We start from the raw sequence: 56,731 nt of genomic DNA, 5'->3' as shown, positions 1-56,731 counted from the left end.
CCAGGTACCATCCGTCCAGCAGCGCGAAGTAGGCGAGCGCCAGGGCCAGCAAAGCCACGAGCAGCCCCGACATTGCGACAGAGCCCGTGACGCCGGTGCCAGCCGGTGCACGCTGCGCTGCTGCGGGTCATCCCCGGAACCCGCGAGCGCAGCACGGCTGGAGCGAACCACCTCCCGAAGCCGGCAGAGGGGGTAATGCGTCTGCGGCCGCAGGAGCTGTAGGCGTCTCTCAGTCCCGGGTTCCCCTCTGCCCTCAATGGTCCGTCCCGCCCCGCCGCCGGCGCGGCTTTGGCTTTCCCCTGGCGGGCTGGGCAAAGGACCGCGCTCGGAGCGCCACAGCGGCATCTGGCGGTCTCGCTCCGCGTTGCAGGCGCAGGAGCGCCCGGGGTCGTCCACAGTCTCCACCCTGGCTAGGAGCGTAAGCCCCTGGCGTCTCCCCTGGCCTTTGAAGACTCGGACTGGCCCTGGAGATTCAGGCCCTGATCTGAGCGGAGTCCCGGGCGGAACTTTGTAAAAGAAATGGACACAGCGGGTCCCCTAGGGCGCTGCTTGGAGACTCGACTTGAAACCGAACCTCCTCTGCTCCTGAACCTGCAGAGCTCTCCACTTCCGCAGGGCGATAGCCCTGCAGCGTATGCGGCAGATTTAGGACGCGTCACAGGCTGACCCCAATATACCTTTTCAGTCCCAGCCTGTAGCCTCATTACTCCTCCCCACCCACACCCACCCCTACCGCGCAAAGATCCCGATCACCTCAAGCTCACCCCCAAACATTCCCACTCTTAGCCCCTTTAGAAACCGGAGCAAATAATGTGTGGGGTGGAGGAGGGTAGGTGGCGAATGTCAATGACTCAGCGGGAGATCAAAGGTGCCTTGAACTTGGGACTCGGCCCAGCGGACAGTCGCACATACTCGGATGTCCTGTCCCTCTTCTCGACGAGGCTGGGGAGGGAAAGCCCAGAGAAGGCCAGGCCAGCTCTTCCGGCTGGCCCCCAGGGCTCTCAAACCACAGCGTTTGCCAGTAACCTGGGAGGCGGCCTCCTTCAGTTTGGCTGGAGTCCGGTAGTGGGTGTGGTGGTGGTGAAGGAGCTCCTGGCTGCTTGCTGTGAGGTCCGGGCATCTCTGAGAACGCATCCAGTGGCATCTGAACTTTAGTCCAGTCCACACCGGGCCTGGGCTCAGGCAGCAGGGTTCTTGACCTCCCTCTTAAAGGGCTAGCTCAGTCTCCCAGGCAGCCCCGTTCCACAGTCCCAGGCTGGGGCTGGACAGTTGCATGGGCCTCAGTCACCATCAGGCAGACACTGAGTTCTTTGCTTTTCTGATGTTGCTTCTGGGAACAGCAGCTGGGCAGAGTGGGATTTAGGTTTTTCTGGGTCCCCGGATCTGCTTGCCCACCTCCAGGGACAGGGTGCTCAGTTCTTGGCCGGGCAGGTTCCACTGCGCTAAGAAAGGCCTTTCCCACACTGCTCACACTTGTCTGTAGTGCTCTGCGGTCACGGCCTGGCTGTGACTTGGCTGTCTGGGACGGGAACCGGAAGGACATGTCAGTCCTTCTGTCTGCCTTGGCCTCTGCTCTGAGAATGCAGCCTCTCCGTCATCCACCTTCTCCCACCTTCCTGGGGAGGGCCTGCGGCTGGAGGCCTGGTTCTGGAGAGGCCAGCGAAGGTGGGGAGTGAGAATCCAGAGGGAGCTTACCAGGCCCTGGGCCTGCCTTGCAGCCTGTGCTCCTCCCTGCTTCCTTCTGAGCTTCTGCTGTCCAGGCTGCCCCCCAACACACACACACACACACACACACACACAAAATGCTGTTCCCTCTGCCAGGGGATCCTCCTGGCTTAGAGCGTCTGAGCTCGAGGAACCAAGCTCTAGCCTCGGGCCCCAGGTCCTGTGCCAGATCCTGGCTGATAGGCCTGAAGCTCTGCCTGGGGGCCCCCAGAAAACAAAGGCCAATCCAGGTCTGTGTGCGGAAGGTGCCCTGGGCCCCAGAGGGACGAGCCTGGGAGAGGCGGGAACCCAGAGTCCCCCTATGGGAGCCAGGCAGGCTGGGCGAGCCCCAGAGTCTGCAGACGGGGGTGCGGGGGCGGGGACTGTCAACACGGAGTTAGTGGGGTGCTGGCATGAGGAGCTCTAGCTTTCTAGCTTCCTGATTTCCTGATGTTGCCACCCAGGGACCCGTGTCCAAGAGGAGGGTGGCAGACCGCCTGTGGACACACACCGGAGGGAAGATGCTGGGCTGGGTGGGGCTCCCTGGGCCTCTGGCCGGGATGTGTTGGTCAGCATCCAGACCCCACCTCAGCTCCACCCCAGAGCTCCAGGACTTGGGTTCTCACCCTGCCTTACCCACCACTCAGTACGTGACAGGGGCCAGAAGTGCACTCCTGTGCAGGTCCCCACCCTGGCACAGGCTGCCCTCCCTCAGCCCTGGTGCCCTCAGCCCCTCCTACCGGCACTTCTCTACTCCATGCAGTCTCTGGGCCAATCCTCAAGGCAGTGAGGGCTCACAGGTGAGCAGCTGAGGCTCAGAGAGGTTGAGCAACTTGGTCAAGGCCACACAATGAGAGCTGGGCGTCCCCAGGGATGCTGCCCTGACTTCCGCCACAACGTCTTCCCTTCCAGGTGTCAGACATTTACTCCTGCCCAGGCCAGAGTTCCACCCCATGTGGCTATAGCCACCAAGGTGGGCCCAGGTGACAACCTGACACAGCCCTGGAGCCCAACCCTCACTCGGACCTGAGGGCGTGCAAGGACAGAGGCTCTCTGCACCTAAACCAAGAAGATTTTATTACAGGTGTCTTGTGTGCTGGGGTGGCCGCAGCGGTGGTGGGGCGATGGCCCTGCTCTAGGCTGTATGTAACTCTTGGGGCACCTGGGACCTCACACCCCTCCTCCCAATTGTACTTGGTACATTTCATCTCAGTCTTTGCAGGGACCCTCCTATTGCTTCATGCTGGGTACAGGGGACAACACAGGAAGGACCTGGCTCAGCTTGTGGAGGGGACAGACAGGGAAGGCTTCCTGGAGGAAGAGGTGCCTGAGTGAGGGTTAAGGGGTGGGTTGGAATATAGGGCAGTGGAAACAGCAGCCAGAGGCCCAGGAGCCAGACAAGCCATATTCAGGAAGTTCCGTATCACTAGAGCCCAGGCTGCAGGGCAGTGGGAGCAGGCAGGAGTCGGAGGGAGCCTGGGAAGGCTGGAAAGGACAGAGGGCGTGGTCAGGGTTCAGGAAGGGCCTTGACTGGGCTGGTGTGTGTGAGGAGTGCCCCAGTGTGAGCCACACAGGGGTCCTCCTGGAGCCTACAGCTGGCTGGGACCCCAGAGCAGCAGGCTGAGGACAGTGGAGAGCAGCACCAGGGTGACGACAGCCGGCTGCGGGGCATGGGCCCCGTTGGCATTGCACAGGTCAGTGGAGCAGCACGTGACGTTCTTCTTGCTCACGTAGTAGTTCTGCGAGTCCTCCTTGCAGTTCGAGCTACAGCCCTTGCTGATGATGGTCAGGACGCCAATAGCACCTGGCAACGGGGGGACCACTGGGCTGGGGATGGTCCTGGGCACTCACCCACCTGGTACCGCCCCAGCCCCCATGTCCCCCTCTAACTAAAACTCTACATCACCCTGGCTCAGCCTCAAGGTGACAAGCAGTGTGAGGGCAGGGACCTGGTCTCATCCATGTCCCCATGCCCAGGACAGCCAGACCTGTGGAATGATTGAGTAAATGCGGAAATGGATGGATGAGTGTTGGATGGATGGATGGATGGATGGATGGGGGAAGAATAGATAAATGGATTAGTGAGTAAGCAATGGATACGGGGGTGTATGAATGGATGAGTAGTGGGGGGGAAGTGGGGGATGGATGGATGGGTGAGTGATGGATGTGGATAAGTGGATAAACGCATGGATGGATGCATGATAAATGCGTGAGTGGTGGGGGGAGAACGGCTGCAGGGATGAATGATGGATGAGGGGGTAGGTGGACGGGAAGCTGAGCACCTATCTCTGTGTCTACGTGTGGATAGAGGAGCAAGTGGGCAGACGAACAGGTGGACAGAAGGGTGCACGGTTCAATTCAGTGGCAGAGACCCGAGCCCAGGTTCTTTGAATTCCCGCTGGTGGACACAAGCTGCAGGGAGTCTAAGGGGATGGCACACAGGGTAGGGCAGGCCCACATCCAGCCCAGGGGACTCTGGGCAGGGTCACCAGGAAGACGAGGGGACAGCAGGGTCACTCACTGATGCGCTCAGTCCAGCACTGGGTCTCCGAGAGGGTGCAGTTCTGCACGTGCTGGCAGTCCCCATTGCTCACCTGGGACTGGCAGGAGTAGCACTGCAGGGCTGTGCCTGCAGGGGGGGAGGGGCTCAGAGGCTGCCTGGCTTGCTCTCCCCCGTGGTGGGAGGAACAGCCTCATTTTCTCACCTGCCACAGGGACAGCGACAGACAGAGCGCTGTCAGGTGCCCTCCAGGAGCTGGGAACATGGAGGAGCACAAGAGCCCATCCCACCCCTCACCTGGATGCCCTCACCTGGGTGCCCCTCACCTCGGTGCCTCTCACCTGGGTGCCCCTCACCTGGATGCCTCTCACCTGGGTGCCCGTCACCTGAATGCCCCTCACCAGGAGGGAACGGCCATGATCCAAATCCACCCAGATGGCCTCTCTGCCCACCTCCTGTCACAGCACCTGGAATCCACCTTTAGTGCCCAGCCCATCCTGTAGGATTTTAAAGCTCTGACAAAATGCCCATGCTCCTTAGAGGGAAGGGGCCTGGCTGAGCCCACCTGGCAGCGGCCTGCTGGACTCCGGGCCCTTCCAGGACGGCACATGCCTCCAGCCAGCAACGCCCTCCGGTCTTTGTCCCCAACAGCCTGTGCAAGCCCAGCCCTCCCCCCAACCTGTGCTGTGAGATCATGGCTGGGCCCCCCTGGGTCCTGTTCCGTCCCTTGAGGTAGTGTCCCCAGCTGTCGTGATGGTTGTCTCCTCTGGTCAAAACGATGGTGAAGCTGGGATGTAAGGCACCCCAGTGCAAACAGGCTCCATGCTGCTCAGTCACTTCACACAGGCCAAACCCCTGTGGCCTTGGGGCCACTGTCATGATCCCCACTTTCCAGTAGAGAAGCTAAGGCTCTGAGTGGTTCCGTTACCACTCAGGGACGCTGGGCCAGGAGAGAACGAGCCAGGCCTGGAGTCCAGCCTGCAGCGGCTTAGGCCCCCACCCTCCCCATGGGACCCAGCTGTCTGCAGCAACCCAGACGGTGCTGGGGAGCAGGATCGAGTGCTCTCAGGACAGCTCCCTCCCTTATTTCAGTCTTCCCACCTTCCCTCTGTGGTGTTTCTTCACTTGAGGCTTTGTGTCCTTGTTCCTCCCACCTACCCTGAAGTCTCTGTGTGCTTCCGTCTGTCTGTCTGCCCCTCCAGGAGCCTGGCCCTGCCCCACAGTGGTGAAGGGGAGAAACCGGGCTGCCAGGCCAGCCTGTCTCAGGAGACAGCTAGGGGCAACACCCGGATGAGTGGTTTCTGCATCTGGGCTGTACTAAGAGCTGCCCCGGAGGGCTCATGGTCCAGATGAAAGCCCCTCTTTCCGGCTGCCGCCTCCCTTCCTTCCACCTGACCTCCCTTCTCCCTATCCCCCCACCCTCCTCCTCTTCTTTCTGCCCCTCTGGCCTCCCTCCAATGCTCCCACCCCAGCCCTGCTCCCCTGGTCCTGCCCTGTGGCTGGCTGGGGTCTCACCTGGCTGCAGGGCCAAGCCAGCAGCCAGCAGGATGAAGAGGACAGCTTTCATGGTCACAGGCAGGCAATGGTGGCGGGGACCTTAGAGAGGCTTTATATCGCTTCAGCTGGAAAGGGGGAGGCCCCACTGCCCACTGTCAACATGGTCGGGTTTCCTGGGGCCAGCAGCGCCACGGGCAGGGCGGATCCCAATCTCCCGCTGCCCCACCAGGCTGTACCCTGCCACTCCCTGTGTCTTTCTTTCTGCTTCCCGAAGGCAGGGCCTGCCCGGGGCAGGGACCACTCTCCACACACTCAGCCATTTCTCAGCTGTCCTCAGGATGAGGCCCCAGACTCGACCTCCACTCGTGTCAGACCGGGCAGTGTGACCGGAGAAGGGAGACCAGTTCCTTGAGACGCATTCACTCCTTTAGTCTTCCAGTAAAGGTTGAGAGGTGCCTCCCTCGCTCAGCCCCGCTGTGCTTCGTGCAAGAGCAGCACGGGGGCTCACTGCCTCGAGGTGGTTGACAGGCCTTCATCAGATATCACAGATGTATCAGTGTGGATCGAGGTGTGAGCTGCAGAGAGGGTGCGGCAGGCTGGGATTGTTCTGGGAAGGGCCCTGAAAGCTGATGGGGCCGGGCACAGCCACGGCACACACGTGTGAAGTGTTGGGTGTGCACAGGCCAGGCCTGGGCCTTAACCCTCGTGACCTTCCAATCCCCACACGACCCACACGACGTGGAACTTCAGCTACAAAGGAGTGGGGAAGTGCAGTGCCAGTGGCCTCGGCAGCAGGAGGTGGAAGGGGGTTGGCTCTGGGCTGGACAGTCTCTGTCTGGACCCCAGACTCACTCTCCACCCTGCTTTGTGTCCTGGTGTCCACAGGGCTCCCACTGGCTGGCGAGTGCAAGGCAGGAGGTTCAGCGGTCAGGTCCTCCCTGACTCCTGGGGTGCGGTGAAGTGGCTGAGTCACACAGGCTCTGGCCAGCCTCTGGTGATAAACTGTTACTTCCTCTCCTCTTGTCCCTCTAAGCCCAGGAGGCCAGCGGCTTCCTGCTGCTGTTGACCTGGGGGCCTTAGTGGTCCTCTCAACCTGTCCCCCTTTTGTAAACAGTCTCCCCATGACTCCTTGGAGCATCCGGCCCTGTGCTAGTGGGTACAGGCCACGCCCACTGCCTGCTAGCCAAGTGCTTGTCTGGGGGGCAACAGGCCCCTCCCACCTGGAGGTCAGCTGCTCTGACCTCCATCTTCTCCTTGATTTAACCCTGGAAAAGGGCCCTGGGGCCTGTTGGAGTGATGAGGATGTTGATGGGTGAACCCTGGGGAAATGGGCTCCAGCTCGATCTGCCTGGGCAGGGGCGGGAGGCCAGGGGGCTGATGGAGCCCTCGCAGTGTGGGGCAGCTCCCGTCTTCTCACCTTGAGTCCTGGATCAAGAGGCCATGGTGGTGTGGGCCAGGGTGACCCGAGACCCAGACCCTGGGACTCGTAACACCTGCGGTCTCCCCTGCCCAGCTGCCTGCCACCTACCAGGCTGCACTATTTCCAGTGGAGATTGGCTCCCCTTTGGCAGGTGGGGAATCTGGGGCTCAGAGAAGACCAGAAACTTGCTTAAGTGTGGTTCTCCCCAAGGGCACCTTTCTCGCCCACTGTGCTCACCAGAACTTTCTCTAAACACCCCACGCTGGGCCAGTCCCATAAGCTCAGGTGACTCACACAGTAAGTAAAACGTGACTTCACTGTTTCTGTGTGTGGCTGCCTGCCTGTCTGCCCCCCGCCACACACACCTAGCTCCCACCCATGGGACTATGGGTGCTCTTGCCTGGAGCCTTTTTTATCTGTCCAGTTCCTAGCACCGGCCTGGAACAGTCTTTCCTCAAATATTGACAGGTGCAAATGTTTGTTGATCTGATTTGATATGAACTGATTACACGAAGGCAGTGGTTGTCAAATGGGGGTGCTTTTGCACCCCAGGGGTCATTTAACAAGCCAGGAGACATTTCCCCACTGAGGGGTTGTCCCCACTGAGGGTGCAACTGGCTCCCAGGAGCCCCAGGCCCAGAATGTTGCTATGGACCCCTCACAGGACCATACAGCCCCAGGGTCAGGCATAGTCACAGAGCAGGAGCCTCGCCCTAGCTGTCCCAGTGGGTGTGGAGGGAAGAATGTGAAACCCAAAAGCATGAGGAGCTAGGGAACACTATCTGCAGGGCTTGGGACTTGCTGGGACCCGCCACCCTACAGTAGGGGTCCTTGCCAATAGACCACTACTACTCCTGGGGCTGCCACACAGTCCCACTCTTGAACTGGGTCCCCTCTCTGCCAGCAGGGCATGGGCTTTACAAGCTCCCTCAGCTGGGAGCCCCCTCCTTACTGAGACTCGTCACTCCAAGATCCTCCTCCGAGGGGCTGGCTGGTGAAGTGTGCCCATCTGAGGCCTCCAAAGCCTGGGGGAGGGGCTCTTCTGGGTCCAGCACCACTTCCAGGCGAAGGTCTGCAGGCAGAGGGACAACAGTGCTAGGCCCCAGAGGACACCAGTGGATGCTCTTCTTTGTACTCTTTCTGACCCCTCCCTCTGTGCCAGAGTGGACTCAGTCCTTGAGGCAATGTTCAAGGGTCCCAGAGTACGGCAGGAGTATCTCAGCATCGATGAAAAAACATCCAGCCTAAGAGAAAGCTTGTAAGAGTTTCTTTGAGTCAAACTGATGGCAATTGCCGGGAAGCAAAATCTAAATGGACTGAGAAAATGCTCCGCAAGATGGCGGTTTGCAGCTTATTTTATATGTAGAATCAAAGGAAGAGGGTTACATGAAATCCACTGGTGGTAGATTAAGGGGGTGGGGGAAAGCAAGGCGGGGAAATCTCTGGGATTGGATGAAAGTAAATTGGAGAGACAGGTGCTTCTTTCACATAGGTGGGTACAGGATAGTTAATAGTTCACTTTTTACAGCACATAGAGATGGTAATCAGGGGACAAAAAATAATGAGGGATTCTATACTTTCCTGTTCTGGCCCAGAAAAAAAGATTACTGACATCCCAAGGGCATACTATCTTGGATGCAAAGACAATAGACAGGCCCACTTAAGATAGAGATTGACCTTTGTCAAGGAAGCTACAGACTAAAGATGTGACTTCCCACCATGGCCCACCTTAGTTAGGAATTTTTATGTTCACGCCATCCTATGTGGTTATTTTGTCTCCTGAGCTTCTCAGGTTTAACATGTGGCCTCTTTTCCATCCACACCGGGGAAGACCCACGTATCTTGGGGGTCTTGGGGGTCATCTTGAGGGTGGGTGCATGCGATCCCGTGTCCACCAGGTGGCAGCAGACTGTCATAGGGGTGGAGCTGGGCTTGCTGGGGCAACCTCGCTGTCCCAAGAGACCCCACGAAGGGAGGGTTCTGGGCTCCATGCAGCCCTCTTCATGTGAGCGTTATGCTTCTGCCCCTTTCCTCTCAGTCAAGCGTGTCTAATTCACCCATATTTTCAATACAGGGAACCATGTGCAACCAAGTGGTGCTGGTTCCAAGTCACAAAGTTTTGGGGTGCATCGTCATGCAGCAGCAGATGGCTGATACAGGGGCATAAGGGCAGAGGAGGACCAGGGAGGAGGCAACTGAGGCCAGGACTAGGGAAAGCAATTGTGGGGAGTGAGATCAGCACGGCTGTGGAGGGCTCCACTCTGAGTTTTTGGCCTGAGTGAATGGAATGTTGTCACTCACTGAGATAGGGAGTTGTGGATGGAGTGAGGCTGGGCAGGAGGATTGAGAGTTCAGATTTAGAAATGCTGTCTGAGGTGACTGTTAGAAAGCCACGTGGAGATGTGGGTAATGTGTCTGCTCGCTTGTGGGCCATGAAGGAATTCATGAGTCAGGTAGAAATACAGAAGGAAGATTTATTAAAGTAAGAGAAAGGTCGGCTGGGCAGAGTCTACTACAGGGAAACTACTGCAGGGAAACTACTACAAACTACTGCGTCGAGTCTTTGGTCTCAAATTTTATGTTTTCCTGTAGTTGGGGGTGGAGGAAGGTGCGGTAAAGCTGGTTATGGCAACCTTTGCATGTTATGTAGATCTAAGCTGGAGCCAGGAGAGTGGATCCCATACAGATGCAAAACCTCTCCAGGTCACTGCCAGGCATGCAAAGCCAAAGTAAATAGAACCACAGAAACTGGTATGCATAGTAAATGTATAGTAAACAGTCCTTAAGCTTTGGTGGAAAGGAGGGGAAAAAAGAAAGATTTCAAAAAGTCCCAAACTGAATTATGCTTGTTAAATCGAATTATACCAGAGGTCCAAATCTCAACATAGATCTAATGCCACCTTTACAATCCCGTCTCATCAATGAGGACAAGGACAGCCGGGGTGCGGGGCATTATTCAACCCACCAGTCTGCCTCTGGTCCCCAGATTCACACTGGTCCAGCATGTAAAACATTCACCCCATCCCAAGGTCCCCAAACGTCTCAACTCATTACACCATCAACTCAAGTCCAAATCTCACCCAAGTCTCACCAGCTCAAAAGTCCCAGATATCGTCATGGAAATCACCAAAATTAGGGATAGCTGAAGTTCTAGCTAAGAGGATGGGTAGGAAGAAACCAGCATTAGCTACTCCTGTCGCTAAGGGCAGGGGCCTAATTTGCTGCCTTTCCCACCCCCATTAGAAACTTCCACATCAAAGGCCATCCTGGACTGGGGGGCACAGAGCCCTATCTGCCCTCACGCCCACCCTTGCCCAGGACTGCGAGGGCCCCCAACTCGTTCTGCACAGGGTTCCAATCATCACAAAACCCGAGACTCCAGTCACCCCCGCGCCCTTGCTACACACGGACAAGTCGAGGCTCAGAGCCCGGGCGGAGGCCATCGACGCCCACCCTCGGCTGCCCTCTGTCTCCCCTGCATCTCTACCGCCTTCTGCGAAACCATCGAGGCGAGAGTCCTCCGGGCTGCCTAGAGCGTCCCGGAAGTGGCGGTGACGGTGAAGGGGCGCGGATCGGCTGCACTTCCGGCGGCGGTGGCTGCTCCGGGTCCGCAGGTGAGTGGGGGCCGGGCCTGGGAGGCGGGTGGGCTGCGTGCGGTCTGGTCTTCTCGCCCGGGCGTCGTCCCCGGGAGCCGCACCCCTCCACCCCGGCTCGGGCCCCGAGCCCCCCGCCTGTCAGGGACCGGGGACCGGGCTGCCAGCCCTGAGCCTTCGCTGCAGCCCCCGCCCTCGTCCCCAGTCCTCGCTCCGAGCCTGGCCGCGGCGCCCAGTCTCGACCCCCGGGGCTCCACCTGCGGAAGGCACTCGGCACCGAGGGACCCTCCCTTCCCCCGGAAGAAGTCACCCGACTTGACTTTTTGGTTCTCTGTTTTGGTTTGCCCTTGCCCCAAACTGAGCTTGTGCCCCCAGCCGTGGCCCCGGAATAGAAACGTTTTCCAAACCAACCTCTGCAGCCTCCCGCGGGGTCTCCCTGCCCCCGGGTTTCCTCGCCCTGTGCTCCACGGAGAGGGGGCTTTGTGTTTGTACCTACAGCCCCCCGCCCCCCCACACTCCCCAGAACGCCTCTCAGCTCCCAGGAGCTCGCCCTGCCGGTGGCGCTCCCCGGTGTTTGCGTCCCTTGCTAAAGGGTCCTTCAGTTCTTCTTGCTCTCGAGACTTCATCTTCTCCTCCGTCTCCAGAATGCTTGTTTCTTGCGTATTTCTCCCTGATACTCGTCTTACCCCTACGCACTACCACTCCTCCCCTGAAGCTCTCGGCTCTCTTTTAAGGACAGGGAGGGGTCTAGGCAGAAACCAGTGCCTCCCTCTGCCCTCTTCGGCCCCTACTCTGCCCTCCTCCGTTTCTTTTGTCCCTTGGGCACAAGAGGATAATATGTTTACATCTGTTGGAGTCCAAGAGGCCTCCGTGTCACTGCTTCCTTTGAAGTGGCAAGGCTGGAAACCCTGTGATTTCTCTTGCCGGGTCATGGTAACTTTTGGTTTAAGAACTTGTTTCCGAAGTAATATTTAACTTTCATTTTTAAAGGAGGTTTTGTCTCGCTAGCCAGATGACCGTGTTTTCAGCTGTCTTGTACCGCCCTGCACATACCTGCATGTCAAGCGTGAGGAAGCATCCGTCATGAGTGAATTCCTGGCACTGAGCCTGCACTGAGCCTGCAGGACACCTTTTCCAGCGGTCCCGGCCCTTCCTTCTTCCTGTGGTGCTTCGAGTCAGGCTCTGTCAAGTGACTGGGCTCCCATTTTCTCCTGGTTTCATATTAAACATCTCCCTAAAGGTGGATTGTGGCCTTTACTTCCCTCTGCTCCTCGTAGGGCCAAACAGTACGGCATCACACTGTCACACCCAGTAAATAGGATGTAAATAGTATCCCTGTAGGACCAGCACCTTCCTTCACTTTGCAGACCAGGACTGACTCGGAAGGGTGCAAGGATGTGCCCAGAGATGACTGGTGACAGGCCCGGATTTGTCTTTGGGGCTGTTGCTACATTTGAGGAAACTTTTCATTTCTCTTGAGTTGTAGTCTCAAAGAGCCACATTTTTATGCTCTATGGATGACTCGTCCTGTGGCCTCACCAAATGCTCAAAGTTGGAAGAAGCAGCCAAGATGAGGGTTTGGGGTGGGGTAGGGAGTCACAGCCAGAAGTGCACTTGTGAGTACCGCATGCCTTTCACTGCGGGATGTGGCGAGGGGTGACAGTAAGCTCACTGTGGCTGCTACCTGGGTGGTCTGCGGTCCTTCCCAGGTGAGGGGTGAGAGGGCTGTAGGCTGAGTCATGGAGGCAGGGGACAGCTGCTTACGAGGGAGAAGACAGGACTGTCAGAGCCATCTCAGGGCTGAGCAGACCAGTGGGGTGGTCACTGTCAGGACCACAGCTCTTCAATCCTTGGAAGCTGGAGGATGGTGGTGGCACCAGGAGAAGTATGGCGGGACCCATGATTCTCACAGACTGCCCTGGGCCAGCAAGGGTGTATCCACCACATCCTGCAAGTCCGCTCGATGGCACAGGGAGGGGTGTGGGGTGTTCTGGGAAATTGTTATAAAAGGATAGAATTGTCCGTCTGGAAGTCACCAGTGACTCAGAAGTCATTTGGTAGAAGTTGGAATTCAGAACCAGTGTGTCAGCACGCTGGCGGCTGGGCAGAGAGCTAGGCAGCCTTGGACACTGGGTCAGTCACTGGCCAGCTTGTGTTGGAAGTTTCTACACCACTTGTTTCAGCTGCAGCTTCCCAATGTGTACACTGGTGAGGACGCCTACACGCAGCCTAGGCCCACGCTCCATGACATTTTTCTTTCTTTCCCCTTCTGCTTTCCAGTTCCTAAAGTACTATGCGTGTGAGACAGCGCTGTGAGTCCTGGAGAGAGGCACCCCTGGCTCAGACAGTACAACCTCGGGTAACCGGAAGCCAGCTCCCGGGGCGCCTCTACTCTCTGGTCTGTGGTTGAAGGGAGAAGCTGCCACCATCCCCGCAGAGAAGGCCAGAGGTTTCAACAGCGTGGCGAAGTCTAGGGGACGGTGTGACTCGGGAGCGGTCCAGGAGCTCTCTCCTGGCCAGGGCGCTGGGAGCCTGGAAGACAAGGGACAGCTGAGGCAAGAGGTTGCTGGAACTGGAGGGAGGAACAGAGGAGGAACTGTGGCTTGTGGTGGTGCAGGATCAGCACAACGGGGTGGGCAGAGTGGAGAGAGAAACGGGCAAGCCAGGGGAACGGGAGGAAAGGGGAGAGGAGGCAGGAAGGCTGTGTGTCCTCCATCTGAGGGACAAGCCTCCCCCCACATGGCCTCCAAGCAGGCTGCCGGGAGGGGCCCAGGGGAGAAGCGCAAGAGGGTGGTGCTGACGCTGAAGGAGAAGATGGACATCTGCGCACGCCTGGAGAGGGGCGAGAGCCGGAAGGCGCTGATGCAGGAGTACAACGTGGGCATGTCCACGCTGTACGACATCAAAGCCCACAAGGCACAGCTGCTGCGCTTCTTCGCCAGCTCCGACTGCAACAAGGCTTTGGAACGCCGGCGCACGCTGCACACGCCCAAGCTCGAGCACCTGGACCGCGTCCTGTACGAGTGGTTCCTGGGCAAGCGTGCCGAAGGCGTGCCTGTCTCGGGCCCCATGCTCATCGAGAAAGCCAAGGACTTGTACGAACAAATGCGGCTAACCGAGCCCTGCGTGTTTTCTGGCGGCTGGCTGTGGCGTTTTAAGGCCAGACACGGCATTAAGAAGCTGGACGCATCCAGCGAGAAGCAGATGGCTGATCACCAGGCGGCTGAGCAGTTCCGTGCGTTTTTCCGGAGCTTGACCTCAGAGCACGGCCTGACGCCAGAGCAGGTTTACAACGCCGATGAGACTGGCCTCTTCTGGCGGTGCTTGCCGAGTCCCACCCCCGAGGGTGGGGCTGTGCCCTGCGGCCGGCAGAACAGGGACAGGCTGACCGTCCTCATGTGTGCCAATGCCACGGGCTCCCACAAAATCAAGCCCCTGGTGATCGGGAAATGCAGCGGGCCCCGGGCTTCCAGAGGCATCCAGCACTTGCCGGCGGCTTACCGGGCCCAAGGTAACGCGTGGGCGGACAGGGCGGTTTTCTCTGACTGGTTCCATCATATCTTTGCTCCGTCAGTGAGAGAGCACTTCCGAGCCCAGGGCTTGCCAGAAGACAGCAAAGCTATGCTCCTGCTGGACAGCTCCCGGGCCCACCCGCAGGAGTCCGAGCTGGTTTCCGCGAACATCTTCACCATCTTCCTGCCCGCCAGCGTCACCTCCTTAATCCAGCCCATGGACCAGGGCATCCGGCGAGACTTCATGAGGAATTTCATCAACCCCCCTGTCACGCCACAGGGCTTCCACGCGCGCTACAATGTGAACGACGCCATCTGCAGCGTGGCCTGTGCCTGGAACGCGGTGCCCGGTGACGTCTTCAGCCGGGCCTGGAGGAAGCTGTGGCCCGCGGCTGCGCTGGCGGAAGGCTCCTCTTCCGAGGAGGAGCCCGAGCGCCTCAGAACCAAGCCTCACGACCAGACCTTCGCGCACGTCCTGGAACTCGGGAGAGAGGCCGCGTCCCGCGCGAGCAGCAGACTCAACGGGAGCGCGGCGGCCGAGCGGGCTGGGCCTGGGCAGGAGGCTGGAGGAGGGCGCCCCGCTGCGGGCCACCCAGAGCAGGCCGAAAAGGATGGTGGGGCTGGGGAGGGCGAGGAGGTGGCCTGGGAGCAGGCGGCCGTGGCCTTTGACGCCGTGGTCCGCTTTGCCGAGGCGCAGCCTTGCTTCTCGGCACCGGAGGTGGGGCAGCTGCGCGCGCTGCGCTCGGTGTTCGTGCGGCAGCGGCAGGGGCGGCGGCGGTGCCCGGCACTCAGGGCCGGGGTCAAGCTCGAAGCCCCCCAGGAGCTCGCGGCGGGGTGCGCCGCCTCTGCCGGCTCCCCGCTGCCCTGCTCGTCCCTGGCGGGTGAGAACTGACTGCGTCTGGAGCCGCGGCTGCGTGGCCACACCCACCGGCGGGGAGCTGTTCCCGGAGGGTGGGTGCTGAGACATGCGTGCCCAGCCCCTCACTTTGTGGCTAACCAAGTACCTCACTGGTCGTGTCACACGAACATGAGGACATATTCTGGCAGGGCCCACCAAACCTAAAACATACCTGAGCGTCCTGTGGCTACACTCCAGGACTGGGCGAGCAGGTTCTGGTCGGTGGCTGGCTCAGCCTCGCTGTGTCCGAGGGTAGAGATGTCCGTCGGGAGGAGAAAAGTCGGCCCTTAGGCCGGCCAATGGCAGTACCTGCCACCATTTGACAGGCTGGCATGTCCCAAGGTCCACGTATCCTGTGCCTCAGGGCTTGGTCTGCTGGGCTGGTTCCCAAGAGCAGTTCACCAAGGGCCAGGACTCAGTTTATGACCTTGAGTCAGCTAAGCCCCCTGCTGTGGCTTTACAGGCAACCTGTCATCAGCCTGCTCGAGTGTCCCCCTTCAGGCATGACTTTGCTCAGCAGCACGAGCCTGTGAACGTTCCTCCATGTTGCCCGCAGACCCCGTGCCTTGGGCTTGACCCCAACATGTGGGCTGCATGCTGACTTCACGTGTGGAATTGCTTCCCATAAAGCAAGCAGGAGCGTTGGGCCAGGCGTGCCCTCGCCCGCTAGAGGACCATAGGGCCCTGTGGTGTTTCTGGCATCTTGGCTCAGAGTCCAGTAGACGTGCACCATCCCATATTGCTCAGATATCACATTCACGGCCTTTCCATGGATAAATCTTGACCAGACCTTCAGAAATTAGTCTTAGGTTTGCACAGACATAACTAAAACAGGAAAACAAGCTGTTTAGATTCCTAGCAATAGTTGAATATCTATCCGCAGCTGTTCACACCTTGTTGAGACTTGCTGGGGAAAGTTGGCTGTTCTGGTTGGTTTGGTAAAGGCGGGGCGTGAAGCCATGGTGATTCTTCCTGTCTCCTAGGCGGGTCACAGCTTCCCGGTGGCGCTGCCTCACTTGTGGCCAGACCTGTAGTCACAGAAAGGCCTGGGTCGGCAGTACTTACCCTCCTCTTTGTACACAACATGGGCTATTTTTCTGTGTTTCTTTCACTGCTTTGCCTTTGAATTCCATCCTCTTCTTGAAGTCAATGTCACGGCAGCTGAGTGGATGCGTAGTTTTCATCTGTTTGCTCTTTATGCCACCAGGGGGACCTTTGTTCCCTTGAGAGCCGAGGAACCTCAAGTGTTCGGTTTGCCCTGGGTTTCTCTTGTATTTTTACCGCTTTCAAACACCAGGGTGGCAGCCATTGCTGACATGGCGCTACACCGTGGAGCGTGTGTCCCGCTTTGGATGCATGTATGAAGGTTGGGAAATGAGCACAGACCGTTTTAAGCTTCCTTGCCGATTCTGTGCTGCTGTGACATCTGTTTCCTTCACATGTCTGGGTAACACCTGTGCACCCGTGTACTCCTGTGTCATTTTGTGTCACTTCCAGACTCAGGTGCATCCCCATGCCATTGAGTTGCAGCTGCTTGAGGTACAATAGGAAGTTCGATGTGGAATCAGCAAGGCTGCCCTCGCCATTGGCTGTGGCCATATGGAGATGGATGGGCATGCCCGCCCGGAGAGGTGCCCCCGCAGTCAGCCTGCGGGCCCCCGCCCAGCCGTTCTTGAGCTGCAGGACTTCGACGGGTGGGTGGAGCCAGGGAGGGGCCTGGCATGGGGGTTCCTGGCTGGCGCTCCTAGGTTGCCGTCAGACTAGACCCCAGGCCATGGGCTCTTGTCATGCCCTCACTACCTGCTCCTGTCCTGGCGTGTTGTGGCAGATCAATAAACGCACGTCAGCGGACAAACTGAGCGGTGTTTATCCTCAGGGTCTCCTTCCAGAACCAGCCACTCCTGCTGCCGATCAAGGGGTGCTTCAGGGAGCAGGACTCGCCTTGCATGCCTCCCTCTCCCCTTCCTCCCCATGGGGGCTCTTCTGGAGATCTCAGGAGGAGTGAGGATTCTCAGTGTAAGTGATGGCAGAGACCTGGAGCCCAGTGAGGCTGTCTTGTGAGCTGTGTGTCCGGCCCTGGTGAGCACCTCTGCCCCGGGCTCCTTGCAGAGACTGCTGCGTCCTCTTCACGCCCATCCCTAGGTGCTTTGCTCCACTTACTGTCCAGTTTCTGAGAGGTTCAAGTGGTCAGGGTCTTGAGTTTCAGAATTTTTTTGGCCCAAACAGTCTTAGGTGGAGCCCCCTGGACTGGATGTGAAATGGAGCTGGAGGGACCACACCACCCTTTTTCCTCACCAGTAGCTGCTGAGGCCCCTCAGGGAACCTGGGCTCCCTGTTCCTCCCACCCCCCACCTCCCCCTATACCCCCAACTCCAACCCCAGCCCACACTGGCCGTGGGGTTGGCAGGGACAGGACCTTGGTGGCTCACAGGGTGGTGACTCCCCCAGATTCTCCCCACCCCAAAGGGAGGTTGTCACCCCAGGGTGGCGTGTGACCTGTGCTGTGGTGTTGGACTAGGTGTGTGAAATGAGTGCATCAGGACCTGTGACCGTGGGAGCCAGGGGCCCGCAGAAGCCGGCAGATGGCCCCAGGGCACCCACGCTGGGCTGCAAACCTTGCTCACTGCTCCCCACCCTGGGGTTTATTGACTTACTACTCTATCAATAGGACTCTGAAGGGACAGGCTTAGTGGCCTGTTGATCACCCTGCTTGCCTTCATGTCCGTCATTTACAGACGTGTCCTGAGCCAGGCCTGAGGTCCTGGATGGGCAGCTGGACACTGAAGGGGAGGGGCTGGAGCCCATGATGGTCTGTGAGCAGGGGCCAGCCTACACGCAGAGGAGGGGAGCTCCGCCAGGCCCCCCAGGCCAGGATCAGCCAGCACAGAGGGGCACCCCGACCCTCACACAGGCTTACAGTTGCCCAGATGGTTGCTGTGTGAGCCTGGGCTTGAGGTCAGCAGAAACGGACCGCGGAGCCAGCCAGCCGTGCCGGGCAGAGGGTGGGCCTGGAGTCTAGCTTGGCCAATGTGTGCCTCCCCAGGGGGCTTCTCCCAAGGGAGCAGGCTCCTCCTGTCTGTTCCCACTGGGCCCGATCTCTTCCCTTCCCCTGCTCTGGCTCACCCTTCCGTGTCTCAGTCTGAACCCTGCGGTGGAACACGCCTCTTTCTCCACCCTGGACCTGCCCCACTCTCAACTGGGGCATCGCTGGCTGGCACTTTCCTTGCTGCCCTTCCACTTCTCCCAGAGGCCAGAGGCCCTGCTCCCATAGAGGGCAAAGCAGGGGTCCTGGGATTTGGGGATGCCAGGCCAAGGCAGGACACTGGGGGTGACAAAGCTGTCAGACACGCAGCCTTGGGGAGCTCTGGTCTCAGCAGGACTCTGCGCCTGGGGTGGGAGCCTGCTGCCCCAAGCCTGGCTGGTGAGAGGCGGCACTAGAGCGGGGCCCAGGTCATCTGTGAGGCAGGCCCTGACCCAGGGAAGTGGCAGCCGGGACAGGTGTAGGAGGAGGGGGGTCCCCGGGGCTGCCCTCAGCCCCCCCCACACTGCCCATGTCACTGCCTATTCTCTGCCAGGCCGCCACGCACACACCATCTTCCCCTTTTGAATGTCTTTCTTGATTTATGGGGCAATACATTTTAATAAAGGGCTTTTCCCCTTGTGAGCCCAGAGCATGGGGCTTCTCTTAGCTCAGGACCGTGCCTGTTGCCAGCTGCTTTAATAAGGACGCCCATAAATCAATCTGTTTTTTGTGGCTCTGAAAAATCAGGCCACTGGGTCTCATTGCACCTCATTATTATTATTATTATTATTATTATTATTATTATTATTATTTTATTTTATTGGGGAATATTGGGGACCAGTGTGTTTCTCCAGGGCCCATCAGCTCCAAGTTATTATCCTTCAATCTAGATGTGGAGGGCGCAGCTCAGTTTGCACCTCATTATTTAATGAAACACACATTATCAAAACGGAGCCAGAGCACCAATCGAGGGGAGGTGGCAACTTCTTGAAGGGAAGAGCAGGGGTTGGGAGGCCATGGCCGATCCCCTGCAATGGGGGGTACATTCCTGGGGTTCCTGAGGGCTGTCCTCTGGCCTCGCCCGGGTGGCCCAGCTCTTAACTCTGCTGGACCTGTGGCGGAGGCCTCACTCAGGCGTCAGCCTCATCTCACTTCATCCCTAAAAAGGGACCCCTACATTCCTCCCACATCCCCAGACCCCCCGCAGCAGGCTCAGAGATGTTCTGTCCCACTGTGGGGGGGCACTGCCACAAAGCCCGCTCACTCACAGAGGGTCTTGCTGGGCTGCAGGCCACTAAGGATGCTGGCCGTGCAAAGAAGTTGCATCCCCTGCTTTCAAAGTGTAAGGGTTATGGTGTACTTTTCAAGATTTAAAAAATTTGGTTTATTTTTCTTTCTTTTTTTCTTTTTCTTTTCCCTCCCACCTCATTTATTAACTGTTTTCTCGAGGCTACATGCATACCTCATTAATCTGAACAACTGGCAGAACCTGATTTGAAAGAAACTGGTTCAGCCCTCAGACATCTGGACGCCGGCAACCGGACTGCAATTCTGGACGGCAATTTTCCATCAGATGGCATGTGAATCATCCGTAGGACCAGGTTCAAGGTAACCATCGCGGAACAAACCGGACCCAGGGGACATTTCTCCTGGACGTCAGCTCTAAGGAGTCGCTTGACTAGCTCCCTCTTTCCTTTGTTCTGCCTCTTCTTGTATACCTATAAACCCCCTGACCATTCTAGGAACGGGAAAGGTGGCCTTTGTGACGGCAGTCCACCATCTTCCCGGAATGCCGACATTTTGAATAATCCTACTTTTCTTTCTGCCAACCCTTGTCTCTCGATCAGCGGCAAGCAGCTGAACCCAAGTCATTAACAAAAGGACAGAAGTTCAAGAAAAAACCCACCCACTTTACTGCAGCTAAAATAATGAAGTCAATAAAATAGGCTTTCAGTTTATCAAACTCAATGAAAATGTTCAGTGCTTGGAACTGTCTTCTCCAGCTTGCTGTCTGGGTAATAACTGCGAGGTGGACCATCTCATGAATGTCACGGTTAGTGTCCTGCTCAGTGAGCCATCGTGCAGCCTGGCTGATTCCCAGTTTGAGCTGAGGAGGTGGGGACCTCCTGCAAGTGTGGAATTGGGGGTTTTGTGCGGCAGGTTTGGGGACAGGTGTGTGACCTGGAGGCTGTGGCTCTGCCCAAGGCTGTGCTGGGGGCCTCGCTGGGGTACCAGGGCCAGCCCCTGAGGGCGGGGGTGAGGGGCTGGGGAGTTGCCACTTCATGGCACAGAGCTTCTGTTTGAAAAAAAGTTCTGGAATTTAGTGATGGTTGCATGACACGGGGAATGTAATCAGTGCCACTGAACTGTCCACGCAAAACGATGAAAGTGGTAAATTTTATGTTCTCTGTGTTTTACCACAATAAAAAATACCGTGAAATCCAAGAGCTGGATGATTGGGACCTGGTGACTCTGGGCTGAGGACGGCAGAGCCTCAGAGGAGAAGTGAGGCCCCCAAGAGACTGGCTCCAGCAGGAAGCCCAAGGGGGTGATGTCACTGGAGCCCAGGGCGAAGGTCTGGAAGGGGGCGAATATCCCGGCCTGTCCCTCTGTCCCATCTCCTCATTCCCCTTCAGGAGCCCAGCCAGAACCCGGCTGACCCTGCCTGAGAAATTCGGGAGGACGGCCAGTAGGGCGGGTAGCACTGGGCAGGGTTGGGATGGGGCTTTTGCCCAGCCGCCCCTCAGCCAGTGTTTACGAGCACCTACTGTGGGCTAGGCTTTGCCAGATTCCCTTGTCCAGTGCACAGGGAGGATCAGGCTGGAAAAGTGGGGAGGGGCCAGGCGGTCAGACCCCTGCTGGTCTTTTGAAGGACAGGGGCCCAGGGGCCTGTGTGCTCGGTGGCGGAAGACGAGTGTAGCACCAGGCTTCGGGAAGCCATCCGGGCTGTGCCTTCCTCTGGGCCCACTGTCCCTCCTGGTCATTTTCACCACACTTATTGAGGTCCCCTCCTCAGAGGCTTCACTGGCCACCCTACCATGGGGGTCCCGGGCTGTGTCCACCCCAGTCCAGCCGCTTGTTTACTCCGGTGTGCTCACAGCAACTTGCTGGTGACTTCTTGGCTCACTGTGGGGACAGAGCCTCAAAAAGCAGTTTCCAGGCGCTCGGCCTCACATAGAAAGGTGCTGGCTCAGGTAGTAAATGGTCATTGACTGTGATCAAATGGCCATCAGCTGTGGCTAGTTGGCCGTCAGCTGTAACCAGTGAGCCATTAGCCATGAATATAACTGCCGTGGCTGGGCTAGCAGAAAAAGGGGGAGCTAGCAAGAAGATGGTGGCTGAGCCTGCAAGCGGCGCAGTGAGGGGTGAGGATTGTGTGGCTCCTGCTTCCTGTGTCTCCAACCCAGCCGCCAGCGAGAGTATAGAGCTATGACTCCCCTACTTATGGCTCTGTGGGTGTTCCTTTTTGGCCTCACCATGTCCTGCGTTCTTATGTGGGGAGTGGGACCAGAGACCCCACCGGATGCCCCGCACCCTCAAGGCTCTGGGACCAAGACAGGGCCGCTGGAATCAACCCAGGCCGTGTGGGACATTGTTCATGCTTGACTTGAAAAAAACAGTTGTGAAAGGACAATTTTTAGTCACTTGAGAAAAACTGAACATGGTTGGACCTTAGGTCCCATCAGGAACTTTGTGCAAACTGTACTGGAGTCCCCAAAGCCTTTTTTTTTTTTTTTAACAGGACTTTACTGGGGAACAGTGTGTACTTCCAGGACTTTTTTGCCAAGTCAAGTTGTTGTCCTTTCAATCTTAGTTGTGGAGGGTGCCGTTCAGCTTCAAGTTGTTGTCCTTTCAGTCTTAGTTGTGGAAGGCGCAGTTCAGCTCCAGGTCCAGTTGCCGTTGCTGGTTGCAGGGGGCGCAGCCCACCATCCCTTAGGGGAGTCCATCCAGCAACCTTGTGGTTGAGAGGACGTGCTCCAACCAACTGAGCCATCTGGGAGCTCAGCGGCAGCTCAGCTCAAGGTGCTGTGTTCAATCTTAGTTGCAGGGGGCGGGCGCTTGAGGAATTGAACTGGCAACCTTGTGGTTGAGAGCCCACTGGCTCATGTGGGAATCAAACCGGCAGAGTTAGGAGCATGGAGCGCTAACCGCCTGAGCCACCGGGCTGGCCCTCCCCCCAACCCAAGCCTTTGTTTCACAGATAAACAGCAAAGTATTTACAGGTAAAAGGATGTGGGGCAGTGCTTGCTCTAAGATGCCCTAGGAGGAAAGGAGAGGTGCTGGGAACTTTGGGGGCCCTTTCCCCAGTCTCCCCACTTGTGTGTGTTCCAAGTTTCCACAGTAAAATCTTGTCAAAAGGTTTGAGGAGGGGCCGGCTGTCCATCCTGGGCCTGCAGACTGCTCCCACTGTCCACCTGTGCTGGGCACTGTCCATCCCAGCCCTGCAGCTCGTGGGGTGAGCTCTTCCGCTCCCCACTACACACCTCGGCATCCTCCTGCTGTTGGCAGGTGCGTCAGGGGCTCTGAGATACTGGATCCATGACGCGCTTTGCTCTGAGACACAAAGGCTCTTTCCGCTGAAGAGGAGGCCTGATAAATACCTGTGAGGTGAGTCAGCACTGCAGCTGCCGGTGGGGACTAGCTGAGTAATTGGTGCTGCAGTCCCTTTCGACAACAGAGGGAGGGAAGGGACCCGGGAGGAAGGGGAGAAGCTGGACCCAGTCGCCAGGCGTCAGGCTGGGAGCCCAGGCGCTCAGGACCAACGGCAGGCCCCTAGCTGCAGTGGGATGGGGGCTTCTGCAGGTGGTCAGCTGCTGGTGTGTGGGGGCACAGCCCTCACCAGCAGAGCCGATTCTCTGATTAGGGACGAGGAGAAAACTTCTGTGCCCTTAGGAAGCTCACAGGCAAAGTGTGTCAGGCATTGAGTGGCCACTGTCCACTTGCCACTGGTGTGCGTTGGCCTTCTCCCATTCTGGAACGGGGGCCCAGCCAGGAGGTGTGGGTGACCTTAGCACTGAGGCTCAGGCCAGGTATCCTGGGCTCCCCAGAGCAGCCTGGGGGCAGCTGCTGCTACACCCCGACAAAGGTGGGGGGCACATGGCCCCACACTGCCCTGGAGCGGACCTTGTCAGCTACCCACCATGTTCTCCAGGTGGCTCTGCCCTTAGAGACAATGACCTCCTGTCATGACAGGTGTCCAGGGGTGCCTAGGGGGACATCTGTTGGAGTCGGAGTGTATCCTCTACCATGGGACTTGGAACTGACCCTTGGCAGATAGAAGGAGGGGTGGCTCAGGGAGAGGCCTGGTCCATAGCAACCCCTAATTGTCCCCCAGTGCCCCCACACCTTCTGTCTAGTCTGCTGCTGTCCCGAGCCAGCCTTGGGCCGTAAGTTTTTCTCCATAGGAGCCCCAGTCCAGGGCGAGTATAACCCACCTCCCACGGCAATTGCTGTCCTAGCTGCGGGCAGTGAACATGCAGTGAGCTCTCTGCACAGGGCCTGCCGGCTCTGCCCTGCCACCTCCTCTCAGCCAGCGCCACTGTCGTTGTTGCTCTGTAGCACCGGCACGTTCTCGTTGTTCAGACTGAAGGTCGGATGTCAGAACACAAAGTGGGTATCTCAGCAAGTACTTCGAAATTCAGACCCCTCCACTCTGGTTCTCAGAGGAAGAGAAACTGTCCTCTTAGTGACAGGAATATCTTCCCAGCTTGCCTGCAGGGACAGGGCTAAAAGCCACGCTCCTACCAGGTGACGAGGTGTTTCCCCACTCCCAGCCCTGGGGTCCGGGAGCTGCTCACCGGCTGCATCTGACCATGTCAATGAAGTGGAACCTTCCCGAGACTTGAGGCCAGGCTGTCATACTCCTTGGAGGCTTTCTATAGGGCTGAACAAGGAGACAGGGCCACCGGGACAGACACTGCCCCCAGAGGATCAGATGGCCAATAAGACACATTCAAAGTTGGCATGTTATAGGAAACAAAGGCCTAGGGCTGGACTATTAACTCCTTTTCGCTGATGAAGAAAGTGGATTGAGAGCCTTCTCCCAGTCACAGTAACGACATGATGGGCTTGAGCCCAGGTCGCTGCCCTCACTCCTTATCAGCGAACTGCATTGCCTCCCAGAGAGCAGGCCAGGTCAGGTGGTCATGTGGATAACACAGGTGGTGGCGCTGGTATGGTGGTCATGACAAAGGTGTTGATGCTGGGAACCATGGCGGCGTGACGCCGGTGGGTAGGGTATGGTTATGGTGGGGGTGGGAGTAGAGATGGTAGTAGACAGTAACAGTGGTGAAGGTATGATCTTACATGGGCAGTGGAGGTGGTGGCTTTGATGATGGTGACAGAAGTAATGGGGCTGGAGGGGATGGTGAGGGTGTGAGTGATGATGACAATGGAGGAGGTCATGATTATGACGGTGGTAGTGGTGGTCATGGTGGTGATGGTGGTGGTGGTGGTGACGGTGGTGGTGGTGGTGACGGTGGTGGTGGTGGTCATGGTGGTGGTGGTGGTGGTGGTGGTGACGGTGGTGGTGGTGGTGACGGTGGTGGTGGTGGTGGTGACGGTGGTGGTGGTGGTGGTGACGGTGGTGGTGCTGGTCATGGTGGTGATGGTGGTGGTGACGGTGGTGGTGGTGGTGACGGTGGTGGTGGTGGTGATGGTGGTGGTGGTGGTGGTGACGGTGGTGGTGGTGGTGGTGACGGTGGTGGTGCTGGTCATGGTGGTGATGGTGGTGACGCTGGTGGCGGTGGCGGTGGCGGTGGTGCTGATGATGGTGGTGGTGGTGATGGTGGTGGTGGTAGTAATGGTGGTGGTGGTGGGATGGTGATAATAGTGGTGGTGGTGGTGGCAGTGGGGGTGGTAGAGAAGGTCATGGTTGTGATAGTGGTCATGGTGGAGATGACAGTAATGGTGGTAGCAGATAGAGCTGTTGGTGATGGGGTTTGCTGTGGTCTGAATGTTTGTGTCTGCCCTTCCCCCATATTCATATGCTGAAATCCTAACCTCTAAGGCGATGGTATTAGGAGGTGGGACCTTTGGGAGGTGCTTAGATCACAAGGGTGGAGCTGTCATGAATGGAATTAGCGTCTTTATAAAAGAGACCCCAGAGAGTTCCTCATCCCCTTCTGCCACTGAGGACATAGCCAGAAGTCTACAGTCTGCAACCAGGAAGAGGGCTCACTGGAACCCAGCCATGCTGGCACCCTGATTTTAGACTTCCAGCCTCCAGAACTGTGTGCTGTTTCAGCCACCCAGCCTGTGGTGTCCTGTTATGGCACCCAAGCTACCTGGGACAGTGGGGATGGTGAGGGCGGTGGTGCTGATGGGGATGATGGACGTGGTACCTATGACAATGGGCGTGGGGAAGTGGTTGTGACAATGATTATGGCAACTTGCACGTGGGACACTTGGAATTCAGGTTGGAGCCCGAATTGTGGGCAGGCGGTCTCCTGTCAGTGCCCCCTGCTAGGGATGGCAACAGGTTAGGGACGCACTGCTCCCCCCACAGGCGACATGGGAGCCGCAGGCCTGCCTGGAATGGCTCTCCAGGATGCTGCCTCCCCCAGTGGAGACACTGAGATCCTTGTGGCCTCCTCACATGGTGTTTTACTTGTATTTAGGACAGTGCAGCAGCCACTCGGTCCAGGGAATGTGGCTCATTGCGTGGTGGCTGGTCTATAAACTGAGGACCCACTTGTACTCGATCTCCAGCTGAGGCTGTCATGCAGGGGTAGACTGCTCCCGAGCTGCTCCTGCTTATGGGAAGGGGGTGGTGGGCCGCAGATGGCCCAGCTGATGAATGTGAGCTAGTGGTGGGCCCACCTCGGCCATCTGTCTCCGGCCTGGGTGGGCTCCCACAGGTCCTGGGCTGGCTGGGGCGGGGGAGGAGAGCCTGGGAGGGAGGCCTAGGGACACAGGACCCCCTCATCTGCCTGCTTCCAGGGCCGGTCTCAGTCCCTCTGCCTCAGGTGTGGGAACCTGACTTTCCAGGGCCGCAGCCAATGTCTAGGGGTGTCTGACCTCCCCTGGGCTCCCCGGATCCACAGCCCTGCCCAGTCTCTGTCATGGGTATCCCAGAGCCAATACCTGAAGCCCCGCCCGAGGGGGGTGCGCGGGGCTCTGGGCACAGCCTGAGGATTCTGGGATGGGTGGGGGCCATCAGGGCAGAGGGTAGGGAACAGCCCCCAGTGGAGGGAGAGGGGGCTCAGTGTCCTCTGCTGTCCCCCCAGGAGGAGGTGGAGGGAGCAGGATATGAAAGCCAGCTAAGGCTTTAGTCCAGGAGGTTTTGAGAATGAAGGGAGAAGGCATATTAGGACAGGGAGCCAGCCCCAACAGGAGTGGGTCTGGGGGCCTGCCGGGGGGCCTGCTTTTAGCTCAGAGGGGGCGTGTTTGTGGGAGTGGGTGTGGTGGGGTTGAGCTGGAGTGGGTAGGGGCAGCTCCCAGGGCCCTGTGCCCTCACCCTGACCTCCGGGTTTGGGGTTTGGACCACTGCCCCAGAGGCCATATCCGGGACCCCCCTCCTCTCCTCTTGGCCCCGTGGTCTGTCCCCTAGGCTCAGATCGGTTTCCTGGCGTGCAGAGAGAACAGTGGCTATAATGACCGCTGTCTGTAGGGAGGTCAGAGGGGCTAGGCCCGTGGGCATCAGGCCCAGAGACAGAGAGATTGGAGTGGCGCAGAGAGCGAGTGCGCGCACACACGGACACACACACAGACACACACACACACACAGACACACACACAGACACACACAGCAGGGAGGCAGGCACATGGCTGACAGGTGGCGCCCAGGGCTCCAAGGCTCCTGTTCAGTTGGTCACGGACTGAGGCAGGAGGGAGAGCAGAAGGCAGGAGTGGCCATGGTTCTGGGAGACGGGGCTGCAGTGCAGGGCGCCCTGGAGCCTCCACCCAGGACCTGAGGGGTCTCAGAGCACCCTTACCTCTGGGTGAGGGCAAGGACGACACCTCCAGGGAGGACACAAGCCCACAGGGCAGTCATGGGCCGGGGGCAGGAAGCAGGGGCAGACACTGAGCCCAGCGCTAAGGGGAGCAGAGGACGGGGACATTGAGGCCCAGGGAGTGTGGCACTGTGCCAAGGTCACACAGCAGGCCAGCAGCAGGGCAGGGGGACCTGGGCCTCTGGCCAAGCTGGCTACCACCATTCTAGCGGCAGGGGTCTCTCCAGGGCAGTTCCTCATAGGCGCAGAGCCTGTCTACGTGGGGAAGCTCCTAGCACGTCACACTGAGCTATTCTCAGCCTTTCTCCTTTTATGGCTCCGGAAGCCGCTGCTGCGCTGGGGAGATTTAACCGGAGGTACAGAGAATAGCAGGAAAGGGAGGGTGGACGCCACCCCTTCTCTGGCACAGGCTGTCCTGAATCCCCAGTGCCGGGGGCGGATGAATGCCACCCCCTCCCTGGCACGGGTGTCCTGAATCCCCAGTTTTGGGGGTGCCTGGCCAGGACCAGCTGGCAGCGAATGCCCCATCCTTGCTGAGGGGCTGGCCACGCTTGGGGTTCCAGCAATATGATCTGGGGTTCCTGGGCATCTAGGGAGGTGGCGGGGGCTGGCACACGGCCTGGCTGGGGTCCCAGTGGAGCAGAGAGGAGGGGGCGGCTGCCTGGCTCCAAACCCCCAGGGAGCTCCCAGCTGCTCCTGGGGGTGACTCGCCTCCCACACCTGATTGCCAGGGCCTCTGAGCCTAGCGGACGGGGACCCTGGCTGCCCCCTCATTCTTCACCCCTAAACAGCCTTCAAACTGGTCCTTCTCCCACCAGTGGTCCCCGGCTCTCCAGCTGGGACGCTGGTCTGAAGCAGCTCCCCACCTGCCTGCCCCTGTGGCCGCACTGTCCTCGCTCCAGGCCACAGACCCAGTGTTGGGTGTGCAGACCTCCTTCCAGTCCCCACCTCCTCCAGGCTCTGCCCCTGGAGACAGATGGAACCCAGCCGCCCACACTTGCCCCGCCCTCTCCTCTGCCAGACGCCCTGCCCCCAGCTTTCCCCTGCTCACCCTACAGCTGTCCTGGCCCATCAGGGTCCCCCTGGGTTGCTGGCCCCAGCACACTTGGGGTGTCGGGGCATCTCTGACCAGAAGGAGTCTCCTCAGGTCAGGATTCAGGTGGTTCCTGTCCACTCGGTGTGCCCAGAGCAAGCTCAGGGCCTGGCACAGTTGGTGAGCAAGGGCACATCTCGGCTGGACAGAGTTCAGGAAGAGACCCACATACACACACGCTCACACATACGTGCACACAAGAAGACACCTTGCTCAGGAGCTCTGAGGGGGGCACATACAAGAGAAGATGGGGCTCACAGAAGACAGTTAACACTGTCTGGGAGGCTGGGAAGCCTTCCTGGAGGTGGTGACACTGGTCTCAGATTTAGACAGCACATAAAGCCATGCTAAGGTTTTATGCTTAAGTTTTAAAACTGGGTAGGCCTTTGTCGGTTGAACACGGGGTGCTGGGTGGTGGGGTGGGTGGGGCATTTCCCGTGGAGGGAACGACAGCTGTTCCTCACCACGCACTCATGCCGGAGGCCCCTACGCCACCTGAGCCAAGAAGAACCTTAGCTACCATTGAGTCCAGTCTGCGCCTTGCATGAGGACAACGGCAGGACCAGAGGGGTTCAGTGATTTGCAGGTCGTCACACGGCACCTCGAGTGGGTGAGACGGCACGTGCCTGACTCCTGTCGGATGGTCTGTGGACACTCAGACCCGGCCAGAGGCACCACGGAGCCGAGGGCACATTTTAGAACCAGATGCTGAGAGGGCGATCACCCGACCAGCAGTGTATGGAGCTGTCCTTGGCCCCAACTCCTGTCCAGGGTTCCCGCCCCCCAGACCAGCCTCCCCCACTGCGAGGCTGCAGTGGCCTCTCTTCTCCAGTCCCAGCTTAGGTCTGGGTCAGCTGGTGGGGGGGCCCTTGAGGAGGAGAGGCCTAATTTGCTGCTGCCTGCACGTGATGGGAGGGCCACATGCAGTGTAGCGTCCTCCAGAGCCTACCTGGGGTCGTGGTGATGCCCGTTTTATGGGGCAATCTGCACCCCCCTGCACCCCACCTTGTTCAGTGCCCGCCAAGTGGGGCTCGGGAACTGTTTGTTGATTGAATGACTGACCCACCTCACGGCTGAACAGGGCAGAGACAGGTGTGCATACTTTACAGTTGAGGAAACTGAGGCCAGGAAGGGGCAGTGCCGCTCCAGGAGCCAGTAGGGCTGTCCCCACACTCTCTCCCCCTCCAGCCCTGGCTCTGGCTTCTTTGCTTTGGGCTTTGACAAGCCCCTGGCCTCTCTGGGCCTCAGTTTTCCTTCCTGTAATGGCTGAGGGTGGTGAGGTCTTTTGAGGATGGACTCTCCACTACTCAGGCCTATGGCTCCTGGGCTCAGCCTCCTAGCTGGGGGGTAAAGGGGGCATGCCTGCAGGGTACAGGAGCAGCCGGCTCAGGCATAGCCATGCCTAGATCACCGGAAAAATACAAAACTTCCCTTGGAGGCTGGCCCGGGAGGTGCTAAGGCAGGAGGCAGGAAGGAGGGAGGAGGGGGGAGGGTCTGTTCTGTTGCGGCCCAGAACGAACAGGCTGCCTGTTCCGGGGACAGGACACAGCACATACACCCTGCCAAACCGGAGAGAAAAGGAAGCAGAGAAAGAGGGAGGAGGGCACAGGATCTGAAATAAAATGTTCCCGAAGCTCAGGTGCTGCCTCTCCTGGGTCCCCAGGCCAGGGCTCAGCCCCTGCTCTTGTCACCTCCTGTCTCGGGTCTCCCACCCCACCCTCAGCGTGTGTCCTCCTGCAACGACGGGTCTCCTGAGACCCTTGCCTGTCCTGCTCACCCTCCCGGTGGTCTGTTCCAGGCTGTTCTGCTCTAACAGGCACATTAGGCGGGCGTGGAGGATCCCCGCCTGACACCCGCCTGACACCCGCCTGACACCCGCCAGCTCAGCAGCCTGGAACAGTCCCCCCACCTCTCAGAACCTCTGTGTAAACGGGGTGAGAACATCTTGAGAAATGCAATGAGGAGGCAGTCTGTACCCTTGGCTCCCTTTCTTGGCGTCTCTCTCTGCCCCTCTGCTTTCCCCGCCTCAGTCCTTCTTTCCTCCTTGGCCTTCCCCGCCCCCTTCTCAGCTCTGACCTGCTGTGTCCCATGCCCTCGCCCCATCCCTGCCTCTGCCTCTCCAGGCCTCGCCTGTGTCCCTGCGCCCCTGGCCCAGCTCCACTGTGGGGAGGGATGGTGGCTGGGGTGGGTACAGGCAGCAGCCGGGCAGGCAGTGGGAAGCCCAGGTGTCCCGTCAGCCGCCTGGGCTCAGACTGCTCAGACACGTGTCTGGGGCTTGTGCAGCCGCCTGGGCAGACATCCCAGCCCCAGAGCTGCCTCAGGAGGCAGAGGGGGCGAACAGAGCAAGGAAGCAGCAGAACGGAGCCACAGGCGGGGGTCCCCACCACATGTGCCTCCCAGGTCCCAGAAGTGACACTCTGACAGGAGGCTCGAGGCTGGATCAGTTGGGGGCACTCCTCGGGCTAGGACTGGAGGGGGGCAGGAGAACCAGCCCCCAGCCTCGGGGGTACCATGCTGTAGGCCGGGAGGGACCGGAGGCTCTCCACCAGGAAGAGCTGGTCGAGGAGCTGGGCCTGCGGTGGGCCCCCTGCGGGCAGAGGGCTGGCCTGGTCCTTCTCTCCCAGCTCCCTCAGGGGTGGTAGCAATGGGATGAGGCCATGTGACCTGGGATGGCCCTAAGGGTGCCAGGACAGGCAGTGGCATATGTGGAGGGTGGGTACCTAGACTACTGGAGGGGGCAGGCGAGAGCGAGAGAGACAGACCCCCGCCCCAGCCGCCCTGGCTTTTCCTCCACAAAGACCGGCCAAGAAGCAGGCCCAACAGGGACCCTGGGGTAGGTAGGTGCGTGTGCGTGAGGTGGCCTGTGAGCCCTGCCCTCAGAGGAGCTGGTGCCCACAGCCAGGCACTAAGAGGGGTTAACTGCTGACACCGCGGGGGGGGGGTAGGGGGGAGCACCGAGGAGGCTGGTGGGAGTCCTCAGGGCTGGGGCCACGGCCCTGCTGGGGAGGCACGTGCCCCCTCTCCGCCTCCAGTCCACACTCTGGGCCCCAGAAGGCGAGCACGCGGGAGGCTTGGGCATAGGTGGCCTGTCCTGCCTTGCTGAGCAGTACCCCCAGTACCTCTGCGGGCCCAGGCTGTGGGGGCTAGGAGCCGGCACTAAGGGGTCCCCAGAGGCAGGTGTGAGCCTTGTGCAGAAAGCAGTTGGTCATGGAGCAGCCATGGGAGGTGGGTGCTGTCTGTGGGCTGTCAGAGGTCTGAGAGGAACAAGGCTCAGTTTGGGGTGGGGTGGGGTTCGGGTGGGGCTCCCTGAGGCTGTGGGTTTGGGAGGGAGAAGATCAGCTTGAGAGAGGCATCTTAGCATCATCTGGTTAGCACCTGAGGTCTGGGAGCGTGGAGCCGGAGGGGCAGAAGGTCAGAAACCCAGAGAGGCTTGAATGGCAGGTCTGTCTGGACCCTCATGCCTGGCCTGCCCTCCTCCCCAGACAGAGCCCCCTCCCCCTAAGGCAGGCAAGGCCTTAGAGACCACAGACTGGCTGGGCTGATGGGGGGTTCCCCCAGGCCCCTCCCCTCCCACCTGCCCCCCACCTGCAGTGTCTTGCTGTGTGTGAGGCTGGGGGCTGAAGGTCAGCATTCGGACCTTCAGCCCTGCTTGTGGAAGGGGGGTTGGGCATGGACGGGCAGGGGAAGGACAGACCTCCCCCCATCCAGGCGGGGGAGCAGCCCGCCTTTTTCTGGAGGTGGAAGAATGGAGCCCCAGGAGCCAGTGCGGAGGTTTGCTGAGGGCTTCTGGGGCGATAATTGGGCAGCGATTAAGTGTTCCCTGAGCAAGCGGCGGCTGCCCGCCTGTCACCTGTCACTGCGGGTCCTGTGAGCACAGCCTCTGTGCAGGTCCTGTCTGGCTGCGCAGGACCTGCCCCCAGCATCTCCCCCTCTGCTGGATTCAGGCTGGACTGACCATGGAAGGGGACCCCAGGGGTCTGGGTCAAGCTCAGCACTGCCTGCTGGGCCACCCTGAGATTCCCGTGCCCCCTCTGCCAGCCTCCGCCACAAGGTTGACGTGTTATGCCCACCATCCAACCTCCTGCCTTTGCTACCTTGACCCCCAGCCCCTCTCGCGACCCACCTGCTGCTCTTGGCCTGCTCAACCTCTCCCCAGTCCTCCAAGCCCTGGCTGGGCTCCCCCTCCTCCAGGAAGTCCTGCCAGACCACTGATGCCGTGGGTGGGGTGGGGTTGGGGCTGGAGGCCTCTGTGGGCCAAGGCCCATAGAGCCATGCCCTGGCTGGGCTACCAGCTAGGGGACCTCGGCCCAAGTGCTACCCTCAGCGGCCACATAGACTTTGTAAACTATGGGGAGGTGGACGGGTGGCTCCTGGTCACTCTGCTGCTGGCTCTGGCACTCCTACTGCACACACACGGGTGAGTGTGGTCCCTGTCCAGCTGGCTTAGCGGGCGCCCTCCCTGACCAGGACCCTTAAACACAGGCTGGAGCTCACCTCAGACATGGACACAGGCTCTCGACTGCACGCAGGCCCACGGTGACCAGCTGCACTCGCTGGCCTGGCCACACTCACCGCCCCGCAGACATCTCACACAGGCCTGCAGCCTCCTCCAGCTCCGGACTCCTGGGCTGGGCAGCTCTGGGATTCCTGTTCTAGAAACCTCCCTGCCTGCCTCCCTCTCCCTGTTTCGTGAGGCCCCGCCACCCTCCCTTCTGTGCCCTCCCACATGCCTTTAATTAGAAATGCTAGGAGAGCGATTTTTGGGGAGTTTTTGCCAGAAAGACTTTCCCCTCTACAGCAGGGGCTCAGAGAGGAAAGGAGACAGATTGGCTCTGGGTTGGGGGAGGGCTCCAGGAAAGCAGGGGGAAGGGTCTTCTGAGGGCACCAGAGCTGTGTACCCTGTGTGCCCTTCCAGTGTGTGAACAAGACAGTGGGGCTGTGTGTGAGGGGGTGGGGGGATGAGTGTGCATGTGGGGGGATGAGTGTATATGTGGGGGGGACGAGTGTGGGGGGGATGAGTGTATATGTGGGGGGATGAGTGTGTATGGGGGGGATGAGTGTGCAGTGTGTGTGTGTGTGTGTGTGTGAGAGAGAAAGAGGAAGAGGGAAATGGACAGCAGGGCCTGAGGTGCCTTTGCTGGCATTGCCTGTGTCTGTGGGCCTCTGGCTGTGCGCAGTGGTATGTGTTACCTGGGCCCAGGTAACATCAGAGGACCTGGGACGCGTCTGTCATGGGGCAACCCAGGAAGGCTGTCCCTCCTCCGCTGCTGTTGCCAGGGAGGCAAGAGGGGAATCTCAGCTTCCGGAGCCCCACTCCTTATATGGTGCTTTGCTTTCCTCCGCTTCTGCTGACTGCAGAGGGCTGCCAGCACCCCTTCTCCTCCGCCCTCCCCCCTCGTCTCTCCTTCGCCTCCTTCCTCCCCCCTCCCTCCTCCTCTGTCCCTCTGCCATCCTCTTAGAAGTCTTGAAGCTTCTGACCAGGTTCCCGCAGTGGCCCGGGGTGTACAGGGCCCCTCCATCTCCTCCTCCTCACCCTCACCCCAGGCAACAGCTTCCAGATTTCCCAGGAGGGGCTAAACAGAGAAGAAGCTGGGGGGGGGGGTGGGCACCGGGAAGTCCTGTCCAGCCACTGCAACACAGCCGTCACACATCCACACCAATGCCAGGGGCCGGGCAGAGCCAAGGCTTCGGGTGTCTGTCCTTCACACACAGCACCGGAGGACCAGTCCAGGACTCAAGGGCCCTCAGACAAGGGTGGGCAGAAGCTCAAGGTCACACCTGGGACTCACACTTGACACTTGGGAGGAGCCTGTGCTGGGCCCGGGCACGTGAAGACTCCTTAAAACCTTCAGCTCAAGGGAAGGAGGGTCTGATACGAACGTGGCTATCAGGGTTAATCTAAGGCTGAACATCCTGCAGCTGGACCGGGAGGGTCTGGGCGGAAGACAATGGGGACCCAGGAGAGCAGAGTCCAGCACCCCTCCCCCACCGCCCCCAATAAGGAGAGAGAGATGAAAGGAGGAAGCCCCTCCCTGAGTCCCTGAGGGAGGGGCTTCCTCCTTACCCTGGGGGGCTGGGCAGCATAACAATGAGCCCCAGCCTTTCCAGGCACACACCTGTACCTCTCTGCGCTGCGCAGTCATGGGGGGTGGTGGCTGGTCCCAGCAGTCCCTCCGGTCCTGCAGGCTGAATGAGCCCTGGGAGGGGGGTGTTGGAGCGACTGGATTAGTCACCCCAGGCCAGCGTTGTGTACAGGGGGTGGGTCCTCCCTCTGCGCTCTAGCGCGAGTGGGCGCGGAGGCGGGCCCGCAGAGTGGGCGCGCAGACCAATGGGAATCGGGGCTCGGCGAGGGGTCCGCCCACGGGCGCGCTGGCAGCATAAAGAGCCGGCGCCGCGGCTGCTGGTTGCAGAGTCTGGTGCCGCTGCTCCTGCACGGTTCTCTCTGCGCTGCGCGGGACCCAGTGGGACCGAGCCTCCGCCGCTCCGCCGGACCCACCGCCACCCTCGCGCCCACACCGCCGCACGGCCAGATCCCGCAGCCCTCGCCAGTCGGTCCCAAGAGGACTTTGCAGCTCGCCGCCTCCCGCCTGAGCACCGCGGCCACCTGCGCGCAGATGGAGCTGGACCACATGACGAGCGGCGGCCTCCACGCCTACCCGGGACCACGGGGCGCGCCGGCGGCCAAGCCCAATGTGATCCTGCAGATCGGTAAGTGCCGGACCGAGATGCTGGAGCACGTGCGGAGGACCCACCGGCACCTGCTGACCGAAGTGTCCAAGCAGGTGGAGCGCGAGCTGAAGGGGCTGCACAGGTCGGTGGGCAAGCTGGAGAGCAACCTGGACGGCTACGTGCCCACGGGCGACTCGCAGCGCTGGAAGAAGTCCATCAAGGCCTGCTTGTGCCGCTGCCAGGAGACCATTGCCAACCTGGAGCGCTGGGTCAAGCGCGAGATGCATGTGTGGAGGGAGGTCTTCTACCGGCTGGAGAGGTGGGCTGACCGCCTGGAGGCCATGGGCAGCAAGTACCCGGTGGGCACCGAGTCTGCCCGCCACACTGTTTCCGTGGGTGTTGGGGGTCCCGAGGGCTACCGCAACGAGGCCGATGGCTACGACTACACGGTCAGCCCCTATGCCATCACCCCACCACCGGCCGCCGGAGAAGTGCCGGGAGAGGAGCCGGAGGAGTCCCAGGAGTACCCACCCTGGGGACCCGGCGAGGATGGGCAGCCGAGCCCTGGCGTGGACACGCAGATCTTCGAGGATCCTCGTGAGTTCCTTAGCCACCTGGAGGAGTACCTGCGGCAGGTGGGCGGTTCTGAGGAGTACTGGCTGTCACAAATCCAGAACCACATGAATGGGCCAGCCAAGAAGTGGTGGGAGTATAAGCAGGGCTCGGTGAAGAACTGGGTGGAGTTCAAGAAGGAGTTCCTGCAGTACAGCGAGGGCACGCTGTCCCGGGAGGCCCTCCAGCGCGAGCTGGACCTGCCGCAGAAGCAGGGTGAGCCGCTGGACCAGTTCCTGTGGCGCAAGCGGGACCTGTACCAGACACTGCACGTGGACGCAGAGGAGGAGGAGGTCATCCAGTATGTGGTGGGCACCCTGCAGCCCAAGCTCAAGCGCTTCCTGCGCCACCCGCTGCCCAAGACCCTGGAGCAGCTCATCCAGAGAGGCATGGAGGTCCAGGACGACCTGGAGCGGGCGGCCGAGCCGGTCAGCTCCCACCTCTCTGCCGAGGCCGAAGCCGAGGCTGAAGCCGAGTCCCTCACGCCGGTCCTCACCAATGATTCCGTGGCCAGTGACCTGACCCAGCCTGAATAGAGGGCATCCAGGCCCCAGTCTTCCTGCCACACACCCCCGTGGCCTTTGCCAGCCAGGACTTTCGAGCGGGGCTGAGTCCTGTGGTGGAGAACCTTGTCCTCTTTGTCCAGTTGGACACCCCCTCAGTCTCCCAGCCTGATCCACACAGACACATGTCCTCCGGTTGTGGGCAGTGTCCCCCAAACAGCAAAGGGGCCCCTGTCCTGTCCTGTCACCTTCCCTCCGTCTGTCTTCTGGGGCCCTGGGCCATTCATCCCCCCCCACCACACACACACACACACACACACACACACACACACACACACTCCCTCTCTCTCTCAGGCCCGGCTTCCTTATCCTGCTCAATGCTTGGGCCCTCTGGGCACTCAGACACCAAGTGTCCAGATGGCACAGACCAGCGGGCACTAAGCTCAAAGGACACCCAGAGCAGAAGCTAAGGCAGAACCAGTGCCATGAAAAGCTCAGCTTCAGGGCCGCAGCCCTCTCCTGGCAGTCGCCACGCAGGGTAGCTGGCCAGCCTCGGACAGCGTGTCTCCCTGTCCTGGAGGAGAACTGAAGCTGAAACGCAGCAGTGGCAGCCGCAGACCTGGAGTCCCATCTCCTGGCCTCTCAGGTGAATCCCTGCATCATGGCACTACCGCTAGGGGTCACCGTGGAGCTGGGAGGGCCCAGGGCCAAGTCCGTGTTCCAGGCCAGCCCACCAGGGCTCAGAGGCACCCCAGCAAGTTGGTGGCAGGGCTGGGGTGGGGGCAGCATCGTGGAGAGGTGTGGGAGGAGCAGAGACCCCAGGGGCTGGGAGAGGGGGCTGGGTGGGAGGCAGGGCTGGGGGAGTTTGCTGAGCCAGCTTTCACACGGACCCCGTGTGTTCTCTTGCTCGGTAGCATCCGTGATTCATGCCAGCCTGGAGAAGGCTCGAGCTCCGCTCGCTGACTCACCCATGGCAGGCGGAGGTCCCACAGGGCCTGAGTCCTCAAACTGGCTGAGGCAGCAGCCGTTGTCCACGGAGCCAGGAGACTGACAACAGGTAATGAAGCCCCATCCCTCCCACCCGAGACCCCGACCCTCAGCTGTCCTCACCGTGGGCCTGTGAGTGCCTTCCCAGGACTCCAGGTCCCAGTCCCCTGCCCTGGTCCTCTGGCAAGCTGAGAGGCAGACCCCCGGGGTCCTGAGGCTCAGCCCTGGGAGAGCAGCCCCATGTGTCCCCCACAATGTCCTTCCTATAGACAGCCCCCCTCAGCTGCCCTGACCATCTTGTGTCATCCTTTCTTTTAGGTCTCACGGCTCCCAGAGAGCCCTTGCTGCTGTGCCTGGCACTGCTGGCTCCCCTCTCCTCTGCAAGCTGCCTGCATAGGAGGAGAAGTCTGAGGCCAGCGAGAGCAGGGGCCAGGCGGAGAGTTGGTGCTGAAGATGGGCCAGCATGAGGGCCAGGGCCTGCCTCTATGCCCACTCTGCTGGCCACCAGCCTGCCCGCCCCCAGGGCCACTGTGGCTGGAATCGGGGTTCACTACCCCGGGCCCTGTCTTGCTCCAGCCCAGGAACTCCCGCCCACTATGCGGCCATCCTCTTCTGCCAGAGCTTTTGGAGAGCCCTGGGAAAGGGCTCCTGCCCCTGCCCGGTGGCCCCAAGCCCAGCCCCAGGAGATCCCAAAGCCTGTTCTCCTGAGGCTCAAGCTGGCTCTCTGCCAGGCCCCGCTGTTGCCCAGGCCCAGACCCCCATGTCCTCCAGCACCAACACCCTGGCGCTGGCCCGACACTTGTGTCTGCAGCCAGAGCAGGTCCTGTTTGGGGATTCCCCTTTCTGCCTGTTCACTGCGGGTTCCCAGACTTGGGGACTGATGTCTGCAGGTGACTCTACCAGTCCCTCCACCCCATGCCCCTGTCAGCCCCCCAAATTTTATTTTTGCACATAAGCCATAGCACATACTCACAGGCTGGCACAGGCTGCAGGGAGGTCCTGGGTCCCCTGCCCCCCATGGACCAAGCCTCAAATGTCAGGCCAGCCTGTGGGCAACCCTGCCACCTGCCTTGAAGACAGACTCTTTTGTAAGATTTTGTTAATAAAACACTGAAACTTGTTGGAGTGTGTGTGCTGCTGTTTCTCTGCTGGCATGGGTAGGGGAGTGGAACTGTTGGAGGAGGCAGCTCAGGGTGGGGGGGACCCAGGAGACACAGCCCCACTGTCCCACAGGGCAGCTGGCCAGGGCCCTGGATCCACAGGCTAGAAGAGACTTAGGGGCTCCCCTCACAGAAGCCAGCCCCCCGTAGCTCCTAGGTTGAGCAGGCAGCGATGGAAGGGTCTAGGAGGGGTCTGAGCCTGCCCTGCCCCCCAAGGCCTCCCACCCACTGACTGCTGGGGATGGGGATGATGGGGGGTCCTGGAAACTCTTCTGCTACCAGGGTGCAGCCCACACAGGAGCCTGACTGCAGGCCCAGGGGAACTTCTCAGGCCCCAGAGCCCCGGGGACCCGAGTAAAGCAAGTTCCCTGCTGGGAGGGGGCCCTGGTGAATCTTGGTCTCTCTGAGCCTCAGTTTCCTCGTCTGCAAAGTGGGGAACCATCACTAATACAATCCATGAGTGTGCTCAAGATCTCAGAAATGAGGGCTACCTGATGCCCTGTGGGTAGTTGGCCTCACTTGCGCCCTCGGAGGGAGCGGTGGGCTGGAGGGGATGCACACCTGCCAGTGTTTAACAGAAGCAGGATGGGTGGGAGTCGGACAGCGAGAAATTGGTCACAAGGAGCTGGCTCACTGGGTGGGCTGGCTAGGCCACTCCCACTAAACAAAGGCTCAGCTCTGCTCTGAAGGCCTTTCAGGTGACCCAGCTAGGCGCACCCAGCGGGTCTCAGTTACCTTCCTTATTAAAGTCAGCTGAGCGTGAGCTTCCATCCCACTTGCCAAAGAGCTTAGCATCACCCGGACAGGGTTTGATTGAATGTCTGGGGAGGGACCCTAATGAGCTGACTAAGCCACAGGACCATCACAATCACCATGGTCACCTGTCGTCACCTGCCCAGCACAGGAAGCGAGTCCAGGCCGGGTGGCGAGGGTGCGTGAGGGCAGCCCAGCCTGAGAGCCTGGGAGGAGACCAGGGGAGGCAGGAAATGCGCTAGAGCCCAGAGAACCACCTGCCACCAGGAAGTGTTGTCATCTTCCTCACAGAGAGGCCCCGGGTGCAGCCCTCTGTGATGAAAGGGACACCTCTTCTGTATTCTTCCCTTTTCTTTCATTTAAGTAATGAGAGTGATGACAAATGGGGAAAGGAAATGGAAGGCACAGGAGGCTGGGACACCATGGTGATGCCTGAGGCAGTAATTGCTCCCAGAGTACTACCGTTTACTTCAAAAGCTGCAGGCAATAGTTGCTTTCTCCTCCTACTAAGAAGTCACTCCTGTAATTGCATGATTGTGAAACAGGCTATTGGAAAACTTCAAGTAGTTCGAGATGCAGACTGAGTCTTTGTGTCCCAAGAAAAGAGGAGGGAGAGCTGAGCTGTGTGTCAGCTTCTGTGGGGACAGAGCCAGGAGTGCAGTTTCCAGGCTCTCGCCCTCACGTGGAAAGGTGCTGGCTCGGGTAGTAAATGGCCATCAGCTGTGATCGGATGGCCATCAGCTGTGGCTAGTTGGCCGTCAGCTGTAACCAGTGAGCCATTGGCCACTAATATAACTGCCGTGGCAGTTAGCACGGCAGATTGAAGCCCAGGAAGTTTGTGCCTAGAAGGACTGGTGGTGCCCTGAGAAACCCTGGCTGTGCCCAGAGGGCCTGGCTGTGTCCAGGAGATTCGGATTGCAGTTAGCAAGGGGTTGGTTGGTTGGCAGAGAAGTGGACGGCAGGTTGCGCATCGTGTGGCTCCTGCTTCCTGTGTCTCCAACCAGCCGCCAGCGAGACTATAGTGGTATGACTCCCCTACCTATGGCTCCGCTGGTGTGCATTTTTGGCCTCACTATGTCCTGCGTTCTTATGTGGGGAGCGGGACCAGAGACCCCACATGACACCCCGCACGACCCATGGCGCAGCGAGCAGGGTACGGTGCTGGCCAAAGCTCTCCGAAGGACGGTGGAGCAGTTTGTGCCTATGAACACTCAGTCTCAGGAAGACCAGGAGGAGCAGCTGCCGGAGAGCTGGACCCGCGTGGAGGAGTGGGAAGACGTGGACGGTTCTCCAACCAGCAGAGGCCGGAGAAAGCGAAGGTCGTTGCGGCCGTGTGGGCTGGGAAGTGCTTGCTGAGGCAGCCCAGGTGCAGGACTTGTGGTCCCAGGAGGAAATGCTTGCTAAGTCCTCTGTGGGAGTTGCGGGTGAGGTCAAGGTCGTCCCTCACCCCCAGGTTGGGGAGGACTTGGAGCCCTCGCCCTGTGGAGAGGGCACACGTTGTGGGGCCAACGTACAGCCCTGGCGAATGACTGTGGACTATGGGGAATTGCCTTCCATCCCTGATTTGATGGACCGCTTGACTGTTTGCTTGGGAACGTACCACCTTGTAATGGAACCGGTGGATGTTTGCTTCCTTTGTCTTGACTGGCCGCCATCGAGAACATGTAAGCACCTTGGCTGTGAGCCATTGGTGTTCCAGCACGGTGCCCTGAGAGCCCTGGCTGTGTCCAGGAGGTCTCGCTGTGCCCAGAGAAAGTGGCAGTGCCCTGAGAGGCCCTGGTTGTGCCCGGGAAGACTGGTGGTACCCTAAGAAGCCCAGGAAGTCTGGCTGTGCCCAGAAGGACTGGTGATGCCCTGAGAAACCCTGGCTGTGCCCAGAGAGCCTGGCTGTGTCCAGGATATTGCATTCACCTCCAGGCTCCTCGCACAGGGCCGCTCGCGGAAGACACTTGTCGCGTAGATTGTGAGGCGAGACCCTGGAGGTGGGGACAGAGCCAGGAGTGCAGGAGCCAGGAGCCACCTCGGCCTCACCTGGGAAGGTGTTGGCTCGGGTAGTAAATGGCCGTCAACTGTGATGGGATGGCCATCAACTGTGGCTAGTCGGCCATCAACTATAACCAGTGAGCCATTGGCCACTAATATAACTGCCGTGGCAGTTAGCACGGCAGATTGAAGCCCAGGAAGTCTGGCTGTGCCCAGAAGGACTGGTGGTGCCCTGAGAAACCCTGGCTGTGCGCAGAGAGCCTGGCTGTTTCCAGGAGATTCGGATTGCAGTTAGCAAGGGGTTGGTTGGTTGATTGGTTGGCAGAGAAGCAGACGGCGGGTTGCACATCCTGTGGCTCCTGCTTCCTGTGTCTCCAACCCAGCCACCAGCAAGACTATAGTGGTATGACACCCCTACCGATGGCTCCGTGGGTGTTCCTTTTTGGCCTCACCGTATCGTGCGGTCTTATGGGGGGAGAGGGAGTAGAGACCCCGCATGACCATTTCTCTGCCTCTCAGTCTCTCTCTTCACCTCTGTCTCTTTCTCTCTCCTTCTCCTACCTCCAGAGCCGAGCAGTGGAAGGAGGAGTCGGAGTGGGAGGGAATCCTGGAGGCAGGGGGATGAGGGAGTAGAGAGGACCAACAAGGGGCAGTGCGGGCGCTTTTTAGAGGGAAGGACAAGGAGAAGTGCTGGGCCCTAGGAGAGCCCCTACCTTTCTACCCTGGGCACAGGTGCTCCTGGAGGCCGGGAGGGGCTGCAAGGCTTGGCTTGGCTCCGGATGGCCCCTCCCCATCCCCAGCCCTTCCCCACTAAGTGAGTCCTTGGGTTTGGAGATCGGCCCCTCCCTCCAGAGTACAGCACACACTCCAGAATCTGCTCCAACCGACCCCGTCTCCCAAGGGCATGCTGAGTCTTGGGGTGCACATTTTCAGTGGAGGGGTGTCCTAGGAGAGGCTTTGGGGGGCAAGGCGTGTGCAGACTAGGTGTCCACAGGGATAGTGTGAAGCCCCTCATAGTGAGGTGTGTTCTGGCATACAATTAACCCCTGGTCGTTCACAGAAGGTGAACGCATTCACAAGACTCAGAAAAGCAGGAGAGCAAGGAAAGGTTTTATTCAAGTTAGGAAGCCAGTGGCAGCTGGGTAATAAAGAGAGAAACACCAGCTGGGTGGAGGTGGGGGTGGGGTGGCCAAGGGCAGAGTCTCAGAGTAGACAGCTGCCCCTAACTTCAGGTTAACTTTTTCTTATGTAGGAAAGGGGGAGTTGGTCAGGCAGGTCTGAAGGCTGACATCCTTCCTGGGGCCTGGTCTGTTTGAAGACAATGTTATCTCTGGACTTGGACTCGGTCACCTAGGCCTGGGACTTTATGAGTCACCAGTAAAAACTGCCGGGGAGTTGTAAATTGGATTCCGGTGTCCGGGTGCCTGAGGATTAAGAAATTGCTCTTTTCAGGTTAGGATTTTGTTAATTAAATGGATTCACGGGGTATGGGTAGCCTTGAGAAAGGGAACAGAACAGAGTTCTTCAGTTGATCAGTGAGGGGAGAAACAAAGAGAAAACAGCTGAATATCAGGATGGATCAAACTGCAGACTAAGTCTAATTACAGGTGGCTAGATAGCCAGCTATGCTGTGAGTCACACTGCAAACAAGCTAAGTCAAATTACGTTATTGATTCCCTGAATTTCACCCTTACAGGGTGGAGGAGGGAGGAGGGCCAAGTGCCCCGAGGGTGGGGAGTGTGTGGGGAGACACAGCCAAGAGGGAGAGGCTACTATGGCCTGAATGTGTCCCCCTAAGCTCTTATGTTGAATCCTAACCCCCAGTGTGATACCAGGATCCAGTCCCCACTGACCTCTGGCCTTGGCTGCCCAAAGACCCCTGATCCCTGACCAGGCTGCATTAGGACGCTCCCCACGGTGCTTCTTTCTCTCTTCTGGTCCCCTCCCCCAGCACCCCCGAGGGAGGGCCTCTCCCACGGTGCAGGAATTCCCAGCTTGCACCCTACTTGCGGCAGCTGGGGTGGCATAGATTATTAGCCTGCTTCCTCCAGGAGGGGTGGCCAGGCTGCCCAGCCCAGCCCTTGGTTCTGGGGGACCTGGCTGTGGGGCAGCAGGTGCAGGGTTCTCTGAGCCTCAGCCATCACTGCTCTCTAAGGGAGCCTCAGAGCTAATGGCGGCTCCTATGGATGGGGAACCTGAGGTCCGAGAGGGGCAGGGCGTCACCAGGTGAAGCAAACGGCCTCCTTTGCGTTTCTGTCAGCCTCAGGCTGAACCTGTGGGCATGGTCAGGCAGCTGGTGCTCCTCAGCCCCGTTCTCTGGGGCCCACCTGTCATCTCCGGCCTCTCCTGCCCCAGTAGGCATTGCTCTATCTGGCCAAACAAGCTCCCCTTTCTTAGCCACCCTAAACAGCCCTACCCAGACAACCAGATAACTCACGCTGGCCCCAGGCCACCTGGGGACACCCCCTCAGGAGGGGCATGGCCGGGGCTGAAGCCAGACCGCAGGGCTGTAGCGTGGCCTAGTGGGGGCGGCCTTGCCAGAGGCATGACCCACATGGCAGGGCAGGGTTTGCTCTCACTAAGTCCCCCCACTCCTGCTGGCCAGTCCTGCTCTTCCCTCTGCACCCACTGTCCTCCCAGAGCTGCAGCCTCACCCCTGTCTCATAATGGCTGGCAGTCCCAGCTGGAAGCCTGGGAAAGGCCTGGCCTCACACCCTCCCTACCCAGCCCTTCTCCTCAGGGCAGGCTGGCTCAAGGGTCCCTGTTTCTTATGCAGCTGCCATAGATAACCCGTAAACACTGCCGTGTGGCCTCTCCCCAGCCTCATGCAGTGCCAGCGACCTCATCTAGGGAGCGGTACTTGCTCCCTGCCTCTCCCCGGAGGCCAGAGCACCATTTTCGTCAATTTAATATTCAGCGTTCAGTTATCACAGCCCTGAATACCCTCCAGGGCAGCAGCCTGCCATTATATTTCCTTTCTTATATGACGTTTGTTTCTCCCTGGAATTTCAAATTGCTCATTTCCCGTATCGTTACCCCACACGCTTTCCCCCTCTGAGGTGCCATCACACAGGCCGTCCCACGGGGTCTGCTTCCCTGTTTGGTTTGTGTTTCTCGATTTGTTTCCCCCTTCCTGGAATAAAAGATCTTGAGAAAATAAAATTGCTGATCAGGCAGCTCCTGCGTCCAGCTCTCTGTGTCTCTACGGCCACTGGATAAAGCCCCAATTCCAAGCCAGCTTTCTGGGGATCCACCCAGCTCCCCCACGTGCCCCCACCCCACTGCAGCCGCGGGGAGGAAGCCCACCCCTTCTGCAGGTCTCTCTACCCGTCCCCTTTGCCCGCCCCTTCTGTGCCCGCCCACCCCTGTCCCTACCTCTGCCTCTTTCTCTCTGCAGCCCCCTTGGGCCCCTCCCCATCCTGCCAGCGCTGTCTTCCCAGAATCCCTCAGAAGCAAACGCCCCCCGTCATTCTCTCCCAGACGCCCCTGCAGCTGCTTGGCTGTCGCGCGCTCTTTCCTGCCGCCCACCTCTGTCCACCTCGCTCTGTTCCAGAATGCCTCCTCCCTCTGACTGCCCCCCTTGGAGGAGTCCTAGACCTCTTGCGCAAACTCCACCGTAGTGACCTCTGAGCACAGCCTTCTCTACTCAGCCCCAGAAAGGGCCAGGGCCACCAGGTGTCCCTCCCTGGGTCCCCTTCTATGCCCATGGCTGGGCCCCAAGCAGGACTCTGACCAGAAGGAGGAAACCTGGAGGCTGCTGGGGGCTCAGCTGGAAAAGGCAGGATCAGGTCTCAGCCACTGACCTGTCTCCGGCCACAGCCCCACACAGAGCACACCAAGCCTTGGCTCGGGGAGCTCCAGGGAGGGAAGCCTTGCTTAGAGGCTGCTCCCAAAGACAGAAGAGGGGGTGAGCTCCTCACCCGAGGAGTAATCAAATGGCTCTGGAGAGATGGTCAGACCAGGGGCCCCCGAGGCCCTCTCTGATACCACACTTGCCTGTCTCTGAAGCGCCCATGCTACTCTCCCTCCTCCACGCCTTCCACAGGGAACGGTCGCCATCTGCCAAACTCCTATTCATGCGCCAAAGCCCTGCTCTCGTCTCTCTCTCCTCCACAGACATCGTTCTGTACCCCCACCCTTGGTGTCACCTCTGTGGACCCACCCCACCCCTCCCCGTCTTGCACCTGTCTGGTGCTCCCTGAGGACGGAGACCCCCATGCCAGCCCTGCACCCCCGCCTCACACCGTGTGCCCGGGACCTCCCCTCCTCCGAGGGCCCTGGGCTCCCGGCTCCTGCTGCCAGCTTGTCTGGCGTCTTCCCTGCCAGCAGTCTGGGTGTGAAGGAGGCTATTTTTAGCCTCTGTTATCCCCGTAATTATCTTGTCTCTGTTTTGCCCTGGTGCCTGGTTCTGCCAGAAAATGTCAGTCTGTCTCTCCACACTCAGGGGAAATGGGGACAAGGGGGACCCGAGATCTTCCTCTGCTCACACCCGGGGGTCTCTGTCCATCCACTTAATGAAGACCAGGGAGCCTTACAGGAAGTTCTGACACCTCCCAGCCAAAGGGGACTGGGCACTGGACAGTGGCTGGGGATTCCAGACTGAATGCCCCTTGTGCTCCCACAGCCCTAGAAACAGGACCTGGCTGGAGGAAGAGGTGTCACGCAATTGAAACCAGCCACGCAATGAATTCTCGTCAGTGAGAACTCAGACCTGGCCTTGGGAGCAGAAACCCTGCTCTCCTCTTGTCCCTGGACAAAGCAAGAGCTTGTGGGCCACTCAGACCCCTCCATTGCCTGTGTGGAAGCCTGTGAGGAGACCCTAAGTGCGGCTTGCTCTGTTTAGCAAGCGCAGTAGCCCGTGGCTGTGCGGGGCTTCCTCATTAAGCACAGATGGGATGTGGGCAAGCACACTGCAGGCCGGGCTGCTCAGTCCTTCCTTTGCTGGAGACAGGCGCCTGTGGAAGGGGTGGGGGGGCGTGGAACGAGGCCCCTCAGCCAGGTGGGGCAGGTGACACGCCTGAGAATCTGAGGCCGGGCTCCACCCAGGACTCCAGTTTCCCAGCCCCAGATCAAAGTGCCTCCCCTCAACTCCGCCTCCTGAGGTTGGTTCCTCTGTTCCCGAGCCTCCTTTGGCTCCCCTCAGCCGGGCTTCCAAGGCCCTTCACCTGCACCCCCCTGCCCTGCTCCCGTGGCAGCCCACACATGGGACTCCCAAACACTCCCCAGTGGCTTAGCCTGCTCACACCTGCCCCCGGCCAGCCTGTTCCATCATCTGCGGGTGGCACATGGGCTGCTCCCCCAGGAAGCGCCCCCCGTGATGCTTGCTCTCGTCCAGGTGAGCTCTAGCGAATGAGTCTGCCTAGACAAGTGGCCCGTATCACAGCCCTGCTCCCATCCCTGCAAGTCTCCCCACCCCAAGAACAAGAAAAGGCCCCCCGGGCTGGCACTTGGGCCCCAGGAACAAACAGCTAATATCTCCCACACACAGGCCTGGCCACCCCCATGACAGACTCAGTCACCCTGCGTGGGCCTGTCCTCTGCTTGCAGTGTGGTTCTGCAGCCAGCGAAGGCCAATGTGTTTCAGTGAGCAACGGACAGGGGCTCCCTCAGTGCAGGGCTGGGCCTTCCCTGCGTGGTTCTCTCTCCCCGATGCTCATTTCTGATGTTGTTGGTCTTTATTTGCTGCCTCCTTGCATTTCCGCTCCTCTCCCTTCCCCACCATCTAGGTGTTGCTATGGGAACCGGGCTTTAGGCTGTGGTACCTACAGCATCCTTGATGGGCAGGTCTCAGGGGCACCTGTGTGTGTGTGTCTGTGCGTTCGAATGTGTGTGGCCCTGCGGTTTCCTGATCGAGGTCAGGAGGTCCAGAGAGGGGAGGCGAGGACTAGAAACCACACCCTTAAGGCATTGCAGCATCCCCGCCATGGTAGAACACTGTCCCTGCCATCTTCCCTTTCCTCATGGGAACCCGCCCTGGGCTGTCGCCATTCTGACCCTGGTTGACATCAGCTTGGTCATCACTGTCCAGGAAGGCCATTGTAGCGGCCTCAACCCTGTCCCCACTGCCCTTGCTGCTGTCATTCCCCTTTTGCCTCCCTTTGACCTCTGGGCAGGGCTGGGCACTGCCGAGCGAATTCAGCCTTGTTCCTCATGCAGCTTCAGGAGCTCATGTCACCGTGCTGGGCCCCAGGCTCCCCAGAACTAACACAAGGTGACCGCAGCTGCAGGCCTCGGGCATGATCACACTCAGTGCAGACTCCCTGAGGACAAGTCCTTGCTGTCCCCTTGGCACCCCTCCTCCCACCTTGATTTCCCCATCTCTGCAATGGCAGCACCTGGGCCTTTGTCAAATTGCTGCTTACTTGCGGGGAGCCCCGGGGAGACGGAGCGGAGCGGGTAGAGAGGGGAGGGCACAGCGGCTCTGCAGTGGCACCTCCAGGCTCTGTGCCGCTGTGCTGACAGAAACCCCGCCTGTCTTCCGGCCTCCCGCCCACCTGGGAGCTCCGTGCCTGGAGTCCCAATGAGCTGTGTGGGTGGGAGGAGAGCCTCAGGGGGGCTGGGCCTTCCTGAAGCCACCACACTCCTCCCAGCCTGGCCCGGAAGCAGCACGCTGGGACTGGGTAGGCTCTGAAGAGCCAGAAAGTAGGATTCATCCCATAGCAGAGCCCTGGGGCCCCCCAGACTGGGCTCCCAGGGTAGGGCCATGGCTGCCCCCTCAGACAGGGCAGGGACTCGCCCCCTGCCATGTGCCACGAGTCATGTTTTCTTCCTCAGCTCTACTCCTGACAAGGGGCCATCCTGACCCTCTCCCCTCAGCCCGCGCAGAGTAATACTTCCTGCACTGAGTAATACTTTGGATATATCAAGTTAAATAAAATATGTGATTAAAATCAATTTCATCTCTTTATTTTGTGTGGCCACTAGGAAATTCAAGTGGCATTTGCGGCTCATTCTGTTTTTGCTGTCCGGTGCTGCCTGCCGTGCCCAGGGAAGGGAAGAGCTTCCTTCCAAGGGTGCAGGGACAGGGCCCTCCAGGGGAGGCCCAGGGGAAGAAGGCAGGGGCTGGCTTGCTGATCCTGACTTCCCTGCTTAACCACCGGGCAGCCTTGGGGGCCCCAGAGGGCTCTGTGCTCTGGGAAAGGCTCTGCCCAGAGTCTGAGATGGCCCAAGTCACCACGAAGGTGCTGCTGGTCTGCAGCCTTCAGGCCACAAGCAGTTACTGTCAGAGAGTGACTGAGGACACCACAGGGGTGGGGGGACAGGCTGCGACCCAGGCCACCCCCTCTCCTGGCAACAATGGCTTCTAGCACCTGAGGCCAGTTCCACGCTTATTCCCAGAGAGGTGCCCTTCCAAAATCATGATGGGGCCTGTGCCCTGCTTGGCCTCCTGGGGACACAGACCCGAGACTGGGACTTCCTCTTAAAGAGGCAGCAGCGTGAGAGGGTCTTCCCCAGAGACAGCAGTGACCCCCGTGCTCCCGCCCCACCCCCGGCACCTGCACATGGAGGCCAGGACAGCCACACACGCATGCCCTCACACGTGCATTGCACGCACATCCTCACACACACAGTCACACACCATCCCTATGTGGTCAGGGCAGATCGGGTTCGTACAGAAATCTACGAGTCGATCACTTGCAGCCCCTGGCCCACCCACCTGGAGGAAGGAGACCAGGTTTGCCGAGAGACACAGCTGCCAGCCTCTCCGCTGTGGCTACAGGACCTGCAAGTGGGATCCCTCCTGGGAGTGGGCTCTCTGCCCCTCAATGGGCTATGGCTCTTCATCACGACAGGAAAGGGTGACCTGGCGACCCCCTTGCTGCAGTGTGATGAGCAGGCGGTGGGTACTCCTGCACCGGCCTCAGGGGCGTTGGTGGAGGTCCCCGCCCCCCACCCCCGCCGCTCACCCCAGGCTCCCAGGCTCTGAGAAGCTATGTCATAGGTGTGTGACCAGGTGCTGACAGGACAGTGCGTGGTCAGCGTAGACAGTGGGAAGTCTAGGGGCTCTCCAGCTTGCTGCCAAGGGCTCCTGGCATGGCCTGAGTGGGGCCTGCCTACCAGGATCTGGCCCCCCGAGGCTCCTCCTAGGTGCCAGGCCAGGCACACAGCGGCTAGGCACAAACCAGCTCTGACTGCTCCTTCCTCACCACCTGTCTACCCCCTCATTCATTCATTGATTCATTCCTTCATTCATTCGTTCGCTCCTTCCATGTGGCTGACTGTTGGTAGGTGCCCTCCACACATCAATCGTTCGACAGACTCGGCACCCATGGGTGACATTGGGCCTGGAGGTGAGCTCAGGCACAGCACCCACCATCCTGTCAGCCATGCAGGGGATGCTGCAGTCAGTGACACCCTGTCTGTCATTCGCCCCCAGGAGGGAGGGCTTGCCCAGGGCCCCCCACAGCCTCCTGCAACCGGCAGAGCTGCTCATCTTCCCAGACTCCCTCTCCCTCCCCACCTGGCTCTTGCACACCTCCTTCCTTCCTGCCGTCACTCTCCAAAGCATCCTGGGCTGGGCTGGGAGGTGTCTGGGAAGCCCTGCCCGTGGAAACCTCCCACAGTGCTCCCAGTTCTCCCCATGGGGCAGGTGCCAGGAAGAGGACCGGCGGGATCTGCCCAGGCCAGAGGTGGCTTTGGGTTGCAGAATGCCCTTGTTGGATGTACTGCTAATTTCTCAGATCCGTTCTCTAGGGAGGGCGCAGGTTCCCCTGAGGCCCCTCAAGCTGAGGGTGGCAGCGGGCTTCGCCACTCCCCTAGCTGCCCTCTGGTCAGTTGTGACTTGTGAAGAAAGAATTCCACTGAAAATGTCCTTGTCCTCAGGGCAGCTGCGTTCCCCTGGCATCCACTCCCATTTATCTTTTCCGGGCTCTTGGAGGCACGGCCTGGGCAGTGGGAGCTGAAAGCAGAGCAGCCGGGGCTCAGGGACACGAGGAACCACGGTTCTGGAATGACCCAGCGAGCCCAAACCCGTGGAATGAACTCCGGCACACAACACCCCAGTGGTGGTGTTGGGGACACATGCCCTGTCAGGGGACACCTATCCCCAAGGGTCTTCTTAGTGAAGGTCAGGAGTGCCTCAGAAGATCCCCAAAACTGAGGCCTAGCAGAGGCTGAGGGAGCCTTCCTGGGGGCGGCAAGGCCTGCCTTCGGGCGCTGCAACAGCCATGGTGACACCGTTGTCTGAGGACCTGTCTGGGTCAGGGACCAGGTCCCTGGGACAGGGGCTAATCACAGCATCCAGACGGCGGTCCTTCTGGGCCTCAGAGAACCAACCGACGGTCACGTGCCTGGGCGTTCCCTCAACTGTCGGTGCATCAGTTGGAGGATGGAATTTTGGGGTCAGGTGGCTGTTGGGGACAGGGCCGGCCAGGTAACTGCAATTTCAGGAGCCAAATTCCCAGGGAGCCCTGGGGATAGGACTCCCTTGCAGTGGGCTCTCAGGAGGTACCCAACCCTCCCTGCTGGGCGCTCAGCCCTCCTGGGGAGCCAGCGCCACTCCACTGTCCCTTCCACGTGCTGCCTTGGCAGCTCGTCCTGGACTGACAGCTGCACCCAGTGTGGCGCGCTCCTCACCCCTCAGGGCCCACCGCAGCCAGCATTGGAGACTGACTGTGGCCTCTGGTCTGCCTGCTTTCTCCTCAGTCTCCCTGAAGCTCACAGGCCTCTGCTCACCTCCAGATGACATTGAGAAAAGCCCGGCACACTTGGGCCGGTGGGGAGCCAGGCTGTCCTGGGTCATCTCAGCCTGGCTTGGCTCCCATCCTCGGGGACTCATCCGCGTCCTCAAAATCCCCTCTGGCTGTGGCCATTCATGGGCGGCTTTCTCACAGGATAACTTGCTGTCCTGTGTCTGGGGGAACTGTCCCAGGACAGCTGGACTCAGGCCACCCTGCGGAGTTGCTGAGTGACCTCGGGCCAGCACTACCTCCCTGACCCCAGATATCGAAAAGACACCCCTTGAGTTTGCCCACAAGCCAGAGGGGCTGGTGTCCACCCCTCACACCGCACCCCCCCACGTGAACCTCCACCTACTCTGGGCCCCTCTAGGCCTGCTCAGACCTCTTCCTGTCTGCTCCTCAGGTCCCCAAGAGAAGGAGCCGTGGGCACTGGGCCGAGCTCCCTCATGCCGGCTCCCCTCCCTTGGGCCGAAGGTAGAGCTGGCTGGCATTTTCTTACCCTTCTTTTAAGCCTCACATCATCTTTGGTTTTAAATAAGTGCTCTTTTTTCTAAAGGCAATCCATGCTCATTACAGACAAATTGGATATTTTTGGAAAAGATACAGGAAAAAAAAAAATCATCCGTAATCCCGGCACCCAGAGATAAGTCTTAATTTTAAATTAGAATCGCATGCCTTTAGATTGCACGTGGGATCCTGGGCAGTTTCCCACGTCATTAAACAGTCTTCAAAAGCAGGATTTTTACCCACTGCCCTTCCTCCTCTGTTTCTGAGCATGTGTGGCTATTTTAAACTCGTGAAGAATCCTTGAGCCGTGAATTTTTTTATGCATTTCTCATCTTTTCCATAGATTAAATTTCTGGAAGTGGGTTGGGGAAAGAGGAGGGCAGTGGGGCCGGTGGAGTGGGCGGCTCTGGGGAGTCATTATGACTTAAGGTCGGGGGGATGGGGCAGGCGAGGTCAAGGGAGGTCAGAGCCCTGGTGTGTGGCTGGTGGTGTCTGAGGATGCCATCCCCCGGGGGAGGAGGTGAGGGCCGTGAGGGGCGCACCTGCAATTGCTACCTAGTCCAGCCCATGGAGGGCCCTGTGGTCCCCTCCTGTGGGGAACCGGTGGGAGCAGGGTGGGGTGGACGGTCCAGGGAAGGCCGAGGGTACAGCAGGGCCTCTCAGAGCACATGGCCGGTCCCCTGCTTGGCTGGTCTGCACTGCCTCATGTGGCTGGGTGCCGTGCGCACTGGCCCTGCCTGAGCTGTGGGTGGAGGGATAGTGGGAAGCCAGTGCGGCTGCTGCCACACAACTCAGGACACAGACTCACAGAGCCTCTGGGCGGGGAGCCTGGAGGGACAGGCTGGGGCCCAGGGGCCTTAGGGCGTGGGCAGCGCCTGGGGCTGCGAATGTCAGTCAAGGTAGGGTCCTCCTCCTTGCCCCTCCCCTAGGTCCCACAGAGAGCCCTCGGAGCTGCGAGACTGACCGGGGGCTTGGTAAGGTTGGGTAACTGACTGAGGTGGGGGCCTGGTGTGGTCTGGGCCCTGCCCCGGCAGGTGTGACTGATGCTGCCCTGGGTCCCTGCAGGAGGCGCCGCTCTTCATGGTAGCCGCACCCAGTGATGGCTTCCACCGTCCCCACTGGAGGTCCAGCCTCCTGTCTCCCACTGAGGAAGAAGAGGAGGAGGAGCTGGATGTTGGTGAGCGGGGCCAGTGGGCGCCCACAAACCCCTGGTCCCGGCTCTGAGCGGGTCGCTCTTTGGGGGCCTTTGTTTCTAGGCTCAGGTCTAAGTGTGTGCTCTGTGCCTGCAGAGTGCAGGCGGCGTGGGTTGCCCTGAGGGAGGTGGCCTGGGTGGAGGGACGGCTATCCACACCCCTCCTCTGGGATCCTCTCCTGACACTGTCCGGGGCAGCAGGCAGACAGAAACTTCCAGAAGGGCTTCAGTGAACCAGCACAGACCAGGGCCGTGCTTCCGCTGCCTTACAAGGCAGGCGAGATTTACTGTGGTGGCCTCAGTCTTCTGCACCCCACTTTCAGCATGCTGAAGGCCACAGCCATCCCCGTACTCAAGAACTCGGGCTCCACAGCTCTCCGGGGGACACCTGGCGACCCCCATCCCCTGTGGTGGGGCAGGGTGGAGTCTCCTATCACCCTTCGCCCAGGCTGCCTGGGGACACAACCCCTGGAGAGCACTAACAACAGGCATTCTAAGTTTATTTGTGGTCCCAGAGGTTCCAGTGCCTGGCACGTACTGGCTTCTCTAACCGCTTTGAGTGAGTGAGTGAATGAATGCATGGCTCCAGCTGCTAACAGGTCCGTGTCGTCAGTGAGGTGGCCTAACAAGCCTGGGCCTTGCATTCGCTGCAGGACGCGGCCCTCGCTGTGGGTGTCCGCTGGGGTTCCCAGAGCAGCCCCTCATATCTGCCGTCACTGGCTCGGGTGTGGGACACGCTGAGATGCCCACGGCAGGTTCCCTTTTATGACATGCACAGGAGCTAGGAGATGAGCTGGACCGGAGGGGGTGGCTCCCTGTCTGCAAGCAGGGCGGGGCCTGACCCACCCTGGGACACGACTTTGTTTCCATTCCCAATGAGATGCTGGTTCGCAGCTTTTCTTTTCTCTGATCAAAGAAGTATCAACTACCCTTGTAATAATGTTAGAGAATTTCGAAGTCACCGCTATCATATAGCTCCCAGGCTTGGTTCCATGCCCCACGCCCACGTCTCCAACCCCCAAAGTACCCTCCTTTGGTGTTTGTCTTTAAGCCATAGTCAAACAAAACTCACCATTGGCTCAGTATGCTTACAGCTGCAGTTTGGAGATTCAAACATTGTGTCTGCTGTTTATTTTAGTGCAAGGACAAGGGTAGGGACCTAGGTTGGTTCTTTTTGTCCCAAACGATGAGCAGTTCCTTTGGCACCCTGTTCTCCTCTGGGGCTGAGGTTTCATGTCCCCTGCGTGTCCCCTTTCCTGGGCTGGGGTTTGAATGCTGTCCCGGGACACTCCTCTGGCTAGTCACCACGCCCCTGGCCTGTCTCAGCGTCCAGTGAGGCCTGCGCCCTCTGTGTTTGCAGTTTCCCGACTACTTTCACACCATTTTTCCTGCAAATGCTTTGTAAAGAAGGCAGTTTGGGCCAGTGACGTAGGGTCGCAGCCGGGCCGGAAGCTGGAAGGCCTAGGGCTTCTCCTTGGTGCCCCAGCACAGGCTGCAGGGTCCCGGCACGGCCTCTCTGCTTCTCTGTCCTGCAGACCACCCAGGCAGGGCGATCATGGTGAAGCCCCTGAGCGACCGCCCACCCTGGGAGAAAATGCTCATGGACAGAATTGGGGTCATGTCGGCCACGGAGAAGAGCCTGTTTTTGGAGGTCATCTGCCATCACATCCAGGAGCATGACCAGGTGGGACCCTGGGAGACTCCTGGCTCAGCCCGCCACCCTCTACTTCTCCAGGGCTCACTGGGGGCTGTGGGTCCACGCCGCTCCTTGGCTCCCAGCAGCCCCTGAAGCCGCTGGCCTGGCATGGCGTGTGGAGGGCCAGGTGGGGCACAGACCCCACCACCTGCTGCCCAGACGTCACTGTCGGTGCCCATCAGCCACATGTTCACCCTGCCCCCCGGGGCCTCAGGGACTCTCAAGGACCCACCACTGCCCCCCAGGAAGCTCCCACCTGTGGGGGCCTCCTGTGACTGAGCTCAAGCCAGCATGGGGGACCCAGCCCAGCTCTCCCCTGATGCCGCATGTGCTCTGGCCCTCTGTCCAGTGTGAAGGTGGTTGAGCTTCTGGTGGGGTGGAGGCTGTCGTGGCCCTTCTCCACATTCCTGCTTCAGATTCTCGGGGGGTCTGGGGCTGACAGACAGGACCGAGAGGTAGGGATCACAGCATTACACATGTACCTATAGAGGGAGACGGGATCCAAGTACATGGACGGCTGGGGTTTGGGGGCTGGGAACCTGGCCCATGGCCGACCCAGGCATGGAGATCCTGGCCCGTGGGTGGGAGAAGAGCCATCCAGCAGCAGCAACAGCCTGTGCAAAGGCCCTGAGGCCAGCAAGATGGCACCACAAGAGGGTGGGAGCATGCTCAGAGGATGCAGCAAGACCAGGCATCACGGGCTCACCAGCCACGTTAAGGGATTCAGCGTCTATGCTATGGGTAGGGGGCTGCCCTGGGGTCAAGCAGAGGTGGGCATGGCCAGAATCACGCCTAGAGTGAGCCCTGGCAGGGCCCTGTCTGTCCTGGGCACTCTGGGCTTTCACCGCTGACATGGTGGAGCTGGCGGGGCTTGAGCTCTGTGCTCTGTCTGCCTATAGCTCAAGGAGCAGGTGTCAGATGCCAGCGTCCAGGAGCTCCTGGTGTCCTTGAACCTGGACCTCAAGCAGCCTTTAGAGAAGGTCAGTACCTGGGCAGGGCTGCCCCGGCTGTCCATGGTGCAAGCTGGAGAGGCTGGAGAAGCTGTGCCAGCTCAGGCTCCTCCCCTCCCTGCCCCAACCCTCCCCTCCCCAAGTGACTGACATGACCTGAAGCTCCCAGTGCATGGAAAGTGCCAGAAAGGCATGAGGGGTGCTGTAGCCATGAGGAGGCTCTGCTCATACCTTGGTTGCTCTAGGACACTCAGATCCGATCAGGTGGGCAAGGTCTGGAGGGGACTGTGGTCTCAGGAGCGCCAATTCCGCTGTTACCTCCCTCAGCATATTTACTAAGCATTGGCCACCAGCCGGGCAGGCCCTGTTCTGGGCTGGAGGGACGTGGCAGTGGACAGTGGACAGTGGCTGGGACAGCAGTGCCTGCCCTCATGGGCCTAACCCTCTAGCACGGCGACACACGAGACAGAGATATCAGCAATGAAAGTAGTTAAATGTGTTCCATTCAAGTTGTGCTGCCCAGTATAGAAACTACAAATTTCCATCGAGGGAAGAACAAAGGGGAATTCTAGAAGATTCTGAGTGTGGCCGCCTGCACCCATGTGAACGGTGGTTGGGGTGCAGAGCGTCATGGCTCCTCCTGGGTGCCTGAGGGGAGTGGGCCGGGAAGTCAGCTGTGGCCAGAGGGGTCTGAAGGCAAGGCTGCAGGGGTGCTCAGGGGGCTTGGTGTCCTGGGGGGGGCACAGGACAAGCTGGGGCCCAGCCCTGGGGTTGGGGATTAGGGGGAAGGACTGAGGCTCTAAATGCGGGGTTTGGGTGCCACCCCACAGAAACCACAAAGCTCGGAGCTCCAGGACCAGCACGAAAGCCATGTGGGGTGGGAGGGGGCTTTGGTATCCCCCGCTTGACTCAGCCTCACAGACAGCCTGGTCCAGCGGTGGCAGCGGTGGTGTGGGGCCTGGGGTGGGGGTTCCCAGATTTCACTCCCCCATCACCAGTGGGGACGCTGCCACTTTCCTGTGCCCCACTGGCCTGACAGCTGCTCCATCCTCCTCCAGACCCTCCTCTTCTATATCTACGGGCTGGTCCTCAGAGAGTGTACCAGTGTGGACCTGGTGAAGAAGCACCTGGCCGGCCTCCTCGAGCTGTCCCAGCAGTCGTCCAGCCAATGGGAGGTGGGTCCGCAGCCCTGGGACCCCACCCCTGTGGCTCACACAGCCCCTTGGGGAGCAGGTGACCTGGCTGCTTCCTGGCCCGTGCCCCCCCTATCCTTCCTGTCATGTGTCTGCCACTCTCACAGCACCCGGCACGCACTCTGTCAGTAAGCGTGGGGACCCCCAGTGCAGGCGCTGATCCAGAGTGGCCATGGGACCTGGCTGGCTGTATCCCGGCTCCATCCTGGCCTGGTGGCCCCCTGGGGTGCACGCTGTTCAGGGCAGGGGTGGGCAGGAGAGAGAAGGCCATGTCAGGCCCTGCCGCTCCGGACCAGTTCACGGGCTTCTCTGGCCCACAGAACATTGCACTGGCCATTGGCATCACGTCCACCTCGCACATGGAGGTGGTGTGGTCCATGCTGGAGCACCTGGGTCACACCGGGTCCCTGAAGTCATCCTTCACATCCCCGGACAGCCAGGTAGAGAGTGAACGGGGACGGGAGGGGCCGGTGGCCTGGAGAGCATCACTTGCCTGCTCTGAGCCTCCGTTTGCTCACTGGGAACAAAGGGGTGACCCCTGTCCATCCCAGCTCCCTGAGGGGAGAGTGTGTGAGATGCAGGCCTCTGAACTCACTGTGACCCTGCAGACGTGAGCCTGGTCCCCAGAGCCCCAAGCCTGGGAGCCAGAGCTT

The 56,731-nt window shown here is 59.7% G+C and overlaps 4 protein-coding genes across 8 annotated transcripts in view; 2 read left to right on the top strand and 2 right to left on the bottom strand.

The window, feature by feature from the left end:
• THEM6 (thioesterase superfamily member 6) overlaps positions 1–696 on the bottom strand; it is a 4,766-nt gene extending 4,070 nt beyond the window's left edge. The window contains exon 1 of the mRNA XM_033126046.1: positions 1–696. This exon is cut by the window's left edge and continues 440 nt beyond it. Coding sequence (XP_032981937.1) covers positions 1–73 — 73 coding nt within the window. The 5' untranslated portion in view covers positions 74–696.
• Positions 697–3,274: 2,578 nt separating this feature from the next.
• PSCA (prostate stem cell antigen) lies at positions 3,275–5,793 on the bottom strand. The gene is made up of 3 exons (XM_033126060.1): positions 5,720–5,793; positions 4,226–4,333; positions 3,275–3,508 (listed from the first exon to the last, which is right to left on the bottom strand). The coding sequence occupies exons 1-3, from the start codon at positions 5,769–5,771 to the stop codon at positions 3,294–3,296; spliced, it is 375 nt and encodes a 124-aa protein (XP_032981951.1). The 5' UTR covers positions 5,772–5,793; the 3' UTR covers positions 3,275–3,293.
• A 4,807-nt stretch (positions 5,794–10,600) lies between these two features.
• On the top strand, positions 10,601–20,375 carry JRK (Jrk helix-turn-helix protein). 5 transcript variants are annotated; one of them, XR_004424941.1, is made up of 3 exons: positions 10,601–10,735; positions 11,705–19,754; positions 19,994–20,375. XR_004424941.1 is itself a non-coding variant. In XM_033126034.1 (3 exons), the coding sequence occupies exon 3, from the start codon at positions 13,454–13,456 to the stop codon at positions 15,116–15,118; it is 1,665 nt and encodes a 554-aa protein (XP_032981925.1). In that variant the 5' UTR covers positions 10,601–10,735; positions 11,705–11,954; positions 12,995–13,453; the 3' UTR covers positions 15,119–20,375. The 5 variants fall into 5 exon arrangements, 4 of the variants coding, with proteins under 4 accessions (XP_032981925.1, XP_032981924.1, XP_032981927.1 ...); XM_033126034.1 differs by having other exon boundaries at positions 11,705–11,954; positions 12,995–20,375; XM_033126033.1 differs by having other exon boundaries at positions 11,705–20,375.
• A 13,954-nt stretch (positions 20,376–34,329) lies between these two features.
• Positions 34,330–38,085, top strand: ARC (activity regulated cytoskeleton associated protein). Its single transcript, XM_033126039.1, has 3 exons — positions 34,330–36,623; positions 36,892–37,034; positions 37,283–38,085. The coding sequence occupies exon 1, from the start codon at positions 34,808–34,810 to the stop codon at positions 36,008–36,010; it is 1,203 nt and encodes a 400-aa protein (XP_032981930.1). The 5' UTR covers positions 34,330–34,807; the 3' UTR covers positions 36,011–36,623; positions 36,892–37,034; positions 37,283–38,085.
• Positions 38,086–56,731: the final 18,646 nt, after the last annotated feature.

This window comes from Rhinolophus ferrumequinum, chromosome 14, assembly GCF_004115265.2.
Source record: "Rhinolophus ferrumequinum isolate MPI-CBG mRhiFer1 chromosome 14, mRhiFer1_v1.p, whole genome shotgun sequence".
Lineage (NCBI taxonomy): Eukaryota > Metazoa > Chordata > Mammalia > Chiroptera > Rhinolophidae > Rhinolophus > Rhinolophus ferrumequinum.
This window is presented reverse-complemented; position numbering and strand designations above follow the sequence as displayed.

What these genes read in the sequence shown, in the direction of transcription:
- PSCA (XM_033126060.1), bottom strand. Translation starts at nt 5,771, where the DNA reads ATGAAAGCTGTCCTCTTCATCCTGCTGGCTGCTGGCTTGGCCCTGCAG. An exon ending in TGGCTTGGCCCTGCAGCCAG is followed by an intron (nt 4,334 to 5,719) that starts GTGAGACCCCAG and finishes CCCCCCCTGCAG; the next exon opens with GCACAGCCCTGCAGTGCTAC. An exon ending in GTGCTGGACTGAGCGCATCA is followed by an intron (nt 3,509 to 4,225) that starts GTGAGTGACCCT and finishes CCCCGTTGCCAG; the next exon opens with GTGCTATTGGCGTCCTGACC.
- JRK (XM_033126034.1), top strand. Translation starts at nt 13,454, where the DNA reads ATGGCCTCCAAGCAGGCTGCCGGGAGGGGCCCAGGGGAGAAGCGCAAG.
- ARC (XM_033126039.1), top strand. Translation starts at nt 34,808, where the DNA reads ATGGAGCTGGACCACATGACGAGCGGCGGCCTCCACGCCTACCCGGGA.